This window comes from Callorhinus ursinus, unplaced genomic scaffold (assembly GCF_003265705.2).
Source record: "Callorhinus ursinus isolate GAN/ISIS: 27379988/994484 unplaced genomic scaffold, GSC_fseal_2.0 scaffold8, whole genome shotgun sequence".
In the NCBI taxonomy this organism is placed as follows: Eukaryota; Metazoa; Chordata; class Mammalia; order Carnivora; family Otariidae; genus Callorhinus; species Callorhinus ursinus.
In genome coordinates this window covers 20,154,289-20,226,377 of record NW_027397070.1, presented here as the reverse complement: position 1 = coordinate 20,226,377, position 72,089 = coordinate 20,154,289, and the positions used below count along the sequence as shown (strand labels likewise).

General features: G+C 35.1%; 1 non-coding gene and 1 pseudogene across 1 annotated transcript; one reads left to right on the top strand and one right to left on the bottom strand.

Moving 5' to 3' along the window:
* Positions 1-27,040: 27,040 nt before the first annotated feature.
* Positions 27,041-28,269, bottom strand: LOC112821771 (prohibitin-2 pseudogene; annotated as a pseudogene).
* Positions 28,270-49,311: 21,042 nt separating this feature from the next.
* LOC112822798 (U6 spliceosomal RNA) lies at positions 49,312-49,413 on the top strand. Its single transcript, XR_003207791.1, has one exon. It is a non-coding gene; the product is annotated as a U6 spliceosomal RNA (small nuclear RNA).
* The last annotated feature ends 22,676 nt before the right edge of the window (positions 49,414-72,089 follow it).

Sequence of the window (72,089 nt, the reverse complement as noted above, 5' to 3'; positions counted from 1 at the left end):
TTGGCTTTTGTTATTGATTCAATTAACAGCTTACTCTTAACCATGAGGCAAGTTCTACAGCATACAGCAACAATTGTAATTTACTCTAGCTATTTCTCACATTTTAATATGCATCTATTGATTTTGCTACTTAACTGTTGTAAACACTAACAGTTTTCATCATTTAGAAGTTATAGCACCCTAGTCTGATAGTTAAATCTCAGGGAGGGATGCTTCATTTGGGTGAGAAGCGTTTTATGCCAACATAAAAAGCATCATGACTTACTTTTACTTAAGGCTATTGGAGTTACAATAGATTAGGGAAACAGCATGAGATTATAAATCACGTTGTGTATTCATGTATTCCTCATTTATACTCATTCAGGAGTAGAAAGTATTATCTGTCATTACAAGTTATTTTAAGACTTTGAGTACATTATTAGTTTCAAATTTTCCATGATTACATCTTAGATATACAACAGGGAGAATATAATGATACTATTAAATGCACACTATCTTTTGTAATATCTGTCATTTAATGAAAAGCAAAAGCTTTTACATCATTGCACTTAGCTTGAAGTGTAATGAAATGAAGTGTTCTCACTCCAACAGAAAGAATAATCAAAATCTATTAGGCAATTAATGTCTTTGGTTTTTTGCTCCACTCCATGCTCCATCATTATGACACCTATATAGGTGTCATACTCAGGTATCCCTGAGTGGACTTGTAGCAGAAGCTGGGTCGAGGAGGCTGGTAAACTCTGCTGGATTTTTTCACAGAGCATGAACTGTAGAAGGGTTTGGGTGCAGGTTTATTGTCTGTATAGTATAGTTTTATCATCTTGCCTACTCTTCCTTAGAAGACTAACAATAATACCTTGGAAGGTGCGGTGTTTTGTTCATGTAGACATGCTAGATCTCGTTCTTGAAGACATCTCTCTAGAGTATAGTTTTTGTGTAGCAGGCTCCTTGCACAGGTTTGGAGGAGGAATGATCATTCTGCATTAGAAGGACATATTTTAAAACAGAGTGAAGTAGAGATTTGGTATTCTCTGGTTTGTATGGTAAGAGTAGAAGACCTGCATCAAAGGCACATGAATGTATGCTTTTTTGACTAAATTTGTCTTCATTTATCACATGAATGAAATGATGACATAACTTCTAATTTTTGTATATGGCAAGTTTTTTTATCAAAGAAAAAAACTGAGGGGTAATTAACTGAACCTAAATAAGTGACATAAAATTAATTAAAGCAAAATAGTTTTTTTTAATCTAGATGTCAAGATGTTTGTTTGTTTTGCTTAAATCTTTCATATTGTGTTTTATGTTGTGTTTTGTGTTTTTTTTTGTTACAGTTTCTCTATGTTAATAAATATTCAAAGTGAATGGTTTTATTCATTTGTTAAGAAATACTGAAAATGAATGCATAATTTGAGAAATAAAACTTGATAAGAAACCAATTTTAAAACTGTTTAATAATTATATCTACATGTGACTAATTGCATTATACAGACTGAATAAAGATAAGATGAATGAATAAACATAAATACAAGACTGATTATAAGAATGACTATTAGTCCTCTTATATTTTTTCAATGGTAGATGACATTTGTGTTGATTTACTTTGTGTATAATAAAATACTTCCCACTGTTTTCAATTTTTATCTCTTGGACTACTTTAGAGATTTGTTGTTGGGTAGATCATGTATATATTTACTCTACAAAATAAACATATAGGTTAAATTGTACTATTTAATTGTGAGGTATTTTCTTTTGCAGATGCAGGATGTATTTCTAAGAGACAGAAAGGAGAAATGTTTATCTTTGTTTTGCCTTATTTTTATTTCATGAGAGTTTGTAGAATAAGAGCTCAGTCATATTGATTTCTGATCATCTGTCTCAGGAAAGGAAAGTAATGTCACGTCTCATTTCCTACTCTCTTCCCTTTTGAGTGATTATGGTTGAGAATCAGTTTTGCTAATGGAAGGCTGCTTAATTTAATAGTCGTTGAATATATCTGGGGAGAGCAATTTCACAATTGCGAAAAGTGAAATGGGATCTTTCTTGTCAGATTTGGAATTAAAACAATAAAGATAGCCACCTAATCACACATGTTTTAGGAGACATGCGAATAAGGATGGATTTCCTGAAAATCACTGACTGGTGAAGTATTGTAGGCATAATGCTGTTGAAGCCACAGTGGAGGCATCTTGGTGACTGCTTTATATATTTTTATATCCTTGTGTGTTTGTGTGTGTGTGTGTGTGTGTGTGTATGTATTTTCTGTTTTGCTTTTATTTTAGATATAAACATATCTAAGGAGTTTTCCTGTTGTTGCTATTGAATTCCAGAAATGACATCTGGCACATGTCCTTCCAAATTTATATCTGATTGTATATATTGTATTCTCAATACATAAAAATGGAATTGACTCACTATAGATATTCAATTTGTATTTGAATTCATTTAAAATGAATGAGGATCTAATGAATAAATAAAAGGGATAACAGGTGAAAGTCAATGCTGATTATGAACTACATGTAGGGAAGTCTTCTCGGAAGAGGTAACATGTGAGCAGGGTACAATAAAGTGAGGAAGAGTGTTGTATGGGTATGTTGTAGATAAGTGTCCTTAGGTGGCAGGGACAGCAAAATCCTTTAGTTTCTAAGGCAAAGACTTAATGGTATGCTTGAGAAACAGCAAGGAGACAGAGAGAAAAGACAAAAATGACCAAAGGTGACATGGGAGAAGTTGTCAGCACCCAGGTGTTAGGGGCCCTGGAAGACTTTTAGTAAACATCTTTGGGTCTTACTCTGGGTGAAATGAGAGACCCTTAAAAGGTGTTTGGCAGAGCAGTGGCTTGGTTGAATTTATATTTTAAATGAGCACTCTGGATGATGTATGGATAATCAATGTAGAGGGTGCAAGAGGGAACCTGGGGCTTCCAGTCCAGAAGTGCAGTAGTCACGATCAAAGAGGATGATAGCTTGGGCAGGGGATGAGATGCTAGGAAGTGCTTTTGATGTGAAAAGAATTTGCTGACATGTGTGAAAGAAAGACAGGAATCAAAGAGGGGTAAGTTCTGGGGCCTGAGCAAAGGGAGAATGATAATGTCATTTCCAAAGCTAGGGATCCCTGACGTATGGTCAATAGAGGCTACAGAATCAAGAGTTCTGGTGACATTTTAAGTTGGAATGGATTTATTAAGTTTAAAGAGGTTTCAGGCAGGTAGAGAAGATATGTGGTCTGGTCCGGTGGAAATTGTGATTGCATGAGAGTCATTAGAAGAAATAGATAAGACCAACAGAAGAATTGATGTAGATAGAGATGAGCTCAGAGGACTTGGGTTTGGGGTGTTATAAATCTGTGTGTGTCAGCTATACTCAAATAGAAAAAGCCATATCCCAAATTAGTACTCTCTGTGTTTTTAACAACGAGCAAACTTTATTAATTTTAAATACTTCTTAAATTGTAACTGGCCATATGTAAGTATATATTCAATCTGTCAGTATTTCTAGTTCTTATTTTTTTCCCCAAAGTAGATGCTCTATATGGCTTTTTGAGAAATATAAAGTTGACTGTCTTACTACCAGTGTTTTTGGGGAGGGAGGCTGAAAGGGAAAGGCAGGTAGGAATTTCTTTCTGTATCTTGATTTTAACTCCATGCTTTGAGTTTGGTATCTTTGCCCCACCCTCTTGTTCAGATAGACACACACACACACACGCACACACACACCCTTCTTTTTACTGTCCAAATTCTGGTCTTCTGAGTACATATCTCTATCTCTATCTCACCCTCTGCCTTTATCTCTTTCATATCTCTATCTTTATTTCTTTCTCTGTATATGTATATGTATATGTCCATCCTTCAATGTGCATATGAATACGTATTGCTAGGCCTAGGAGAATTGTTAGATCATAGAAGATTGTCGTATTTAAATTTCAGTAGGTAATCTTGAATTGTTTTCTCAAATAATTGGACGAATGTCCCTATTAATCCACATTTTTACTACTACTTATAAAGAATATATAAGTAATATGAATATAAATAGATTAGACCCTATTAATATAAACATACTGAATGTATTACATATATTTGATTTTGGCCAATTGGAAGGGTGAGATTGAATCTCATTGTAGATTAAGTATACACTTCTCTGAATTGAAATAGGATGTGAATATTTTCATATGTCTACTCACTTTTTTTTTAATTTAAATTTTAGGTAGTTAACAGTGCAATATTGGTTTGTGGAGTAGAATTCAGTGACTGATCACTTACATATGACACCCAGTGCTCATCACAATAAGTGCCCTCCTTAATACCCATCACCCATCTAGCCCATGCCGCACCCACCTCCCTCCATCAACCCTCAGCTTGTTTTCTATCTTTAAGTGTCTCTCTCTCTTTCTCTTTTTTTTAAGATTTTATTTATTTGAGAGAGAGAGAGAGCACGAATGGGGGGGAGAGACAGAGGGACAGGGAGAAGCAGACTCCCCACTGAACAGAGAGCCTGATGCAGGACTCGATCCCAGAACTCCAGGATCATGACCTGAGCGCCAAAGGCAGACACTTAACCAAACTGAGCCACACAAGCACCCTCTTTAAGAGTCTCTTATGGCTTGTTCCCTTCTTTCTTTCTTTTTTTTTTTAGATTTATTTATTTGAGAGAGCGAGAATACATGAGAGGGGAGAGGGTCAGAGGGAGAAGCAGGTTCCTCGCCGAGCAGGGAGCCTGAAGTGGGACTCGATCCCGGGACTCCGGGATCATGACCTGAGCCGAAGGTAGTCGCTTAACCAACTGAGCCACCCAGGCGCCCTCCCTTCTTTTTTTCATTTCCCCTTCCTATATATTCATCTATTTTCTTTCTTAAATTTCACATATGAGTGAGATCATAATGGTATTTGTCTTTCTCTGACTGACTTATTTCACTTAGCATAATATACTCTAGTTCTATCCACGTCATTGCAAATGGCAAGATTTCAATTTTTTGCTGCCTGAGTAATATTCCATTGTGTGTGTGTGTGTGTGTGTGTGTGTGTGTGTGTGGCTGTCTATCCATTTATTGGTCAGTGGAGATTTGGGCTTTCTCCATAGTTTGGCTATTGTTGATAATGCTGCTATAAACATTGGGGTGCATATTCCTTCAAATCTTTATTTTTGTATCCTTCGGATAAATATCTAGTAGTTCCACTGCTGGATTATAAAGTAGTTTTATTTTTAACTTTTTGAGGAACCTCCATACTGTTTTCCAGAGTGGCTCTATTGGTTTGCATTCCCACCAATAGTACAGGAGGGTTTCTGTTTCTCTGCATTCTTGCTAACACCTGTTGTTTCTTGTATTAAGTTTAGCTATCCTGACAAGTGTAAGGTGGTATCTCATCCTGGTTTTGATTTGTATTTAACTGATGATGAGTGATGTTGAGTATCTTTTCATATGTCTGTTAGCCATCTGGGTGTCTTCTTTGGAAAAGTGTCTGTTCATATCGTCTGTCCATTGCTTAACTGGGTTATTTGTTTTTTGGGTGTTGAGTTGGTAAGTTCTTTGTAGATTTTGGGTATTAAACTTTTATCAGATATGTCATTTGCACATATCTTCTCCCATTCCATAGGCTGCCTTTTAGTTTTGTTGATTGTTCCTTTGCTGTGCAGAAGCTTTTTATTTTGATGAAATCCCAATAGTTCATTTTTGTTTTTGTTTCCCTTGCCTTTGGTGACATGTCTAGTAACAAGCTACTACAGCCAAGGTCAAAGAGGTTTCTACCTGTGTCTTCTTCTGGGATTTTGATATTTTTCTGTCTCACATTTAGGTCTTTCATGCATGTTGAATTTATTTTTTGTGTATGGTGTAAGAAAGTGGTCCAGTTTCATTTTTCTGCATGTTGCTGTCCAGTTTTCCCAACACCATTCTCTATTCTGTTCCATTGATCTATGTGTCCGTTTTTGTGCCAGTACCATACTGTCTTGATGATTACAGCTTTGTAATAGAGCTTGAAATCCAGAATTGTGATGCCTCCAGTTTTGTTTTTCTCTTTCAGAATTGCTTTGGCTATTTGGGTTCTTTTGTGGTTCCATACAGATTTTAGGATTGTTTGGTCTAGCTCTGTGAAAAATGCTGGTGGTATTTTGATAGGAATTGAATTGTGTGTAGATTGCTTTGGATAGTATAGACATTTTAGCAATGTTCTTCCAATCCATGAACATGGAATGTTTGTCCATTTCTTTGTGTCCTCTTCAATTTCTTTCATAAGTGTTCTACAGTTTTCAGAGTAGAGATCTTTTATTTCTTTAGTTAGGTTTATTCCTAAGTATTAATGTTTTTGGTACAATTGCAAATGGGATTGACTTCTTGATTTCTTTTTCTGCTGATTCGTTATTGGTGTTTAGAAGTGCAACATATTTCTGTACATTTATTTTATATCCTGCTAATTTATTGAATTCGTATATGAGTTCTAGCAATTTAGGGTGGAGTCTTTCGGGTTTTCTACATAGAGTATCATGTTGTCTGCAAATAGTGAAAGTTTGACTTCTTCCTTGCCAACTGGATGCCTTGTATTTCTTTTTGTTGTCTGATTGCTGAAGCTAAGACTTCCAGTACTATGTTAAATAGTAATGGTGGAGTGTACATCCTTGTCTTTTTCCTGACCATAAGAGAAAGTGTCTGTTTTTCCCCATTGAGGATGATATTAGTTGTGGGTCTTTCGTATATGGCCTTTATGATACTGAAGTATGTTCTATCTATCCCTACTTTGTTGGAGGTTTTTATCATGAAAGCATGCTGTACTTTCTGCAATGCTTTTTCTGTACCTATTGACAGGATCACATGATTCTTATCCTTTCTTTTATGAATATGATGTATCACGTTGATTGATTTGTGGACATTGAACCACCTGTACAGCCCAGGAATAAATCCCACTTGATTGTGGTGAATAATTCTTTTAATGTACTGTTGAATTCAATTTGCTAGTATTTTATTGAGAATTTTGCATCCATCAGGAGTATTGGCCTATAATTCTCCTTTTTAGTGGGGTCTTTGTCTGGTTTTGGAATCAAGGTAATGCTGGCTTTGTAAAATAAGTTTGGAAGTTTTCCTTCCATTTCTATTTTTTGGAGCAGTTTGAGAAGAATAGGTATTAACTATTCTTTAAATGTCTGGTGAATTCCCCAGGGAACCCATACAGCCCAGGACTTTTATTTATTGGGAGATTTTTGATTACTGATTCAATTTCTTTGCTGTTTATGGGTATGTTCAAGTTTTCTATTTCTTCCTGTTTGAGTTTTTGTGGTTTGTAAGTTTCTGGGAATTTGTCCATTTCTTCCAGGTACCCAGTTTATTGGCATATAATTTTTCATAGTATTCTCTTATAATTATTTGTATTTCTGTGGTGTTGATTGTGATCTCTCCTCTTTCATTTGTGATTTTATCTATTTGGGTCCTTTCTCTTTTCTTTTTGATAAGTCTGTCTAGGGGTTTATCAATTTTATTAGTTCTTTTGAAGAACCAGCTCTTAGTCTCATTAATCCATTCTACTGTTTTATTGTTGTTGTTGTTTATTTCTATATCATTTATTTCTGCTCTAATCTTTATTATTTCCCTTATTCTGCTGGCTTTAGGTTTTATTTACTGTTCCTTTTCTTTTTTTTTTTTTTTAAAGATTTTATTTATTTATTTGAGACAGAGAGAGAGAATGAGAGATAGAGAGCACAAGAGGGAAGAGGGTCAGAGGGAGAAGCAGACTCCCTGCCGAGCAGGGAGCCCGATGTGGGACTCGATCCCGGGACTCCAGGATCATGACCTGAGCTGAAGGCAGTCGCTTAACCAACTGAGCCACCCAGGCACCCCTTTACTGTTCCTTTTCTAGCTCCTTTAGGCATAAAAGGCTAGGTTGTATATTTGAGATTTTTTTCTTGCTTCTTGAGGTAGGCCTGTGTTGCAGTATACTTTCCTCTTAGGACAGCCTTTGCTGCATCCCAAAGGTTTTGGGCTGTCATGCTTTCATTTTTATTTGCTTCCAGGAATTTTTTTTAAATTTTTTCTCTAATTTCCTGGTTAACACATTTATTCTTTAGTAAGATTTTCTTTAACCTCCATGTATTCAAGGTCTTTCCAATTTTTCTCTAATGGTTGACTCCCAGTTTCATAGCTTTGTGGCCTGAAAATATGTATGATATGATCTTGATCTTTCTGTACCTCCTGAGGGCTGATTTGTGACCTGGTATGTGATCTATTCTGGAGAATGTTCCGTGTGCATTATTTTCCATAATTTTATCTTCTGTATTGCTGATTCACTCCTCTGCTTCATCCATCCCCTCTTTTATGACTTCCATTTGTGTTTGCATCTCAGTTATAGCATTTTCATTTCACCCTGACTGGATTTTAGTTCTTTTATCTCTGCAGTAAGGGATTCTCTAGTGTCTTCTATGCTTTTTTCCAAGCCCAGCTAAGTATACTTATAAACATTGTTTTAAATTCTAGTTCAGACATCTTACTTACCTCTGTATTGATTAAATCATTGGCCATGAGTTCTACCTCATGTTCTTTCTTTTGGGGCAAATTCCTCCATCTTGTCATTTTTGTCCAGAAAAGAAAAGAAAAAAGAGTAAAAAGAACAACAACAAAAGCCAAAAACAAAAACAAAGCAAAACAACGACAAAGAAAAAAAAATGAGAAAAACAAAAACAAGAAAACCAAAAAAAAGAAAAAAGAAACCCCTGGGTCCTGGGTGTATTTTGGTCTACTTGTTAAGAGAATCTAGGTTCCAAAATTAAAAAAAAATATATAAAAAAATAAAAAATATATATAAAAATTTTAAAAATTAATAATAAAATACTTAAAAAAGGAATTGGAAAATATAAGAAAATAAATGAAAAATAATTATAACAAAAAAAGAATAAAAATAACAAGGACGGTAGGATCCTATTTCCTGCAGAGCTGAAGCTTTGCTGCACTCTATTATCAATAAACTTTGTGTTGGCTAGTTTGTGCTGGTCTTCTGTGGGAGGGGCCTGCTGCAGTGATTCTCAGGCTGAAATGTCCCTCCAAGGAATAGGGTGGGTGGGCATTGGTGTATGTGGCGCTGTCCTCCATTAGGTGGCGCTGTTTTACTCCCTAAAGGCTTTCAGAACTGATGAGCAGGATGAAAATATTTGAGCCCTGCTTTCTAGCCTTGGAGGCAAAAATTCTGGATCCCTCCTCTTCAGTTAGCCCTCACAGAAGAGCAATCAATTTCTCCTCTTGTGTCCCTGGTTTTCTCTGAACCTTGCATTCACTCTGCCCATGTCCAAAACTTTTTATCTTGGGTGTGTGACCAAGTTTCAAAACTCCAAATTTCAGGGATGCCCTTGGCAGGGACCCACGCTCTTCCTCCTGGGGATGGTCTTGCCAAGCTTTCTGGCCTGTCCCAGGAAAGCAGTCACACTACTGCGCTAGGCTTTGCAGTTTATAGCAGAATGCCAGCACCAAGACCCACTGCTCTCTACCTACCCTATCCTTCTTTGCTCCTATGCCTGGTAACAGCATAGCACCTTGGTGCCACCTGTTTTCCCTGTAACCCAGGGGATCCTCAGACCTCCCTCTAACTCCTGGGATTATGTCTCTCTTTGCCACCTGAGTACCTTTAAGCCAGGCACATCCCCCAGGGTAAAAGACTTCCAAAAGTTCAGATTTTACACTTCAAGATTTCTAATACTATATGGTAGCCTCCATAAGTAGGGATCCATCCCTGCTGCTGCATCCACAGCTATATCTCCCCCAAGTGAACCTTCCAAAAGGTGGTCACTTTTCTACTTGTAGACCTCTGATTGATTTCTTGGGTGTTTAGAATGATTTGCTAACTCTTTAGTTGTGTTAAAGGGAGGAGACAAACTCAGGATCCTCCTGCTCCTCCACTGTCTTAACTCATTCTCCCTACTCACCTTTTGTTTTCCCTTGTCTATCAAATTTTTGTTAAGTCCTTTGGATTATTTATTATTTATTGATTCATAGGAGTTCTTTATATGTTCTAGATATTAGTCTTTAAGCAGTTATATGGGTTGCAAAATCTCCTTGCTTCTGGCTTATCTTTTCAATCATGAGATGGTATCTTTTGATAAATAGATATTTCTAAATTTAATGCAATTGATTTTGTTAATTTATTTTCCTTAATGATTTATGACTTTTGAATCCTACTTAAGATTCTCTTCATATCTGAAGATCATTAAAGCTATTTTACATTTTCTTTAAAGTTTTATAGTGCTGGCTTCTATATATAAAGACCTTAATCCATCCAGAATTGACACCTTTGTATAGTGTAAGTCAACTGTATCATATTTCATTTTCTATATGTCTGGAATTAGGTTCCCTATTCTATCCCATCTGTCTATTTGTCTGTGTGCCAATGTGCCAATATTGCAGTTATTATCTGTATATTCATATTGTTTTAATATCTTACAGAACAAATCCTCTGCCTGATTTATCTTTAGGGCTAACTTGGCTGTTGTTTCTTTTTTTTTTTTAAGATTTTATTTATTTATTTGAGAGAGAGAGAGAATGAGAGATAGAGAGCATGAGAGGGAAGAGGGTCAGAGGGAGAAGCAGACTCCCTGCCGAGCAGGGAGTCCGATGTGGGACTTGATCCCGGGACTCCAGGATCATGACCTGAGCCGAAGGCAGTCGCTTAACCAACTGAGCCACCCAGGCGCCCTGGCTGTTGTTTCTTCTTTCATAAGCTTTTTGATTGTTCACCTACAGAAACACGCAGAAATCCTAATGTACAATCGTATGCAAAATAAATATACCATTGTAACCAGTAATAACCAGAACTCAGATAGAGAAATAGAGTACTACTAGCATTTTAGAACTCCCAATTGCAAACCCCAATATGAAACCACTATCCTGGTTTCCATTCCAGTTTAAGTTTGCCTATTTTTGAACTTATATACACTTATTTCTAGACTTCACTTAGCTGTACCTCAGGTTTTATTAGGTAGTATTTTCATTATGTTGTTCCATGGATTTTGTAATTTTCATTACAATTTCTTGTTTAACCCACAGGTTATTTAGAATTGTGAGGTGTTTTATAACATATATATATGTATATATATATATTATAAATGCATTGCATATTTTGTAATATTTTTATTATTAACTAGTAAATTTTTTGGTTTTATGTTTTAAATGTCCTCATTATGGCCAGTTTTCATAAATGTTCAATCAGGACATGAAAAATTTATGTACCATTGTTTTAATTTATGTTTATTTGTCCTCCTTGGTCTATAATTCTTTTTCTTTCCTTTTTAGCACTTCCTTGATTTCTTTTGATTTTAATGCTGTTTTGATTTGAGTGCTTCAATTTATTTTTTACCTTTACTAATTTTGAAGTTATAAACTATATTTATGTGCTGTTTGTGATTGTAGTAGCCCCAAGCTTTATCTTCTAGTTTCAATGCTCTGGAGGTCAATTAAATCCCAGGCTCTAAACCAGATTTAGAAGATCCCTTCAGGGAAAATATCTTCTTGGGTGTTTTCTTGTCATTTTGTAATCTTGCTTCTTTATCTCTTCTGTCCTCTTTCTTATCCATGTTTTGAGAAGATATTTTAAAATTTAACTATTTTTTAGCTGAGAATATTTTCATTACATTTTTACAAGTTGTTGGAAATGGGAAGCTAATTCTTTTTTTTAAAAATAAGTTTTCTAGCAGTTAAGTAACTTGGGGACATATTAGGAAATAGACATATGGACTCAGCTACTCTGAGCCATTCATCTAACTGGCTATTATTTTTTCTGCCCCCTCAGTAGTTCTCAGATAATGCTCAATGATATACCTATATCTATTTAGAGAATTTTATTATATACCTATATATCTATTTAGAGAATTATATGAAGTACTGAGATTCTTGAGTTCAGTATTTCTGAGATCTTATTCATATTTCAAGGTAGGCAGCAGGGCAGAGTGGCAGAAAACAACAACAACAACAAGAACAACAACAAAACCATGGACTTTATTTTCTGATGGCCCTGAATTCATATAATGTTTCCTTACTAGTTATGTGACATTCTGCAGAATACTTTACTTCTTTGGGCTTCAGTTTCTGCTTCAGAAAATGAGGATCCTAGTATTCAAGTAAACTGTTGTAGTAAAGATTAATTAAGATAATATATATCTGGTAATGTGTTTCTTTTGTACCTTAAGATCCACTCCTTACACTTCTCAACTCTCCTGTCTGCTCTAGGAGCCCTACCTTTATGGTCTATAACCAATAGACTACTCCAGAGAAGATACAGTTTTTTATATAACCTCCATACTGACTTAAATATTTGTTGAATAAAGAAAGAATGAGCTTCCTATTACCATTAGCTATTATTACTGAAATTAAATAGCTATATTAAATTAAGATCCAATGATAATAATAGCATCTACTGATATTGTTGTGCTGTGTTCCAAGACCTATGGTAATTATTTATCATGCACGATAATAGCAGTCAGCAAACTATGGTCTATAATCCACATCTTGTCTGTTGCCTGTCTTTGTAAATAAAGTATTACTGAAACAATTACCTCCATTCTTTTGTATATTGTCTGTAGCTGCTTTCATGCTACAAAAGCAGCATTGAGTAGCTGAGGCCAAGACTGTATGGCCCACACAGAAGAAAATATTTACTAACTGGCCCTTTATGGGCAAAGTTATGGGAAAAGTTTGCTGACCTAAGCTTTATAACATTTAATCTTCATAATGATTCCATGAAGTAAATGTAATTTATATGCCCATTCACACATGAGCAAACTGAGATTGGAAATGTTAATTAGCTTATACAAGCTATTGCAGAATAGATACAATTCCTTTTTTTTTTTTTAAGATTTTATTTATTTGTTAGAGAGAGAGAACGTGGGTGAGAGAGAGTGAGCAAGGGTACAAGCAGGGGGAGCTGCAGGCAGAGGGAGAAGCAGGCTCCCTGCTGAGCAAGGAGCCTGACGCAGGACTTGATCCCAGGGCACTGGGATCATGACCTGAGCCGAAGGCAGACGCTTAACCGACTGAGCCACCCAGGCGTCCCTAGATATAATTCCTTTTTAATTGATTTAAAAGAACCAGTTATACATTTGTCCAGTCTCCTCAGATGTTTTCAATAAACTATATACTCTATACACCAGACTCTACATAGGAAAAAAAAAAGGCCTATTAATTTGGGCACTGTGGATAAAAAAAGAAAAAGAGAAAAATGGCACCAATAGCTATTACTCTTTTGCTTTCCTCCTTGGTCCTGAAAACATATTCCTTACAATCTGGGCATCCTCCTCAGAAAGGTACTAGCTAGTAGGATGACTTGGCTACTTAGGGCCTCTATTTTGGACCACCTTACTAGGTCCTATAGGCATTCTTGACAGTCTCATCTGGGTCTCAGAGCATCATCTAAAGGACAGTATGTCCTCCAAGAATCCCAGCCAGGACTGCAGTTCATCCTGTTATACTGGTCTCTCCTGCGGGCAACCCTGAGATGCTGGTTCTTTGCAAGTAGTCCTCCTTGATGAAAGTTCAGGAAGTGGTGGGGGATTGTTTCTTCTTAGTTTTTTCTTTACTCTTGCCTTATTCGAAAGAATGAGACTCTTTTTATTGTCTCATTTATTACTCAAGGGGATGATTTCATAACATTAGAAATCAAAACTCTTCTGTCAGATCATATTTATGAGTGCAATGCTATTGATAATTCTGAGAGCATTTTATGTGAAAATATACTCACTGTTTGAAACCTAGGTATAATTAGCTTAAATTTGATTGATTTTTCTAAAGAGGAAATCATAATAATATTTTACAATTTACAATATAGAAGCTACTTTACCTTTCTTTGTGCTTCTTGTTGGATAATCAGAGACAATTAAGACATTTCCTTTGCACCAAGGTCCCAAATTTGGAGGTTTGGCTCATACCAGAGAAAATTTGAATCTCTGCTATTAACAGCAGATTCATCTTCGTCTCTGATACATATTCATTATACATTTATATATACACCACTACCAAAACCAAGCTTTATTATACACCACTACCACAACTAAACTTTATATATTCATATATACATGTATATATACACCACTACCACAACTAAGCTTTATTATATTTTGTTGACTGGACACTCATTGTAATAACAAGTCTAATGTATTACCTAATTAAAATTCAAGCAATAATGATCTCAAGTGCTCTTTAAATTAGTAGTCAGGCTTATTGTAGAAAAATTTAGAACAAAGGAAATGTACCTTTAATAGCCTGGAAAAATGAATTGATAAAACCATGATAAGTTAAGCTGAAGAATGATTTTTAATTTGAATTAATAACATTTTGACAACTGTCAAAAGACTTTTATAAACTAAATGATGGCCATTAGAGTCTGTTTTCTGGTTTGCCTCTCTCTTTTTATTTTTCCCCTATGTTCATCTGTTTCGTTTCTTCAATTCCACATATGAGTGAAATCATATGGATTTGTCTCTCTCTGACTTATTTCACTTAGCATAATACCCTCTAGCTCTATCTGTGTCATTGCAAATGGCAAGATTTCATTCTTTCTTATGGCTGAATAATATTCCCTTGTGTATGTGCAGATGTATATATGTATATACACATATCACATCTTCTTTATCCATTCATCAATAGATGGACCCTTGGGCTGTTTCCATAATTTAGCTATTATAGGTAATGCTGCTATAAACATTGGGGTGCATGTATCCTTTTGAATTAGTATTTCTGTATTCTTTGGTTAAATACCTAGTAGTGCAATTGCTGGGTTGTAGGGTAGCTCAATTTTTAAATTTTTGAGGACCCTCCATACTGTTTTCCAGAGTGGCTGCAATGGTTTGCCTTCCCACCAACAGTGTAAGAGGGTTCCCCTTTCTTTGATCTTTGACAAGACCTGTTGTTTTTTGTTGTTGTTTTAGCCATTCTGACTGGTGTAAAGTGCTATCTCATTGTAGTTTTGATTAGCATTTTCCTGATGAGGAGTGATGTTGAACATCTTTTCATGTGTCTGTTGGCCATCTGTCTGTCTTCTTTGGAAAAATCTTTGTTCATGTCTTCTGCCCATTTCTTAACTGGATTATTTGTTTCTTGGGTGTTGAGTTTGAAAAGTTCTTTAGATTTTGGATACTAACTAACCTTTTATCAGGTATGTCATTTACGATATCTTTTCCCATTCAGGAGATTGCCCTTTAGTTTGTTGATTGTTTCCTTTGCTGTGCAGAAGTTTTTATTTTGATGAAATCCCAATAGTTTATTTTTGCTTTTATTTCCCTTGTCTCAGGAGACATATCTAGAAAGAAGTTGGTAGGGCTGATGTCAAAGAGGTCACTGCCTGTGTTCTCCTCTAGGATTTTTATGGTTCCAGGTTTCACACTGAGGTCTTTAATCCATTTTGAGCTTATTTCTGTGGATGGTATAAGAAAGTATGTGATCCAGTTTCATTCTTTTGTATGTTGCTGTCTAGTTTTCCTAACATAATTTGTTGAAGAGACAGTAATTTTCCCATTGAATATTCTTTCCTGTTTTGGCAAAATTAATTGACCATATACTTGTGGGTTCATTTCTGGGTTTTCTATTCTGATCTATTGATCTATGTGTCTATTTTTGTGCCAGTACCATACAGTTTTGATTGTACCTTATTTGTTGACACATAAAATAAAATTTTAAATTTGATAATTTTTAGATCAGGTGCTATTTAGCTTAGGGAATAGATTACTCCTATGTGAACACATTAATAAATAATTAATTTAACATACAATTAATTAAAAATACATTAATGTTTCATTGACATTTCCTCTGTGGTTTTTCAGAGATTTTATACATTGAGACATTTTTAATTTTTCTAGTTTTTTTCCACTTTGATTAATCAAATTCATTTTCAAATTATATATATTATATATATGTTCAAAATTATTTTTTTTTAAAGATTTTATTTATTTATTTGAGAGAGAGAGAATGAGAGATAGAGAGCACGAGAGGGGAGAGGGTCAGAGGGAGAAGCAGACTCCCTGATCAGCAGGGAGCCCGATGTGGGACTCGATCCTGGGACTCCAGGATCATGACCTGAGCCGAAGGCAGTCGCTTAGCCAAGTGAGTCACCCAGGCGCCCTATATGTTCAAAATTCTTAATTCACGCACACACATAAGGTTTAGCTGAATAGCTGTATATTTTAATATTTTCACAAATATCCTGTAATCACATGAAAATAAGAGTGATAATAAACAATGATGGTATATTTCTGGAAATTTATTTAACCAAATATTTTAAAACTAACTTGGATTTTGTTACCCTTGAGTATCATTAAAACACGCCACCATTTTTCAATTAAAAAAGATCTTAAGTGAAGATTCTCAAGAATTATATGCAGCTTGAGCACTTACTTATTTTATCAAATAATCTTGTATGTTTGGGGGCACCTGGGTGACTCGGTTAAGAGGCGGCTCTTAATCTCAGCTTAGGTCTTGATCTCAAGGTCATGATTGGGCCCTGTGTTGGGCTCCATGCTGGGTAAGGAGCCTAAATAAATAAAATTAAATAAGCAAATATTGTACATTTTAGATATTCATTTATTGTATCATAATCAAAAATATTTTTTCCACAATAAGATATTTAGTAACACAAGCCTATATATTGTACTTATATTTGGCGGAGCATTAACACAGTTTATCTTCTCTAGCCCCTCATTTTTATATTCTCCTGGGTACATATCTCTCATAATCTGGAAAAAAAGAGTAGTACTCTTTATTACTATGCATTTATATTTCATTTTTCCCCTTTTCAATGGATGCTAGAAAATGAGGAAGCTTCTACTCCTTCTTAAATAATTAAATCAAATATCACTTTCTCTGTGAAAACTTTTTCATCTCCCTTAGGCCTAGCAACTTTGCTTTCTGTGATTATATCAAATTCAAAGAATATCTCTTAGAGCAATTGTTTTTTTTTTTTTATTCATTTGAGACAGAGATACAGAGAGAGAGAGAGACAGAGAGACAGAGAGAGAGAGAGAGAGAGAGCATGAGCAGGGAGAGAGGCAGAGGGAGAAGCAGGCTCCCCGTTGAGCCAGGAGCCCGATGTGGGGCTCGATCCCAGGACCCCGGGATCATGACCCGAGCCGAAGGCAGACGCTTAACCATCTGAGCCACCCAGGTGCCCCTAGAGCAATTGTTATATTGTGTTATAATTATTTGAAAATTACAAGTACTTAATGTAGACACTACTTAATTCTTATATTTTCAGTAATTATCACAATGCCTGATACATATGTAGTGTTCAATAAATATTTATTGAATAAATGAATCAATTATTCAGTGAAAGAAATGGGAATAGAAGTACAATTAAAATTGATCAGTGGATATAAATGGAAGTATTACTAACGGGGGGAATAAACTAGGATATTTCCAGACCTAAATCAAATTGATGAAAGATAGCACATAATTCACACATTTATTTAACATTTTTAGAAACAAATGCAATATATTGTTATAAATAATTGTGCTATTTTATATGTTATATAAAATAGTATATATCATTATATATCAAATATTTAGCCCTAGATTTGTTTCTCAGGACTATCACCTATGTTAAAAGTTAAAAAAAAACAAAAAACCTGGAGCATGCATTATATTGTCTACTGTTTAGACCAAATTCTTTTAATTCAGCTGTTATTCCTAATTTTAAGAATGTAAAGGGATATATTAACACTGAGTATGTAGGATTTTCTGAAGAAAATATTTGGGAAAGCAAGTGCAGTTGTAAAGAAGAAGCAAGAACAAGAGGGAATAGGTAAACACTTTATCTGTCAATTTCATTCAACATGCATTAAAAACACTTCCATCTGCTTATGGTTGTAAAAGTCCCCTGGATGCTAGTAAGCTCAATGTTATTACCTAGTAATCCAGTATCACTTGCTTCAGCTACAGTGTATATACTGAGATTGATTGACATAACAAAGAGGCAGAATTTTAAATATTGGACACTGAAAAGTGGTAAATTAAGTTTAAAAATTCTTAGTTTTTACAATCCTGAAATGTATGCACCATGTACTACACCCCACACCTTAGTTTTTCTTTTGAATGATAAACTGGAAAGTTTGAGTAAAGTTTTGGTATTGACCAAAATGTCCTTAATGTTCTCCTCAGCTTGACTAAACTTTAGAGAGGTTTATTCCTGACTATTGGCCTCTGACCTCCATTTTTTTAGAACATACACTTTAGAAAACTTGAAATTGTGAATTATTTTTCTGCTTCTTTGAGATGTAGATTTTCACCCAGCCTCTTGCAAGTTTTAGACTCCAGGAATGTCTTTCTTAGGAATCTGGAGGCTATCCCTCTGAAATGTAATCACCAAAATGTATAGGGCCCTGTCTCCCAATGTCTATGAGAGGGTAGGAGCCTAATTTTTATAACCAGTTGGCAAACAGAGATGGCCTAATCAGGATGACCAATCTTTCCTCTAATGTCTTCTAGGACTTTTTCACTAGCTCACCTCAGTGCTTAAACACTCTTTGTCTTTCGTTTCAATGGAGTTCAGTCTTTCTCCCCTATTGCAATAACATTGACCAATATTGCAATATTCTTGAATAAATTCTTCCTTACCATTTTTAACAAGTGTCCAGTACAATTTCTTTTTTGACAGTATAGAATTTAAAAATAAGTTATAAACAAGTTTTATTTGTATTAACCACCCTAACAATGAACAACATTAAAAAAAAATTAGTTGATGAAATCATGGTTGCTGTGGTTACCTAGCCCAGATTTTCTTTTCTTCTCTTGTGGTGGGCAGTAGAGCCCTGTAATGGTTAATTTTGTGTGTCTACTTGACCAGGCCATGAAGTGCCCAGACATTGGGTTAAACATTATTCTGGATATGTACATCTGTGAGGATGTTTCTGGATGGGATTAACATTTGAATTTGTACTTAGCACAGCAGATTGCCCTCCCTAATGTGGGTGGGCCTCATCCAGTGAACTGAAGACTTACATAGAACAAAAAGCCTGAGTAAGAGGAAACTCCTCCTGCCTATTGGGTTGGGACCTTGGTCTTTTCCTGCCTTCAGATTCAATAGTTGCTCTTTTTTTGGTTTCAAGCCTGCTGGCTCTCAGGCTGGAAATTCCATCATCAGTTAACCTGGTACGTTCTCAGGTCTTCAGACTCTAACTGGGATCATACCATCAGCCCTCCTGGGTCTTCAGCTTGCTGACTGCAGATGTTGGTGTTTCTTAGCATCTATAATCATGTAAGCAAAAGCCAATTCCTATGAATGAATGAATGAATGTGTATATACATGTATATCTCCTGATGGTTGTTGCTTTAGAGAACCCTAATAACAGCCCCATGGCAAATTTGGCTTTAGGTAGAGCTTCTTGATAGGACAAAGCATCTGGTTATACTACTAGTAACATTTATAAGAGTTTGGATAAATATTAATCTCTTTTTGCAGGTTCCTGTCAGAGAAGAGCTATGAGTGCCATAACTAGAAAAGTATCCATTGTTTCTCCAAACTCTAGAGGAAGATTGAGTGTAATATATCAATGACTTTAGGATAATTTTAAAAGCAGACAGACATAAGTCTATGCTTCCCCTCCCTTCATCCCCTTGTATTGATCAATCTATATCTTCTTTTCCTTTTTCCTTTATGTCATATGTTTCCCCCTCTCTCTTTCTCATTGTACAATGTCTTGAAGGCCTTTCATCAGAATACATGAAAGAGAATGGTCATTAGGTAGGTGCCTTGAAGCTGGAACTACACAGACCATTTTTAAGACTCATCTCTCTAACGTTTATCAAGTGTTTTAGTTCTTGAGCCCCTAAAGTTGCTTTATTTATTCAATGTGAGATTTCCACATTTACCTTATAAAATTTCTGTGTTCCACTAAATAGCACATATGTAAGTGTCTTTCTGTAAAGAATAACAAAGTTACATTATGTTGATTTTCAGGTATAATAAAACTTTAATTAGTTTTAATCTGTATATTAAAATAACAAGCTTGTGATGGTGAGGAATTATGTGACTCCCATTAGCCTGCATGCTAGGAGAACTGCTCAAGAATGGGTCCTATAGGTTATGAAAGGCAAGAGACTGAAGAGCCAACCCTAGGTAGACAATAGGGACTTTGTAGCAAGACTATCTGAATGCTGAGTTTTAATTTGGTTTTCATAGGACGAAGATACATCTATCTGTTACCCAATATCTGTAATGTCAACAATATATAACCAGAGAGTCCATAATATCTTTAAAGCATTATAAGATGGCTATAGTTTTTATAAAATAAGATACTTTGTAGTTCTTATATCCTCTTTGATCTCAAAATGTAATTAAAATGAGAATCAGAATTGTAGAATTTTATTTTCATGAAAATTCTGTCTTCATGTCAGTGTAATTCTACAAACTATGCAGTCTCTAGTGTCTAATAGTTTCAGGAAATTAAAATAATTGAAGACAAAAAATAATTTCTCCATATAATTTTCTCATCCTTTAAAAAATATTCAAACTATATAGCCAGTAGAAGACGCCCTACCTAAATTGTACTTGTGTCTATCAAGTAAATGATCAGCTGATTTAAAATTAACATAATTAGTTGAAAGGATGATGCATAGAATATACTACAATGCTCTGCTATTCTTTGAGAACTGTTTCTCATTATGTCTAAGAAGATATTTCTTTTACTTTTTTTTTTCAATGGAGAACAGAAGATTCAAACACTTTGCACCTATGGAGACTTCATAGGATATGGGTCTACAAGTGTTGCTGTGTCCCTTTTACTCTGGAGACAAAGGTAATTATGGCAGTCTAAATTTTGGTGAGTGAAAAGGAAGGTAACAGTAAATATTTATATTACTTATAAACAGTTATGAGTCACCTGTCAATTTTCCTCATTTCCACAGATAGCCAACTGAAAGCAGGTAGAAAATGGAGCTCAAGAATTCAATTAACTTTCTTGCTGAATTTTGGTAACAGTTCTTTAGTAAATAATGGTGATGATATAAAAAGTTAATGCATGTTGCTGAGAAGGTTGCTTGACTCTGGCCCAAATGGTTGCAAAATTTCCATGACCCACATTTTAGACTGAAAAATAAATGAAAAGGGGAGGTTAAAAAGTTACAATCACTGTGTTGGTCTTCTTCATATTTCCTACACTAACTTCAGCTGTCAGTTACAAAGTTAGATTTGCCTTTTTCTCATTTTGTCTCAGTTGCACATTTTCTCTATTAAAAAATAGAAAAATGGGTGCCTGGGTGGCTCAGTTGGTTAAGCGACTGCCTTTGGCTCAGGTCATGATCCTGGAGTCCCGGGATCCAGTCCCGCATTGGGCTCCCTGCTCAGCGGGGAGTCTGCTTCTCCCTCTGACCCTCTCCTCTCTCATGTGCGCTCTCTCTCTCTCTTATTCTCGCTCTCTCAAATAAATTAATAAATAAAATCTTTAAAAAAAATAAAAATATTTTAAGCTCAAAAGAATTTTGGTATTTCTGTCACCTTTGTTCTGAAGACAAAGTTGAAATATTATGCTATTTTAATTAAGCAATAATGGTTGAGACATAAGACATTACCTGGGAATTAATAGAAGCTAAGAAGTGCTGATGCCTTAGGTTAAGCAAATAGCTACTGAATTCTTAGTAAAACACAGATTTTGAAATCATTATTGCATTTCTGATAAAAGACAAAAACCAAATAATGTGGTCCAAAGATTTTTATTCCTTGTCCTATAAACTTATTTTCCTAAATTATTCTTTTTCATACCTGCTCTATTCTTTCACTATGACTTTCTACTTTATTCTTCAATTTAAATAAGATATTTTTGTGCATCTGCTAAAAGAAAGGTACTGTCCTAAACACCATAGGTTATGTAAATATTGTGAAGGCTGTCTTTGTCCTTCAAAGGTACACAGCTCTGTGTACCTTTATGTTTCATTTACCTGAATAAATTCAGGTAAATGAAACATAAAGCCAACTGATATTGCCATTACTCTATAGAGTTACAAAATACAAAGGAAGAAAGGTAGCCATACTTTAATTACATATAGAAGACTCCATTAAGGCCACTGGAGAAGGGGTTAGAGTAGAAGTAAAATTTTTCCTGGGTCTTATATATCAGTTAGGATAGAATTTTTTTTAATGGGTTACAGAAAGCTCTACTATAGAGGCTTAGGCAAATAAAAGGTTTAATTTTCTTGCATGAGAATAGTCTAGAAGTGGGTAGTCCAGGGACATTATAGCAATCCAAAACTTTCATAAAGGAACCAAAGGCTTTCTTTCTTTTTGTCCATTGTCCCTAGTGACAACTGCTACATTACAAATATAACACATATTCCAGGTGATAAGGATGGAATGAGAAAATACGACACTTGTGTACTTTCATATTTCTGTCGTACTGCCCCACCTAGAAGCACAGGTAAATTTAGTATTTTAGTTTTCCAGCCATGGGAGTAGGTAAGAAAAAGAGAAAAAGAGAAAGGGATTGGAATCTGTGTTGAGTGACCCAATTTATATTAACTGTAACAATTCAAATCTTTGACTTTATACAACCCCTCAGAATTGGAAAGGAAATGGTATTACTTTCTGTCTTTGTCATTTTGGACTGCTATAAAATAATACCATAGACTAGGTGGTTTAAACAACAAACATTTATTTCTCACAGTCCTGGAAGGTGGAAAATCCAGGATCAAAGTGTTGGAAGACCTGGTGTCTGGTGAGGTTGGGCTCCTGGCTTGTAGACAGCTGCCTTCTTGCTGTATCCTCATTGGCAGGGGGTTGGGGGGTTTGGAGAGGAAGGAAGAAAGGGAGGGAGGCAGAAGAGAGAGAGAGAGGAAACACTGATGTCTCTCATATACGAGAACTAATCCCATCAGTTGGGCCCCAACCTCATGACCTAATTACCTCCCAAAGGCCCCATCTCCAAATGCCATCATATTGGGAATTAGGGTTTCAACATATGAATTTGAGGTGGGGTACAAACATGCAGTCCACAACATTCTACCCTTGGACACCCAAAATTCATGTCTTTCCCTCATGACAAATGCATTTATTTCATCCCAATACCCTCAAATGTCTTAACTCCTCTAGCATCAGTTCTAAAAGCTAAAGTCCAAAGTCTCATCTAAATACCATCTAAATCAGATATGGGTGAGACTTGAGGTACTAGTCATCCTGAGGCAAAATTCCTCTCTAGTTGTGTACTGTGAAATGAAACAAGTTATGTACTTCCAAAATACAGTCATGGGATAGGCAAAGAATAGCTTTTCCCATTCCAAAAGGGAGAAATAGGAAAGAAGAAAGTGGTGATGGATCCCAAGTTGGTCCTAAACCTAGCAAAGCAAAGTCCATTAGACTTTAAGATTTGAGAATAATCCTCATTGGCTAGATGCTCTGCCTTGTAAACCCACTGAGGCGGTGGTTACTCCTTCCACAACTATTGGAAAGCATTGCGGCTGCCAGGTCCTGCAAAGTGGCCTCGAAGCTCTGGGTGGCTGTTGCCTGGCCTGTTGAAACTGAGGTGATGCCTTTCACCCTTAAAACCTGGGAAAGAGCCCTTGTGATCTCTAAATCCCTGTTGGGGTCATTCTTCCCTTGTCTTGAAGAATAGAGCATGTTCATGGCCCAATACCTCAATGGACCAATCCTGTAAAATCCAAGAAATCTGACAGCCTTCCTTCATTTCTCCCATCTCCTGCTTCATTTCAAACCAGGGTTTTCTTTTGGGGGTAGTGGATTAAGTTTATGGTTCACAATGTACTAATCTCCTCCTTCAGAACAAACTCCTCATTGTTTCTGTTTTTTGTTTTTGTTTTTGTTTTTTTTGGCAATATGGATAGGCTGAGAATTTTTTGCTTAACAATTTCTTCTTCAGTTCATTTCTCTTTTCTTGTGCATTTTACTATAAGCAGTCAGGAGGAACTAAGCCACTTCTTCCATACTTTGCTTAGAAATCTCCTCAACTAAATATCCAGTTGCATCTTTCATAAGTTTTAACTTCCACAAAATATTAGAACAGGAACACAATTTGGCTAAGTTCTTTGCCACTTTTGTAACAAGGATTGGCTTTTCTTTATTGTCTATTAAACATGTTCCCCATTTCTATCTGAGATCTCATTAGAATTGATCTTAATGTCCATATTTCAGCCAACATTTTGCACAGGAGTATTTATATATTCTTTAGAAAGATGGAAACTTTCCCTGCGGTTCTCTTTTCTTTCTTAGCTCTCACCAGACTCACCTTCAAAATTCCTTTCATAGCAATACTGGCTGCTTCTAGCATGAAATTCAAAACTCTTCCAACCTCTACCCATTACCCAGTTGCAAACCCACTTCCCATTTTCAGGCATTTGTAAAAGCAGCACCCTACTCCTCAGTGCCAGTTTCTGGCATAACCAGTATGGCCTGCTATAACAAAAATTTCATAGACTGAATGGCCTCAACAACAAACATTTATTTCTCACAGTTTTGGAGGCTGGGAGATCCAAGATCAAGGTGTCTGGGAAGAACCTGTTTTCTGGCTTGTAGACCCTCCCTCTGTATCCTCATATGGTGGGGGGAAGAGGGAAGAAAGGAGCGAGACAGAGAGAAGAAAGAGAAGAAAGAGAGACAGAGACAGAGGGTAGGAGGAAGGGAGAGAGAGTGTGCATGAGTCGGGGGAGGGGCAGAGGGAGAGAATCTTCAAGTAGACTCCCTGCTGAGCTTGGACCCCCCCCCCCCCCCCTGCAGGGCTTGACTCCAAGACCCATGAGGTCATGACCTGAGCCAAAACCAAGAGTCAAATACTCAACCAACTGAGTCACCCAGGCACCCCTGTCCTATCTCTTCTTAGAAGGGCACTAATTCCATTGTGAGGGCTCCATTCTCATTACCTAATTACCACCCAAAGGCCCCATCTCCACATGCCATCACATTGAGAATTTGGGTTTCAACATGAGTTTGGGGAAATGCAAATATGTAGTCCATAACATTTTCTCTATATGTAGATTTTATATATATATATATATAAATATATATATGTATACTGAAAACACTATACATAAAAATTGATGTCTTACTTTTGGGAATCAAGTTCTTATAACTGTATAAAATGTCATCTTCTTAGTTTTCCCATACTCTAATCTTAGCAAATATTTATACATATAAATATATAAAGTGATATTCAACATGTTTAATAACCAGACTGACACATGCACTGATCAACCAGAATTGACACTGACTTTTGTGCTGAAGAAGTTCCTAGAAACCTGTTTTGCTAGGAATTATGCCTACTGCTACTGGATCCTAGATTGTGGAAGTTCTTCCAGGGTTCCTGAAAAGGGCTGGGATTGGAATTAGACACTGGGGCACCCTGAGCAGGACGTAAACTGCAATATACCAGTGCATATCAGCTGAAAATTGCATTACTGTTTCTGATTTCTATTTCAGTGATTGAACTGTGTATTAATCCTGTACCAACACCACAATTATTTTTTGGTATAAACACAAATTTTTAGGAGCAGTTTCAGATTTATAGCAAAATTGAGAGAAAGGTAATAGATTTCCCATATACCTCCTGCCCTTATACATGTATAGCTTCCCCCATTTTCAATATCACACATAAGAATTGTACAGTTTTACCAAAAGGATGAACTGACATTGACCCATCATAGTCACCCAAAGTCTATAGTTTATCTTAGAGATCACTCTTGGTGTTTTATATTTTGTGGGTTCGTATAATGTATCATGGTATACATCCATCATTATAATATCATAGAGTATCTTCAGTGCCCTAAAAATCCTCTGTGCTCGCCTATTCATCTCTCCCTGGCTCATGCCTACCAACCACTGATCCTTTTATTGTCTCCATAGTTTTGCCTTCTCCAATATGTCATGTATTTGAAATAATAAGTATGTAGCCTTTTCAGATTGGCTTGTTTCACTTAGTAAAATGCATTTAAGAATCCTCCATATCTTAAAAAAATCTATGTCTTTTTATGGCTTAACACCTCATTCCTTTTTAGTGCTGAATAATATTCTATTGTCTGGATGTACCACAGTTTATTAATCCATTCACCCACAGAAGGACATATTAGTTGCTTCCAAGTTTTGGCATTTATGAATAAGGCTGCTAAACACTCATGTGCAGAATTTTACGTAGACATAATTTTTCAACTCCTTTGTGTAAATACCAGGGAGCATGATTGTTTGGTCATATGGTAACAGTATGTTTAGTTTTGTAAGAAACCACCAAACTGTCTTTAAAAAATGGCTGTATGGCCTGTGTGGCTCAGTTGGTTAAGCATCCAACTCTTGATCTCAGGTCTTGGTCTCAGGGTCATGAGTTCAAGCCCCATATTGGGCTTCACTCTGGGTGTGGACTGTACTTAAAAAAAAATAAAAATGGCTGTATCATTTTGCATTCCCACCAGTAATGAGTGAGAGTTCACGTAGCTTCACATCCTTGTCAGCATTTGGTGTTGTAAGTATTCTGGATTTTGGACATTCTGATAGCAGTGTTTGCTAAACAAAGCCAAAGTGGAACCCCATGCACCACTCAACAAGTGTTAATTTAACAAATTTGTAGCACTTAGCATATCAATTAATCTGTGTTTTCTTTTTTTGAGTGGTTGCTCAAGAGCTTTCAATATTCATTTACATCTAATCCAAGTTCTTTTTCAAATTATATTATATCATTTCCCAAGTAATGTGAATACTTTTTAATAACAATAATTCTAATTCCTTTTTCCATTCCTTGTATGATTGCTGTCATTCATTTCACTTATTGTTATCTTGCTATTATTTTGATCAAACTACTATTAGATTAATTAAGAATAAGGAAAATAAAAATGTTTATTTTACCTTTATTTATTCCATCTTTGCTGTTCTTGCTTTTTCTATGTACATCAGAGTTTCTGACCTGTATTATTTACCTTGCCTCTAAAGAACTTCTTTTATCATTTTTTTTGAGGCAGGTTTATCAACAATAAGTTTCCTCAAGTTTTGTTTATCTGAGAAGGTGTTAATTTCTTCACTTTTGAAGGATAATTGTACAGGGAAAAGAATTCTAGGTTGGTGGATTTTTCTCTCGCAACATTTTTAGTATTTCATTCCACTCTATTCTTTTTTTTTTTTAAGTAATAAAAATTTATTGAGAATTCCTGGGATGGTGGTTATCGCCTCCCGACCTGAAGGGAGGAACCAACACTGTAGGCAATCACTCTGAAATCACACTGTCCCAACACCTCTGGCCGACACAGGGAGGAGCAAAATCATTCCCCAGAAAACTTGTCAGGCTTTGTTCATCCAAGAAGGGTTAGGAGGACAGATACGGGAAGGACCATCACATGATACTGGGGGTGGGATGGGGGTGCGCTGGACCCCAAGCTGGCTCCTCAAAAACCAGGGGAGGAACAGATCCACTTCTTCCCTGGGAGGGGAGTTCCCAGTCACCAGGCTCATTTCTTACCCTTGATGAGGCTGTCACTGCCCCGGGTGAAACTTTCATCCTGTAGGTTCAGGACGAGGTTGTCAGCAGTGAGATAGATACGGTTCTGTGATGTGTCAATCGTCTTGGAGATGTTCTGGGCTGCCCGGATCTTGCGCAGTTTGATATAGCCAGGGTTCTTGCTCAGGGCTTCTCCAAGCATTTTGGCGGCCTCAGCCTCACCCTCGGCCTGCACAGTCTTCTGCCCCTGTTCCTGCTTTGCTTTTTCCACCAAAAACTGGGCTCGCTGGGCCTCCTGCTGAGCCACTAATTTGGCTTCCGCAGCAGCTGTGTATTCTCGGCTAAAGCTGAGCTCTGTGATGGCCACATCATCCAGAATGAGGCTGAAGTCCTTGGTCCTCTCTGTCAGCTCCCGCTGGATCAACAAGGATACCTGGGCCCGCTGGGTGATCAGCTGTGAGGCACTGAACTTGGCCACCACACTCTTCAGCACCTCGTTGACAATGGACGGGAGCACTCGCTCCTCGTAGTATAGCCTTAGGCGCTGATACATGCTGGGAAGCTCCATGGCATTGGGTCGAGACAGCACTCGCAGGGAGATGTTCACCATCTGCAGGTCTTTGGAGCCTGTGGGTGAGGAAATTTTTCGGGGTCTGGCCCGAAGGTCATAGATGATGGGGTACTGGAACCAGGGGATCCTGAAGTGAAGGCCTTCGGCCAGTATGGTGTCCTGCTGCATGCCACCGATCCGATTAAAGAAAACGGCTCTGTGCCCGCCTTCCACGGTGAACATGGATTCGCGGACGCCATATGCCACGGTGCCGGCCCCCAGCAGCAGCTTCAGTGCCGTGCCCATGCCCCGGGGCCTGGAGGGCAGCCGTCCCGCTAAGTCCTTCTAGTTCTGGGCCATGTCCGATCCTGAGGCAGGCGGCACCAGTGGTCAGAAGCGGGTGCCGGCCCACCTTAACCCCACTCCAGTTCAGAGATCGCACCCTTCACACGAGGGTCCGGGGCCACGGTGCTCGCGGGAGAAAGGCTCCACTCTATTCTTGATACCATGACTTCTGAGAGGAAGTCAGATATAATTCTTATCTGTCCTTTTATAAGTAAGGTGTTTTATCTTCTAACTTTTTCCAGTATTTTACCTTTGATTTTCTACAGTTTAAAAATGATATGCCTAGGTGAGTTGTTGTTATTGCTGCTGTTGTGGTTTCATTTATCCTGCTTGGTGTCCTCAGAGCTTCCTGGATCTGTGGTTTAGTATCTGACATTAATTTGAGGAAATTCTCAATCATTATTGTCTCAAATATTTATTTTTTTCTCTTTTTCCTCCTCCTGTTATTCCCATTACACATATGTTCCACCTTTTGTAGTTGTCCCATAGTTTTTAAACATTCTGTTCTTTTTTTTTCAATCTTTGTTCTTTTTGCTTTCCAGTTTTTGAGGATTCTATTGATATATATTCTAGCTCAAAGATTATTTCCTCAGCCTTGTTCATTTACTTAATAAGCCCATCCAAAGTATTCTTTTCTTTTATAGTGTTTTTGTCTAGTATTTATTTTCGTTCTTAGGATTTCCTTCTCTCTGTTTATATTATCTATTTGTTCTTTTGCATTGTCTTCTTTATCCATTAGACCACTAAGCGTATTAATCATAGTTGTTTTAAATTCCCAGTCTGCTGGTTTCAACATTCCTGCCATGTCTGGTTCTGATACTTGCTTTGCCTCCTCCAATTGTGGGTTTTTTTTTTTGTTTGTTTGTTTGTTTTTTGCATTTTGATATGCCTTGTTATTTGTTCCTGAAGGCTGCACATGGTATACCAAGTAAAGGAATTACTGTAACTAGTTCTTAATTTGTAACAGTGAGGTGTGGGAAAGGGGAAGTGTTTTGTATTTGTATAATTAGGACTCAGTCTTTTAGTGAGCCCATGCCTCTGGACTGTGAACTTCAGAAGTATTTCTGAGTTTTTTCTCTCCCCTTAGTTGGGCTGGATTTAAGTATTTTCCCTTTTCCAGGTGGAATACTAGAGCCAGTTGAAGTTGGACACTTCCCTTCAGGAAGCAAGAAGGAATATTTTTTCTCTGATATTTACTATGGGAATCTGATCAAGATCTCTAGGTAAATCCCACAATATTGTGGAGGCCCGTTGGAATTTTTAACTCTCAGAGTTGTCAGCACTCAGCCTCCAGCAATTTGTCAATTATAGTTCAGGTTTTCTTACTCCAGCAGTGGTTCCCCTGGCAATTTCTGCTAATAAGTCTCTGCTCCAGGAAGTCATGACTCATACCTTCAACTCTCTGTCTCTCCAATCTTGGGGGCAGAAGTGTGCTGTGTGTCCTCCCTTCTTCTATGGATCCAAGAAGAGCTGTTTTTTCAGTCTGTTCAGCTTTTTGTTGTGAGGTTAGAGTGGTGATTTTAAAGCTTCTTATATGTGGAAATAAAAACTGGCAGTTTCCACAATATTTTAGTTAATATATTTATAACATTTTATGGATCAAATCTCCTGTTTATATTTTTTAGAAAATAATTTTTTATTTTCAGGCAAATTTTCTTCTAGTTTAACTTGAGAATCAGCTTTTTCAGGTACTTAAAACTTCTTATTGTGATTTTGTTTGGAATTAAATTGAATTTGTGGAACACTAAGATATTGAGCTTCATCCAAGAACATGATATCTACTTTGATGGGAATGGGGTAACTATTGATGTTACAGAATAGGATAACTCATTCAATGGAGATATATTTGGCATTACTATATAAGTTTTCTTGACTTTTGGGAATCAAGTCCTTCTAACTGTATAAAATATCACATTCTTAGCTCATCCATTATGACCACTAGGTCATTGACTCACTTTAAGATCCTGTTGTGCCCTTGCCCTTCAGAATCTTTCATCAGAGTTTTCTTAAAGAATTTCACTAAAAACTCATTATCCAGTTTATACCCTTGATAAAGTCTACAAGTTTATCTTAAATAATTCCCCATTGAGCATCAAGCTCATTCACAGATCAATTTCTAAAAATATGACAGCTCTTGAATCTGTGTAAATTAACCTTGGTTTTATGTGTGTGTGTGTGTGTGTGTGTGTGTATAAAATGAGTGTGTATATACATGCATATACACAAACTCATATATATAGAAATATATTTATATTTTAAAATATCTTACATAATTTCCATAGATCTAATTTTTAGCAGTTGATGTTTTTCTTGATCTGGTAATTTAATTTTCATTCTGTCGGTCAGAAGCTTTTGGATTTGGTCATGCTCAGCAATGAGCTTTTATAGGTTTTCCCTGTGACTTGGCAGCTTCTGCCACTTTGTAGATTAAAATGTGTTAGAGAAGTGTGAAGAAGGCTACTTTACATATGAAAATACCTTAATTAGCTAAACAAATATATTTAACTTATTTCACTATTGGACTATAAACTTCTTAAGACCATAGCATGAGTCTAAATTAAATTTTTATATTCCAGGGTGCTTAGTGTAACTATTTTGTGACTGGGAGGTGGATGTATTGATCTAGGGCATTAAAGATAATTAACTTCTATTGAGTACTTGCTCTGTGTGCGTCAATTTTCTAAGAACTTCACATGAATTTTCTCATTTAACTTTTTCAATAAACCTCTGAGGTAAGTACTACTATACTTATTTTACATATGGTTCAGAGACGTTGAGAAACTTGCTAAAGTTCTCAGAATTAATAATTATGGAACTAGTCAATCTAGGCAGTTTGATGTCAGAATTCATCTTGAAACCAGCAGCTATGCCTTCAGAATATCTATTACTGAATCTAAACCAAGTTTTTGGTCTTGCCTGTATATGCTTCCTGCCAGATCCCTCATGTTGTGGTGTATAACATTCTGGTCAGGTATGTAGGAGACCTGAGGCCAAGGTGAGCTCTGCTTCTGACTAACAATGAGACTCTGACCATTGTTTCCTTAATTCTGCTAACAGAATTTATGTCTATAAAGCGCTTTATGATGTATTGCTTGAGTAGTTGTAATGGTAGGCAAAATAATGCACTCCCCACCCTAAACATCCACATCCAAATCCCTAGAACCTGTGAATATGTTTTTAAAGGGAAAGAGGAATTAAGGCTACTCACAGACTTAAGGTTGTTAATCAGCTGGCCCTGAGGTAGTGAGGGTATCTTGGTTTATCCAAGTGTGCCCAATGTTTTAAATGGGTCTTTATAAGAGAAGGAGAGTGGGAAAGGCAGGAGAGTCGATGTCAGAGTGGGAAGAAGTTCACCAGGAGCCAAGAACTTCAGGCAGCCTCTAAAGCTGGAAAAGGTAAGGTAACATTTACCCTTGGGCCTCCAAAAGGAATTCGGGCCTGCCAATACCTTGATTTTTAGCCCAGTGTGACCTTTTCAGATTTCTGGCCTCCGGAATTGTAAGATAATGAATTCATGTTGTTTTAATTCATCAAGTTTGTGATGATTTTTTTTTTTACAGCAGTATTAGGAGACTAATATAATTACCATTACGAATGTGTAACAGATATCATTATCCTTGTTTTGTGGATGTGGAGAGGAGGCTTAGAGTTTAAATGGCATATTAGGGAAACTCGATCATTAAATACTGACAAGGAAATTAACTCAGGTATTTGGACTCCAAATCCAATGGACATTTTATTATGAATTAAGGGGGTTGGATGACAGGCTCTCGAACATCCTTCTAGTTGTAACATTTCATGACATAATGTGTCAAATGAAATCACAGATTAAATGTGAGGATTTATTTGGCTTTGTATCTCCTCAGTTTTCAGGGGTATTTCTATGGCAGAAAGGCTTTAGTGTCTTTTTGCTGTGCAGCAAAATAGGTGGGTGTTTTGTTTTTCCAAACGTGGGCCTTGTAGCCTTTGCTCCTGGCTCTGATGTTTAGATGCTTAGGCTCTTTCACTTAACTGAAGTAGTTCTCTCCTTCTGTGCCTGTTAAGGATTTACTGACTGTTCACCAAACTTTTTGCTGACAGAAAGTAAATTTTGCTTGACCTGTTTTCTTGAATGAAATTTGTCTTTCCAATAATTCAAAACATTTTGGACAAGCAAGATTAAATTTGCCGTTTGTTTTGAAACCTATTACATTATAGTTTTTTTAAGATTTTATTTATTTATTTTAGAGAGTGAGACAGTGAGAAGGGGAGGGACAAAGGGAGAGAGAGAATCTCCATCAGACTCCCTGGCTGATCATGGAGTCCAAGGTGGGGCTCCATCTCACAACTCTGAGCTAAAATCAAGAGTCTGACCCTTAACTGACTGAGCCATCTGGGCAACCCTATAGTTTCTTATATACGTGTTATATTATATATATAAGTGTGTACATGTATATATAAGTATATGTACTGATATAAGTGTGTGTGTGTGTATAAGTATACATATAAGTATATATATACTGATACAAATACCTTTAAAATGTCTTCTCTCACTTAAAAATGTTTTTAGTTTCAGCATTTTATTTTCCAAAATATTAATAGATTTAGAGACAAGTGTGCAGAAAAATGGTCTGTAATTCCACTAACCAAGTGATTCTCTGTTGACCTTTCACAAAAAAAATAGGAATAATCTATGCACATGACTAGAAAATGTGAACAGAATGAGATGGTGTAGGATGAAAGAAAAAGAGAATGATTTTTATGTGAGTAGTTAGGTTTATGTGCATATTTATTAAATTTGATAAAATTTAATCACTTTCTATAAGCAAGGTCCTATATTTGAATTGTATATTATGCACCCAAACAAGAAAAAGCCCTCCATGGAATGCTGCTTACCTAAACTGGTTGTAACACTTCCAAGTGTTTTTTGTTGTTTTGGCTTTGGTTTTTGTTAGAATTATTTTAAGCTCTTTAGGATTTTTGTTAGAAAGACTGTGGTGCCAGGGTGGACAAGAGCATTAAAGTGTGAAGAATGTCCTTGTCACTGAGGAGCTCTGATATTCACTGGTGCTATAGATTATGTCTGAAAAGTTAAATATTAGAATGAAATATAATTCAATGGAAACCCATAGTATGTATATAAGTAATTCACAAATAAGTCAATATGTTTTAATCTTTCATTGAAATACATAAATATATATTTTATATATTTATATATATAAAGGTGAAAAGAATATAAAGGTGAAATATATAAAGTGTGAATATAAAGGTGAAAAGAAAAACTTGTATATATGGATTATGAATCATTTGAATGCATGTAATATCACTTATTGGGCACTGTTACATCAGGAATTTCATATGCATGAATATAATGATCCCAACAATGTTATGAAGTATCACTATTTTTCCTGTTTTATAAATCAGGAAACTAAGGGAAATGTTAGATAACATGATGAAGATCACAAGCTAGAAAGTCACCTATGATAATATAACCAGCAGCTTTTATTGCCAAAGTACATGTTCGTTCTGTGTTGTATTGCCATTCTCTGGATAAAAATTGTCTAGCTTTCCTATCCTGGTTATAAACTATGTATAAACTTATAAAGATGCTAGCAATATTTTATCAGTTGCAAACACCTCTGAAGCTTATTTGCTACTCAGAGATGAACTATTTTACTTTTAGAAATACCTTCTTCCAGGGAAAGGAGTAGCAAATGATTTTAAGCAAGTACCTATGATGTAAAAGAGGAACAGTGGTAGAAGCAGATCAGTAATTAAACTGTATAAAATCAGAAGTGTGTGCAGAAGCAGAAGACCTCATTTTTGCATTAATTATATAGTTATTAAAATGTTTTCAAATGGTTTTTTCCTAGAATCAGAATTACTGCCAAGTAATTATTTGTTCGTCCAGTAGTCATTTGTTGATAATGGAAAGGAACCATATGTGGCAAGGTTTAATTCTAGTTGAAATTATTGTGTGCTTTTGTATAAGATTATGAATTACCATTTTGAATCATTCTCAGGATTTATTTGTGGAGGAAATATGGCACAAACTTATTAATTAACTTCTCATCCAATGTGAGAACATTATGTACTAAAATCAATGAATTGGACCCCAAAGAAGCCCATGTTGAAAACTTTATAACACATGAATAAAAGTAAAAGTATATGTGTTTGCATTCTAAAACAATTTCATAGAGATATTTATAGTGATTTTCAAGTAGAAATATTTTAAATTAATGGACACAATTAGAATCTAGGTTAAATTGATGTAAAGGCTTAATTTTCTGAGTATCTTTTCTGATGACATCTTCAAATATATTAAAGCTGATGTAACTGTCAGGTCTACCAGTTATACATGTGTATGCACATGCACATGTGTGGGTATGTGCATATATGTAACCTTACCAGAGTGAATTACCAATTCATACAATTCTATTTTAGTCTACCCTGAAATGCATTTCTTTACTTTTTTTTTTTTAATGTTTCAGTTGGGAAAAGGGTTTCTTTGGATGCACATATGCTGGCTAACAGTTTTTTATAGTAATGGTTTTTGTCAGCAGTGGGTAGAGAGGTAAAGGAGTTGCACTGGAAGGTTAATTTAAATGTAAATTAAGATTTTTCAGTCTTTGAGCTGGTATAGGGAATCAAGGTTAAATTTGTGACCCAGCTAGACTTAATTGACTTAATTGACCAATATATCTCAGGCATTTTATATTTACAGTATTTCATTCATTCTAAGTTACACATTTTAGTTATCATTGATGCATCCTGATTTCAGAGGTCAATATACAATTGATGGTGTTTTACAATCATTGACCAGAAAGCAGTTGCAATGTATTTTCTATTATTGTGCGTGCAGGCACTTAGTCATAGAGATTTATTTCCACATCAACTGAATATATGTATTATATTACTGTAAATGTTGAATTTGACATTTAAATGTCAAATAACTTAAAGATCATTTGAAAAAGGAATAGAGTTGCTGCCTGAAACACTTCCACTGATAAATTATGGTAAAATAATCATTAAAACATATAGACCTAAATTGTATTTAGAAACTAAGATTTGGTCCCAGGTATTGCCTATTGCTAATGGTGTCACTGTTTTTATACAACTGGAAGGCACTTGGCTCTCATTATCTATAATCATTTATTTACTTGTTGGTTCAACCCTAGGGTAATATAAAATAGTTTCAGAATTGCTAACCCACACTCCCGTGAGAAACTGTTTTACCAACTAGTCTACAGTGTTGCTTAACAGTACATTTTATTTAGTCTCCTAGTTAAAATCTTATTTTTAAAAGTTAGGTCAGTTCTTCAGTATATCTTCAGACAGACTTGAAAAATCAGAAGGATGTGATCTCCCCTTGCTGGTTTAAAGATGAAGTAGGGCAACAAAGGAATGTAGACACCCTCTAGAAGCTGAAATCAACCCCGGCTGAGAGCCAGCAAAGAAATGGGAACTAAATTCATAAAACAGCCTAAATGAGGATAGAAGTAGACTCTTTGCCAAAACTTCAAGTAAGGAGGCAGCTTTGCCAACATCTTTACATCAGCCTGTGAAATCTGGAGCAGAGAAAACCAGCCAAGCCAACTTGAATTTCTGACCTATAGAACAGTGAGATGATGAATTTTTGTTGTTTTGGGTCATTAGGCTTGTAGTAATGTGACAAAATAGAAAATGAATACAGCGTCCTTCCCAATAATTAATAACTTCTGTCATGGGAAAAGATCAAACAAATACAAAATACTCAACCTGTACTCTTCAAAAGTGTCAAAGTCATGAAACACAAGGAACGGTAACAAATAGAAGGGACTACAGTGACAATGGCAACTCAGTGCAGTATGAGTTCTGGATTTGATCTGAAACAGAAGAGTAACAATCATGGAAGAACCGTTGAGATTCAGTGAAGTCTGCAGTTTAGTTTATAGTATTCTACCAATATTAATTTCTAAGTTTTGAGGATTATACTTCCATGATGTATACTTCCATGGATGTTCCATCCGTGATAACATGGGGAGGGGCTGGGTGAAGTTACATGGAAATGCTCAGTACTACTTTTGTAACTCTTTTCTAAATCTAAATTTGCTTTAAAAAAGATTATGGAAAGGGGGTCACTCGTGGAAAGAAATTTTAAACTGTATAGGAGCAATTTGAAATGTTGCTTTTCCAATGTGCCTTATCACAGAAAATGTGTGTGTATGTGTGGGGGGGAATGCACGTTGACCATGCCAACTAAATTCAATTCAGGAGAGTTGGACATTGAATATGAAAATGACTTTAGAATAACTTAACGAATTTGGATAACATTTTTACATATATAAGTAAATACACTAAATATTTTGGCTAAATAAGAGTTCAAGTATAAAAATTAAGTGATTAGAAAGCATTGTGTCATAGCTTAATTAGCTGCATTTATTGTGGTATAATGAAATGGGGGCATTTACAATAGATAGTATGTTAGATGTGAAAAAGTTTTATATCACTTAATCTTTATAGCATACATGCAATGAAATATTTTTATTTACATAGGCATAAACTAAAGTTCAGTAATATTAAATAATTTGCTGAAACTCATAGTATTTGTAAGGGACATAGCTGAGATTTAAAGCAGCTCATCAGACTACAGAGCCTATATTCTTTACATAAAATATGCTATCTCCTGTAACAAATCAGAGTGTACACCAGGGCACAGACTTCACCCTGAATTCACAAAACTAAAGTCCTAACCTCTTAAACCTGCACATCTAACAGATAGCATATAGAGTAGGAACTAAATGCTACAAATTAAGTAATTAAGCTTGTTTAGAAGGGTGAAATATTGAAAATGAGAAAATAATCACATGACAATTTATTCTTTTAGATGTTAATTATGTTCTGAGACCCAAAGTAGCCATAAATTTGAGGGGTTTCATTCTATTTTTCTTTGGAGCAAAGAAAATGGTGAAACATGCACTATTCTGAATTATTTTTAATTATATTTAAATTATAAAATTTGGCCTATTAGAGATAGCAGAGGTAGGAGTGATGGTGTTGAATAGTCTCATTTAGAAGCTCCAATAGTTTTTGTGTGAAATTGAAACATAACAAATTAACAAATTTTGTAAAGCACAAGCTATCCCATTCTTTTCAAAGGCGCTTGCTAATTTTTGAGAAAGCATAGAAGAGCGAACAGGAGGAGTTTAGTTTCTAGGCCATATTTCATCTTTTATGTCATGCCAGTCAAAACACTTCCTGTTTATTTTGCAACTTTCCCAAATGAAACATTTTAGAAATGATATTTACTTTCAACACTCTGTGCCTTGAAAGTGGTGTTTAAATAACCACAAAGTTGACATAGTAGGAATTTGAAAAAAAATATGGAAATGCTCAATTTAGGGAACTATCTACATATACAAAATTTTTGGTACTGTTGAAATTGGGTTCATCAAATGAGTCAAAAATAGTTTAAAATAAAGTGTTGGTATTATCTCTTCATTACGTATTCAAGCTATTAGCAAAAACTACATAAACTTGAAGAAAACCACTCCAGATTCTAATGCACAGAAATAATTTTCATTACTATTAGATAACCGTTATAGATCAGAGACAATAGAGATCTATCATTCTATCTAAAAATGGATTTTTGTATGTGCTATTTAAATAAAAGGTCGCATGGTATTCTTTAAATAAAAGCAATACAGGAATGAAATTTCAGTAATTTCTCATCTCCTTATACATCGTCACAAAAATTGAGCATTAAAAAGCTCTCTAATATTAAAGTGAGATTATGAAATAAATTAGAGATTATAGCTTAATATAGTTTTCAAACTTTAAAAAAATTCAGGCATCATTGATTAACTCACTGCTTGAAAGTAAGAGTAATTTGCATTCTGACATTCTCTTCCATTGCTACACTTCTTGATTTATTAAGTTTTTATGCAGTCAGGCTTCTAATAGTTATAGTATGTTACATAACCATAACTCACACCATTATTTAATAGAAGTATTATATTTAAATGGATTTGGTGTTCACCACTGTATATTTAAAATGGCTTCTTCATTCTGTATGTTTATTTTGATGTATTTATTAATAAATAGAATTGTTTGGTTAAATGTAGTTTAGTTTTTACCCCAGAAGAATTTACAAGTGCTATAGATGCAGAGATATTATAGGCGATAGGCTTTGTCTGCTTGAATATATGGAATTTTCTCTTTTCTATAATTCTATAATTCTATCAGAAGTCTTGGTTTTGAGCACTTTGTACTGAATTTGCCTGGAACTCTGTGTGGTCTGTCAATTTACAGATTTATTTCTTTCATTTTAAGGATCTTTCTTTATCCACTATCTTTTCTGACCTACATTAATCTCTTTATATTGCTTATATTTGCTATGATCAAATCAAGCCTTACTCATTGTTAATAATTTGCTTTTCAGTTGTCCATGATGTCTATTTCATTCCTTGCTATACCTAGTCTATATTATTTAATACTGTGATTTTGTTCCTTAATGCATTTTGGTTCCCTGTTTCTCTTTAATTCAGTTTATCATCTCCTATTTGAATTCTTATTTATCAAATTTGGAACAAATGTCTTAGAATATAGATGTACAAGTGACATTTATAGTGTCAGGAATACTAAATGATACACTGTGCCAAAAGCCTGTGAAAATGATTTTTAAAAAGGATGTGTGTGTTTTAACTATGTAAAGACTAAGAAGACCGAGGCATAGACCTCTATCACTTGAAGATATAATATTAACAAAATAATAAATGGAATAATACCATTAAACAGGAACTTAATCTCTAATCTGAATGTGTTTAAGAAAAATAGGCTTAAGAAAGAATGACACCCAGGACATAAGAGACTACATAGCTGTTTTAATGAATTCAGTTTTTTTTCCAATTATTGGAAGAAGTTTAAGATATGCTTGCACAATAACTCATTGTTAAGAACTATGGAGGAAAGAATCATACTTTTTTCAGAAAGAAAGGAACATTCTATAAGCTATTAATGGTAAACCTAATCAAACTCTGAGGTTATTCAGCAGATGGTTTATAAGCATTTATAAAAGAAAACGATGCTTACTAAAAGTTGCCACAGACCTACCAACAAATGTCAACAGAAGTTAAATGTATTAAAATTTTCAACATGCTTTAACAAGTTATGGCTGTTTCTTTCTACTACATTTTTTTTCCATTTCTTTTCTTGTAAAAGAACCCTTATTTACTTTGTGGAACCATCCCCACTCTACTCTTGGTCCTTGGTGTTGGTCAGGCATGGCCTAGGTTTTGCCAGTCAAATAATTCCATCTCTCTGGCAAGCCTATTGAATCAGCTAGACAACAAGCAGAGTCCTGGATGTTTCTGCAACCATTTGCAAAAAGGAAAGCTCCTTCTTCTGGCACTAAACTAGAGGAATAGGAGTTTGTGTTCTTCTAGTGGCCATTTTGTATCACGAGGAAAGCTTAACTGAGAATGTCACCAACAAAAGAATGTCTAGGCTGAGAGAGACAGAACTCTAGCAGCAAGGTTTGATTATTTGGAATTTTCAGGTAAATGAAACACTGCTTTTGCTTATGCCCCTTTGAGTTACTTGGAACTTAAAGAGTTTTAATTCTGAAATTGATCCCTGGAAGTAGAGTATTAAAATTGGAACACTTAAACTGTGGGCTAAACTTATTTGTTAATAGAATGAGGATTCTCCCAAACCTTAGTTGAGAAATGAGTGATAACTGTTATAAAGTGGAAAAATTAATTATATTGCCATGCTCATGCAGATTCACTTGGTTCTCAGATTTTTAGTACTCTGAGGCTAGGGCTTTTGGAAATTCTGTAGAGAAATGGCAGTATTTTAGAATGTGTCAGCTGTTTTTTTTTTTTTTTTTTTTTTTTTTTTGTTTTTTCAATAAGTTCCTCCAAGAAAGAGAGTAGCTTCTTCTAAACAGTCTTTCTGAAAACAGAAGAAATAAATGCAACCTAAGGAAGAAAAGCTCCTGGTGCCTGCAGCTAATGACACTGGGTGGCTGAGAATCTGATATTCCTCAGCTTGACAGGACTGTAAATCTTAATACCCTGCCCCAAGCTAGAGTTCATGGTAGAAAACACAACAAAGGAAGTAAGAAACAAAAGAGAGATAGTATTAAAACCGTGGTGAAAAGACTGTTCTCCCCCATGTAGCTAAATTTTTCAATTTCTGTCTGACAAGTGTAAAAATAACTCCCATTGTAGAGTACAATCCACTGGGAAACAACCTTAAAGCAAGAACTGTATTAGTTCCATTGTTGCAGAACAGAGGCCAAGATGGAAACCATCATACCTAGTGCTCAGGAGATGGCAGAGCACCAAAGCCTCTTGTAAAAAGGAAGGAATTTCCAATCAATGGTCTAGATTCTAGAATTGTAACTGGAGTAAATCTCTAATTTTGGTTATTAGTCCACGCTTTACATTTATGGTCTAACTGTAGGTTTCTAAACCATAAAGAACTTTGCCTAGTGAAGACCAAGAAGGATGCTTATTACTCAGAAATCCTGTGCTCTGCAGCAATTTAACTGTGAGTGAATCTTGCCTCTGTGTCTTTAATGACTTAAGAGAAATTTTATTGGATGGATCAAAGGCTCAAGTTCTCTGTCCTGAAGGAAAGTAGTTAAAGAAGTTTCTCTCTGTAACCATTGTCTATCTTCCAGGCCTGCAATGTCTTTTCTCTAAGCACAGGCCTGATCTCTGTTTACTGCCCTAAGTGGCCTGAGAAACAACTGCAATTTAGGAGTTAGAATTATTCATAGAGTTGAAAAAATACCTCCTTAATGTAGAAGACTAAATGCAAGTAAAATATACATGTTCAGCTTATTTTTCTTAGGGAGTAAAGGTACTGTGAAACAGTCTCCTTGGTCCCTGACTCTTTGTCGCAAACATTTTGGTCTTGATACATTTAAATAATCACATTTTAATTTCTTCTGGAGATGAGAGGCCGCACTATTTGGAAATCCCAGATCCTACCACTAAAGATAACCCAAATCTAAGAGAGAGTTGATACTTAGAATCTAAAGTATCTAAGCTAGCAGAACTAGGATTCAAAAAGCATCTATGTATTTTTTATTGTCCATGTATAATTTCCAAACTTTTAAAATATTTTCTTAGAGATATAGAATAAAATGTTGAAATTAGTCAACTCATTATTGAAGGAACCAGGAAAGGGGTAAATCAGGCCCAAATGGGAATTAGTGAAATAAGATTATATAGTCTTCCCAAAAAGGCATTAAAAAACTGTGATTGCTAGGTTAGCTACACAAATGGTTAATATTCTACAAGGCAATAGAACAATAATCTTTGGATATTATCCTTGATGCTGAACAGAAATGTGCAAATTAACATGTAAACTTGCAGAACCTATGCCTCTGCTTTATAGAAAACAACGAAGAGAGCGCCTGGGTGGCTCAGTTGATTAAGCATCTGCCTTCAGCTCAGGTCAGGATGCCAGGGTCCTGGGATGGAGCTGCGTTGAGCTCCCTGCTCCACGGGGAGTCGGCTTCTCCTTTTGCCCCCTCCTCCCACTCATTCTCTCCATCTCTCTCTCTCTCTCTCAAATAATAAATAAATAAAAATTTTAAAACAACAACAAATATAAACACAGGCATATTTCCCTTGATCGAAGGCCAACAAAGTATGTATGCTCTCCATGCTCCTGTTTTCATAAAGTTTCAGTGGAGCACACCCACATCCATTAATTTATGCCCTGTTCGTGGCTGAGTTGAGTAGTTGCGATACAGACTGTATGGTCTGCAAAACCTAAAATACTCTTAAGAAAGGGGAAATCGGAGGGGGAGACGAGCCATGAGAGACTATGGACTCTGAGAAACAAACTGAGGGTTCTAGAGGGGAGGGGGTGGGGGGATGAGTTAGCCTGGTGATGGGTATTAAGGAGGGCATGTACTGCATGGAGCACTGGGTGTTTTATGCAAACAATGAATCATAGAACACTGCATCAAAAACAAATGATGTAATGTATGGTGATTAATATAACATAAAAAAAAAACAAAACAAAACCGCTGGAATCCCACTCAAGCCCAAGGAGAAACATGTGAGAACCAAATAGCCTGAGGGGTCCAGCAGACAAAGGTCTTAGATCTCACATTCCAGCCACTGAACAGAATGACAAGTGGGATTAAATTTGATATTTAAATAAAAAAAAAAGTTTGCCTATCCTTGCCTTAGATATTTAAATATTTAACTTTTACTAACAGTACTCTCCCATGTTGATAAATTTCTAAACAGTCTTGATGACAAAAAGGTTGTTCATTTTATGTGTAGGTCTGCTTATTAACCTAGGTTTAGCAAGAGTTGCTAATTGACTAAGCCTCTTTAAGCATATAGTGTCAAAGTAACTAAGTTTGGTTTGGAGAGACTCGGGTTTGGAGAGACTCGGTACAGATAAAATTCTGTTGTTCCTGTTACCTCCAGGGGCCAAAAAAAAAAAAGCATTTATGAACTTAATTATTCTGTAAAATGCACTTTTCAGGCAACACAGTTTATTGGACCCTACAATCAAATTCTCTTGGACGTTCTGAAGGAAACTCCATAGGTTTCAAAATTATCCAAGTTAATATTTGCCAAAGCTATATTGATTTTATTAATGAGAAAATAGTAAAATGGTAAATCTGGATCAAAGAAGAATGAGAAAGGGTAATTATGGACAGTAAAAGAGTGAGATAAATAGATAAATATAGATCTGGTTAATGTTTTACAAGTCAGTTATACTACGAATTTTGAAGTCGTCATTCTTATATGACAAAAATCTAAATTAACATGTAATTTCACAGTGTCTGGGCTCCAGTTGTACAATAAATAGGTAAGCGAAGCAGGAAGTAAATTGTCTTCAGGACTTGGCTAATTCTAAGGCCAGCTTGTTAAACGTTGTCCTATCATGATGTTGAGAGGTCATATCTTCCTCCTACAGCCTTATTTCCAAATTTTGATTAATTTTCTTAATATCTAATAGATACATGGCACTGTACTGGTGCTAGAATAAAATAGTGGACAAAACAGACATAAGTCTTTATGGAAATTGTTATTATTGAGGAAATCTTACAAGTATTCCTTACAAGTAACAAGATGTTACAAGTAACATCTGTAAGTGCTTGTAAATAGTACAGAGGTTTCTGATGTAGTAAATGATGGTGATGAAATAGAGGTGATGATATAAAGTGATATAAAAGGAAAAACCTTTTTGAAGGAGTAATGGATAAGAAAGACTAAAATGAAGAGGAAAAAGCATTCAAGATAGAGCAACACGTGCAACATATCTGAGAAGGGAAGGCATTTGGCGTAGGCAAGAAACTAACAAAGTGCGATTTTATTTTTTTTTCTTTTTATTAACAAAGTGTAATTTTTAAATGGCAGAAATAAAACTGGATTAAAAAAACTCTCAATATATAGGACATGGAGGGTTCTTTTTTTTTTTTTATCAGAACCCAACACAGAAAAGATAGAACGTTAGTACATCATAAACTCAGTACTATTTATTTGTGTGGCAAAGCTGCCAAGCAAACTAAGGTAACCAGGCTATATGTAAAAATACAAAAAAAAAAAAATACATTTTTTCAATGAAGAAAGGAAATCACCAAAATATGGGAATTGAGCTAATTGACAAACTGCAGAAGAGTGGAAATGTAAAATGGGAAAGACACATTAATAGAAACCCTATGATACTAGAAACACCAAAAGGAATTGTAAATATATAGAAAGAAGACATAGTAGAGATGTAATAGTTATCATGGGAGAAGCTACTGCTGTGTAGGAGTATAATTAGGTTGATTTTTGTTTAGCTTCAAAATCTGGAATTAAGCCTGGTGAATGGAAGTTATAGGGAAGCTAATTGTAAGAATGAGTTCCATTAAAAAATAAAAATTCTGTCTTGTGTTGTAGCAAGTTGCCAATTGCTCATTACCAGAAGTTTTCAAATTGAAGTTGAACAATAGTGTTTCTTTTCTTGGGGAGGAATTTAAGGATAATGCCCATTTCTCAATTGGTCAGGTCATGTATTTAGGTTTATAAGTCTCTCTAACTTAATTTTTTTTCTTTCTATTTTTGAACCTGTTGCCTCCTCCCGCTTCTCTTTGTGTCATCCTCCCTATTACTTGTTAAACTGACTGTGTGTGATGCTGCTAACAAGGCAGCATGATGCATCTATTTTTTCTTTACTTCAATCTAGAAAGTAAAGAACAACTGTATTTTTCCAATGGTTATCTAATATTAGTATAAGAAAGGATCTTAAAGTTCATTTTTAAATAGACTTTAGTTTTTTTAGAGCAGTTTTAGATTCAGAGCAAAACTCAGTAGAAGGTACAGAGATTTTTTTCATAAGCCTCCTGCCTCCCACTTATGCATAGTCTCCCCCATTATCAACATTTCCCATCTAAGTGATACATTTGTTATAACTGATGCATTGACACATCATTATCACATAGTCTAATTTATATTAGTGTTCACTGTGGGTGTTGTACATTCCATGGGTCTAGACAAATGTATTGTCCAGATATTCACATTATAATATCATACAGAGTAGTTTCAATGCCCTAAAAATCCTCTGCTTGACTAATTGATCCCTTCCTCCCTCCTCATCTCTGGAAACTACTGATCTTTTTACTCTTTACATAGTTTTCCCTTTTCCAGAATATCCTACCTTTAGAATCATACAGTATGTAGCCTTTTTTGATTGGCTTCTTTCAATTAATAAAACGTGTTTTAAGCTTTCTCCATGTCTTTCAGTGGATTGATAGCTCATTTTTTAGGGCTGAATAATATTCCATTGTCCAGATTACCAAGTTTATTTATTCATACACCTACTGAAGGGCGTTTTGGTTGCTTCCACACTTTTGCAGTTATGAATAGGCTGCTGTAAACGCCTGTGTGCAGTTTTTTGTGGAGACATAAATTGGCGATTCTTTTGGTAAATACCAAAAACCCCAACTGTTAGATCGTAGGATAAGAGTAAGTTTACAAGAAACAGCCATATTGTCTTCCAAAGTGTCTTTACCATTTTTTCATTCCCACTGGCAATGTAAGAGAATTCCCGCTGCCCCACTTGCTCGCCAGAATTTGATATGGTCAGTGTTCTGAATTTCAGTCATTGTAATAGGTATGTGGTGGTATTTTTGTTTTAATTTGTATTACCCAGGTAACATGACATAGAGCATCTTTTTGTGCATTTATTTGCCATCTATACATCTTTCTTGATGAGGTCTCTGTAAAGGTCTTCGGCTAATTCTTTTAATTGTGTAATTTTCTTTTATAAAAATAAAATTTAAAGCCTATAATACAATGTGTTGATATACATATATGACTGAAATGAGTACTATAGTCAAGCTAATTAATATATTCATTTCCTCACATAGTTACTTTTTTTGTGTGTGGTAAGAACATCTGAAATCTAATTCTAGCAAATTTCCAGTATACCATTCAGTATTACTAACTATAGTTATCCATGCTGTGCCCTAGATCTCTAGAACTTATTTGTCCTACATAATAGCAACTTTGTACCTTTTGACCAACATGTCCCTATTCCCCCACCCCCCATCCCTACTAATCAGTGTTTTGCTTGGTTTCTATGAATATGAGTTTGTTAGATTCTGGATATAGGTGACTTCGTGTGGTATTATTCTTAATGTGTCTGACTTATTTCAGTTAGAAAAATATTCTCCAGGTTCATCCATGTTATTGTCAATGGCAAGATCATTTTCATTTTTAAGGCTGAATAATATCCCAATGCTTGTCTATGTGTGTGCATAACTACAATTTCTTTATCCATTCACACATCATCAGACACTTAAATTATTTATGTCTTGGCTATTGTGAATAATGCTGCAGTGAACATGACTGGGTTGTTTGTTTTCTCATGGATGAGTTTTAAGAGTTCTTTGTATATATTGGATTATAGTGCTTAATCAGATGTTTTTTCAAATATTTTCTTCTGGTCTGTGACTTTTCTTTTAATTCTCTCTTTTACAGAAGAGTTTTTAATTTTAATGATGTCCAGTATATCAATTATTTCTTTTCTGGATCATACCTTTTGTGTTGTATCTAAAAATACCTAGGGGCACCTGGGTGGCTCAGTCAGTTAAGCATCTGATTTCAGCTCAGGTCATGATCCCAGGGTCCTGGGATGGAGCCCCGCATCGGGTTCCCTGCTCAGTGGGAAACCTGCTTCTCCCTCTCTCATCCCGCTGCTTGTGTTCCCTCTCTCGTTGTGTCTCTCTCTGTCAAATAAATTAAAATCTAAAAAAAAAAAAAAAAAGAGTGAGCCTTTAGAAAAAATTAATAAATAAAAATACCTAAAGTCATTTAGGTAGGTTTTCTCCTATGTTATCTTTTAATAGTCATATAGTTTGACTTGTTGTATTTAGGTCTGTGATCCATTCTGAGTTAGTTTTTGTGAAGAATGTAAGATTGTGTCTAGATTCATTTAAATCCCACTTGGCCATGGTATATAATTCTTCATACATTGTTGGATTTGATTTGCTAATATTTTGTTGAGAAATTTGTATATGTGTTCATGAGAGATACTGGTCTGTAGTTTTCTTGTAATATATTTGTCTGGTTTTGGTGTCACAGTAATTCTGGTCTTATAAAATGAGTTAGGAAAGCCCAGTGATGGGTATTAAGGAGGGTACTGCATAGAGCACTGGGTGTTATATGAAAACAATGAATCGTGGATCACTACATCAAAAAACTAATGATGTGATGTATGGTGACTAACATAGTAAAAAAAAATTGGTATAATTTCTTCCTTAAATTTCTGATAAAATTCACCAGTGAACTCATCTGGGCCTCGTGCTTTCTACTTTAGAAGTTTACTTACTGTTTATTCAATTTGTTTAATAGATTAGGAGTGGTGGGGGGTGTAGGGACTGGGTGGCTGGGTGATAGACATTGGGGAGGGTATGTGCTATGGTGAGTGCTGTGAATTGTGTAAGACTGTTGAATCACAGACCTGTACCTCTGAAACAAATAATACATTATATGTTAAAAAAAAAAAAAAAGAAGATAGGAGGAAGGGAGAAATGAGGGGGCCAATCAGAGGGGGAGATGAACCATGAGAGACGATGGACTCTGAAAAACAAACTGAGGGTTCCAGAGGGGAGGAGGGTAGGGGGATGGGTTAGCCTGGTGATGGGTACTAAAGAGGGCACATTCTGCATGGAGCACTAGGTGTTATGAACAAACAATGAATCATGGAACACTACATCAAAAACAAATGATGTAATATATGGTGATTAACATAACAATAAAAAATTTAAAAAAAAGAAAAAAAGGAAGAAAAGGAAAAGCTTGTAAAAGATTTGTTCAGGCCTATTCAGATTGTCTGTTTCTTCTTGGGTGAATTTTGGCTAATTCTGTCTTTCAAGGAATTGTTCCATTTCATCTAAGTTACTAAATTTATAGTCATAGAGTTGTTCATAGTATTTCTTTATTCTTTTAATGTCCATGGGATCTTTAGTGATGTTTTTTCTTTCATTACTGATATTAGTAATTGTGAACTATCTGTTTTTCTAAGTTACCCTGGCTAGAGGCTTACAGATTTTACTGATCTTTTCAAAGAACCAGCTTTTGGTTTTGTCTCTATTGATTTTCTGTGCTCAATTTCGTTGATTTGTGTTCTAAGTTCACCCAATGTTTATTCTTTCAGAAAACATTTCTTGAGTTTTGGCATATGCTTGATAATCTTTCAAGCTCATGGAAATGAGTAATGAAACAGATGAAATCCCACACCAAAATGGCATGTAAAATATTCCTGTGACAAAAATGAGCATGACAGAATGTAGACCTTATAGGTGATATAAAGACTAGTAGTTTTTAGTCTGAGTGTTGATTTTTTTTTATAGATTTTAATTTATCAAGATGAAGAGGAAAAAGTAAATTTGTGGAGGTCCTTTATGAAGTCATTCAGTAGTTCAGATGAAATTTGAATTAGGTCACTTGATTAAGATTTGTGGTGGTAGAATTGGAGAAGTGAATTGACTTAAGAGAGAGATTTATTGGTACAATTAAGAGGTTTTTATGAGAGATTAAGTTACATGTATGTGAACACCAAGTATGTTGTGTCAAGTATAATACAGATGTTATTTTTTAGCTTGTGGAATAGATGTATGGTTTTTAGAAACAGGAATTGTTCACTCATACTAAATAGTATTTAAAATAATACAAGTGCTCCAAGTAAGCTGCCATTTTTGGTATCAGCTTCCCCCCCACCTCCCACACACTTTTTTTTAAATCAAATATTACCTGTTATTTGCCAGCTCAAAAATGAGTTGGGATGTCTTATTTTAGGAATTATTATGAAAGATTGTGCAAAGTAAAGCCTTGGTATCTCTGTATCCATTAGGAAATATTTGTAGAGCAAAGTATATCAAATACATACTTTATTTATGAGGACACTAAAGCATTAATAAATTCTATATCCTTCTAAAAATTTAGCACTATTATCATTTGAATAATAAGTCTTTTACTTTCTTACATTTTGCTATTTTAGAATATTGGGCAACATCTCAATTTTAAGATGCTTGACAGTAATAACATTTAGTAATATAACTTGAATCTTTCTATGTTTGCTCTGCTAAGTAAACATGCTGTTCAATACCTATTGCTCATATTTTTGAAACCCAAGAATATACTTTTTAACCTACTCATAAAGTAGATGGCATTACCTCCTTGTAAACTATCTAATAATTAATATGTATATTAGTGACTCATATTAGTCTCTTTCTGCCAGAATACCTTGGCTTGCTGTATATTAAATGTATGTGTCCTATCCTTTTATATAGCAGTCTTCGGTCTTTAAAATAATATATCAAACTGAAAGTTACCAATAAAGACTTTACTTAGGGAATCAATTTCTAGTATGTATTTAAAGCTCAACTCATTTGGTGGTCAACTTTTTCTATCTGCTAACATGAGTAAAATAAAAATTAAGAACGTTAAATTATACATCAAAAATTTTCTACAAGTTTTTTTTTTTTTTTTTTTTTTTTTTTTTTTTTTTTTTTAGTATTTCCACAACAGTATATAGAAAAAGCAAGATTTCTATTACAAAGAGAATATTATGCTCGGTTTGGCAGTACAAATACTAAAATTGGAATGAAAGAGATTAGCATGGCCCTTGTGCAAGGATCACATGCAAATTTGTGAAGCGTTCATATTTAAAAAAATTTTTTAAAAGAGCAATGTTTTCTGCACCTCTAAATGTTTTGAAACCACTATGCCATGAGAAAATTCAATAGATAAAAATTGATTTTTATGATTAACTCCTAAGGGATATTTTTTATTAGTTCAATGTGTTCATTGAATAGTAATTTTTAAAAAAAACCTCAGTTTTAGAGATCAATGTAACATTTATCTCTGCTTTTTTCTTTCCTTTCTTTCTTTGTTCTCCAATACAATTGATTTTGGAATAGTGAATTTTGTTACACTTGAGGTCTGTTATACTGGGCTGAGCTTTGTCTAAGAACATCATTTGTGGCATGGATTTTGAGTGGTATGTTTTGACTGCTAAGAAGTGCTTGAGCTATTTTTACTCACTTGGCCAGCCCTACTTGTGAGAAGTATAATACATTTTTTTCAGGTGACTGACAAAATTTAAGAGTGCAGTTAGAAACATTTATTGTAGACATTGGCCTAAAGGGTGGCCTCTCAGACATTCTTTGACCTACTTTTAAGCAAGAAGTCACACAAAAATCTGTTGCTCATTGGGATAATGGAACTTAGAGTCTAGGGGTACCTAATTACACTACAATGTTATTTATGAATATTTGTTATCAAATGCATTTTACATAATCATTACTTCTTAGGATCAGAAGCATCAGAGAATACAAAATACTGTGTTTTAAAGTTTTTCTAGTGATCATTGTCTACCCTTTGTCCTAATGGCATAAGGTATCAGGTTTGACTTACTCAATATGTTAATTCAATATAAATTTCCTCTGTGGATTATATTTCTTTCATGGTCAGAACAAAACTGTGCTTCTCAGACAACTGGGTTTCTTTTAATTCTTTCATTTCACCTCATGTGTCAAAATTATAATGAAGATACATGGTATTTTATCTCCTGTGCCATCCCCCTGGGTCATATCACGTTAAGATCGTCTGTGTGATTAGGTTACTGATGTTACCGGGCACATCCTGCTTGTTCTGCTAATTTCTTTAGACACATTCTCTCAAAGAGAAAGAGCAGATCACATCTTCTGCATCTTAACATCTTTAAGGAATTTTTTTTCATATTTTCCCATAAAATTGTTTTAAAAGAGGATTTATCCACTTTTGAACATTTTAAGTATAAATTAACATACAGTTACAAAAACTTATAGGACAGATATATAGTGCTTTTTATCATGCTTATGAAATGATTGAATAACACATATAAGAAATAGTATGTGTTATATTGTCAAACAACAAAATTATTAAATAGGTAAAAACCAAGATTCGTGTTATGAACACTATCATGAGTGCACATAAAAGGAATATATATTGTCTTAATGTTGCTAAGTAATGTATATCTCAATCCAGGTAAATTATAATATAAGATAGGCAATCATTAATTGAATCACAGGGCATAAGTGAATGAATTATTTATAGATTCCAACTTAATAACAAATAGAAATTATTTCCTACGGATTGTTTGGTCTTTGAAAACTTGAAATAAACTGTCTTTAATCCTAGACCCTGAAATGGAGATTTGCTTACAGCACGTTTATTGGGGAGTCCTCTCAGTATCAAAACCTGTACTACAGATTGAATGTTTGTGACCCCTCAAATTCATACACTGAAATCCTAACCCTGAAGGTGATGTTATTATGGAGGTGGTTATTTTATAGGGTGGGGCCCTCATGATTGGGATTAGTACCCTTATAAACGAGATCCGAGAGCGTTTCCTCACCCCTTCTGCCAAGTGAGGTTACAGAAGGAAGAGGGCCTCATCTGATACCACACCTGCTGGTGCCTTGATCTTGGACATCCCAGCCTTCGGAGCCGTGAGAAATAAGCCTTTTGTTCGTAAGCCACTCAGTCTATGGTATTTTGTTATAACAGCTCCAATGGAATAAAACATCCTGGGAGAGAGGGGATGAAGGAAGCAAGATCTGGCACCCATACCACAGGGCCACAAGGAGTGCTGCAACTGGGTGGCCCTGGGAGGTGGGAGTGGAAACAGGAGGGCTGGGGCTTAGTATCCATGTATAGATCAGGAACTGGGGAAGATTTTTTTTTTTTTTAATTATGTGGTATTTGTCTTTTTTTTTTTTTAAGATTTTATTTATTTATTTGACAGAGACACAGCGAGAGAGGGCACACAAGCAGGGGGAGTGGGAGAGGGAGAAGCAGGCTTCCCGCCGAGCAGGGAGCCCGATGTGGGGCTCGATCCCAGGACCCTGGGATCATGACCTGAGCTGAAGGCAGACGCTTAGTGACTGAGCCACCCGGGCGCCCCAGGAACTGGGGAAGATTTTCAAGCCAGGCTGAGGCAGCTCTCTTGGGCTGGTGAGAGTTCTAGGGGAGGGATTCAGTTGTGAACTGGCAGCAGGTGACACTTCTAGCAACTGAGGAAATAAGGGCCCTAATCTGAAGTTAGGGAAAGCATGGGTGGCACACCCTAGCATTTACTACTGACCAGTAACCCAGTATATCCTGGTGATGTTCAGGACTTTAATATAGTTCTCTAATTATCATGAAGAGGTAATGACCATTTATCTAACCAACTAATGTTTAAAGGTGGTGTTTATTTAATAATGGTTTAAGCAATACAGTAATCCAGTGAAATGAAACCATTTAAATTTCCCCAAGAGAGGGCGTCTGGGTGGCTCAGTCAGTTAAGCATCTGTCTTCGGCTCAGGTCATAATCCCAGGGTCTTGGGATCGAGTCCCATTTGGGCTCCCTGCTCGGTGGGGAGTCTGCTTCTCCCTCTGCCCCTTCTCCCTGGCACGTGTGCTCTCTCTCTTTTTCTCTTTCTCTCTCAAAGATAAATCTTTAAAAAAATAAATTTCCCAATAGAGATAAATATAAAGAATTATACGTTGTGAAAATAGAAGACTCAAGTTATAAATGCGGCAGGAACTTCTTTAAAAAAACAGTAAAATTAAAAAGAAAATGTAAAATATGCCAAAATATTAACAGCAATATGTGTTTTAGGTGTTTGTCAAACTTTTTTTTAATACACTTTTTCAATTTTTATCAATGAGCATGTTTTATTTTGATAAATAGGTGATTTTAAAAATTAATAATGACTGGAAGAATAGCTTAGTATGTGTAAGTTCAAAAGGGAGATATAGAAATCATGACATTATTCAATACTAGGCTTCAGTGTACTTAAAGACAGACACACTGCATACTCTGGATGCTTTTGCAAGCTTTGGATTTCTTGGTTTTGGTTTACTTTGTTTCTGGGCATTCCTTTGTTATTTTTAGCTTGGTTATTTGCCCTGTAGTTTGCATATTGTTTATGCTGAATCAAGACCATACTGTCCTGAAAAGCAGTGTACTATTCTCTGTATAATTTTTGATGATAACAGTAATTTTTCAACTTTGTGTTGCATTTTGCTGCATGGTTAAGGAGTTTATCCAGATCTCTTTGAGTGGTTTTGCTCTTTTGCTCTTTCATATCCCCAGTCTTACAGTATTCAGTTATAGTCCACTGGACTCCTACTCTTCAGTTTTTCTTGCCCATGGATGATGATCTCTAATAACTTTTCTAGGAAAAAGTGAAGCATTTAAAACTTTGGGATATGTGAGGCGTTTTTGGAAGAAGGGTGTTGGGAGAGAGAGAGAGAAAGAAAAGTACATAAATTGAAAAGAGATAAAGAGAAGGAAGCAAAATTGTGACGGAAAATAGAAAAACAATTCCAGTTAGTAAGTCTGTCTTCATTCTATTAGCAAGAGAAATAGCATGTAAACCCCTTATTGCCTCTGCTGCAGGACTAACACCACTTCCTAGACGTGTAGGCGAAGGCTGTGCTGCTTTAATTTTAGTGCAAGGGGATCTGTGCTCTAAACCTAGGTCTTGATAAGAGATATCTAAAACAAACCATTTACCTTATCTAAACACAGTACTTTTATATTGGCTGCATTTTCATGTGATAAATTCTCTAGGCTCTCACCCAAATATATGGATGTGTGTATATGAAATAATTGTTCCTGTAATTGTGCTCTGCCTGGCCTCAAAGTAGATATTGAAATGTTTATCATCCCTGGCTTGTTTCTTGTTATTAGAACACAGTAGTTCTGAAAAATCACCAGTGAATTATATATTTTTAAGCTGCTCCTTATTAGCTGCTTATCCACCAAAATCAGACAGTGACGTATTTTATGAAAAAAATTTAGTATTCCTAAATATCTATTATATAGTATTTATCTTTACTATCTTAACTGGATAATATGGGTAACTAGTTCCTCTGTAATAGATAAATGGAATTTATATATTGTATGCTAAAAGAAAAAAATTATAAAATCTAGGAAAAGACAGATTCATAAGGAAAAAGTTAATATAACCTTAAAATGTCAAATCTTTATTACTTTACAGAAGTCAATATATAAAAAATTATCCCTTTGATATAAGTAGTATTGTTAATAGTATATAAATAGCTTACATTTTATTCTGCAGGTGAATATGCCTTGTCACAGAGAGGCAAAGGAAGGATACTGGTAATGCCCTCTGTATATAAAGTTAGATTTTAGTTAAGATTTTAAAAGTGACCTAGTAAACCTCAAAGGCAACAAATCTATGAATCATACCGAGCATAGAACAATAGTTGGTGTCTATAATTATCTTGAGAGAAGTGATATAGCATTAAAACAGGCTGAAGCATGTTTCTTGATTGTGCCTTTTTCCCCCTTTAATTCTAGTATAATTAACTTACAGTGTTATATGAGTTACAGGTGCACAATATAGTGATTCAAGAATTTTATACATCACTCAGTGCCCATCATGATAAGTGTGTTCTTAATTTCCTTCACCTATTTCACCCATTCTCCCATCTACCTCCTGCTTTTATATATACAAGGCATCTAGATATATGGGTATGTGGGGATCATACTATGTAGGAAGAAGCTCTGCATTTGGATGTGGTGGTGGTATCACTAGTCATTATCTAAGAAAGTGGCATAGAAAAATAGATAAAATAATTACATTTAATATTTGTTTTATAGATGGATATAAATAAATAACACCTTGATCATTTTGGTCACTCTTGCCATCCTGGCTTCCCAGAACTGTAAGTGTGTGGACTGGAAGTTTCACTCCACTGTGAATAACTTGAATCCAACCAAAAGATTAGTCTGTGCAATTTCTTGAGTAGTGGAAGTGTCAGTTTGGCAACTTCTCAAATTCAAGTTCAGTTTAGTTGTTTCCATCCCCCCCTTTATTTTTCTCTCTTGTACTTTATTCTTCTAAACTAAGAGCTACTTATCTAAGATACAGAAGAAAAATGGAAATTCAAAGAACAGTGCTGAAGAAAATGCAAATGCATGTTTTGAAGACAAAAATGTGTAGGTTATCCCATAAAATAGTATGGAACAACCAAGGGAAATTATGTAAAGCAGTAAATGGAGGTGGATCATAGTGAATTTGCAAAATGACAAGGGAAAATGTTACTGCCAAAAAGACCAAACAGGAGCATAGGATACATATTTTTTTTAAAGATTTTTATTTATTTATTTGATAGAGAGAGAAACAGCAAGAGAGGGAACACAAGCAGGGGGAGTGGGAGAGGGAGAAGCAGGCTTCCCGCCGAGCAGGGAGCCCGATTCGGGGCTCGATCCCAGGACCCTGGGATCATGACCTGAGCCAAAGGCAGACGCTTAACAACTGAGCCACCCAGGTGCCCCAGGATAAATATTTTAAAATAACAGCATCAAACTATTGTCATATTTTTTAAAGGTGTGAAGGCAGGTGTTTTAAGATCCTTAAGGAACTTAGTAAATGCTCATTAAATACAAGTTGCTAATACTATCTGCCATATAGCTTTCTTTTTTTTAACTTAAAAAAAATTTTATTTAGAGAGCGAGGGAGGGGCAGAGGCAGAGAGAGAATTTTTTTTTTTTAAGATTTTGAGAGAGAGTGAGCGAGAGAGCAGGTGCATGGGAGAGGGAGAGAAATAGACTCCCCACTGAGTAGGGAGCCCAGTGCAGGGCTGTATCCCAGGACCCTGGGATCACGACCTGAGCCAAAGGCAGCTGCTTAACCGACTGAGCCACCCAAGTGCCCTAAGAGAGAATCTTAAACAGACTTCATGCCCCACATGGATCCTTACATGGAGCTTGATCTGATGACCCTGCGACCATGACTTGAGCCAAAAGCAAGAGTCAGATGCTTAACTGAATGCACCACCGAGGTACTCCTATATATGTCTAGTATTATCTTTCCTGTAGGGACTTTATCACAAATAGGTAGGGTTGCTGCCCCTTAATATTCTTAGAAAATAAACATAATCCATGTATTTTAAAAATAAACATTAAATAAAACCTATTCTGATGTGTTTTTTTTTTCCCCCAAGTGAGGAAAAACCCCTTCACTTCTCTGGATTGCCTTAGAAAAATCCAAATAGACTTACATCTGTTAGAGAATTATGCTAGAGAGTTATAGAGAATGTAAATATTGTCAACATTTATATCTACATTTGGGATGTAGGCTACTAAAGAGACAAAGTGAAATTTGAGGGCCACAATAAGTAGCTAGCAGATTTGCGAATATTTTATGGCTTTTAAAATGAAAGATTTAAATACATAATCATAGTAATCTCTTCTTTTTATTTTGGATTAATTAACACGTTTACTGTATAACATGATTGTTAAAATCTAGTTAATAGTGACATACTGCTAAATGTGGATAATGGGGTCTCCCCCCCTCCCCCCAGAATATTGTCTTGCTCTGTCATCTGTGTATGAAGGTGAAGGACAAGGAAACCCAAGCAAATCCTTTCACTTGCTCTGACCAAATAAAATTTCTGATAGGCTTCCTTCTTCCCTACCCCCTGCTTTCCAGTCTCTTTCCTTACCTCCTTTCTTTCTTCCTTCCTAACATCACTGAATACTTATGATGGTACTGTGCTACCCACATAATCATTTCTTCTTGATTTTGATTTTTCTTCCTTTTCCAGTATAAGAAACTATGCTGTATGGTCTTAGAAGAGTGGCCATGAGGGGTGCCTGGGTGTTGGATAAGCGTCTGCCTTTGGCTCAGGTCAGGATATCAAGGTCCTGGGATTGAGCCCCATGTTGGGTCTCTCTGCTCAGTGGGGAGTCTGCTTCTCCCTCTCCCTCTGTCCCTCCCCCACCACTCATCTTCTCTCTCTCTCTCTCAGATAAATAAAAAATCTTAAAAAAAAAAAAAGTGGCCATGACCGATCACAAAATCCTTCATCTCCAATTCCCAAACACATTTGAACAAATTCTTTGTTGAGGTTATCAATTATCTGCAAACATCATTAATGCAACATTTTTATTTAGCTGGGCAATTTAACTTTATTATTTTCTGAATAAGTTATGCTCACTGATCCTTCTTTCAGCAAAACTTCAACAGAATCATCTGAAATTAATGAAAACAAAACATAATTTTCACCTATATTCTTAATTTTATCTTATTTTAAAATATCAGTTGGAAAAATTGTTTCTCTATCTAAAAATTTTAAATAAATGCTTGGAAAATTCCATTATAAAATATAGAGCAAGTATTTGCTGAACATTTATGTCTTCATTAATTATTTGTTGAGTGCTAAATAGCACTTGTGACTCTGTAGGTGTGGTGATTTTCAACTGGATATCCCAATCCTCCAGAAACTCAGTCTATAGGAGGCAGACAGGTACAGAAATAACCTTTATGGGAAAATCTATGAAAACAATTTACCAAGGAAGAGAGGTAGATGATCTGCAGAGACTGACCTCATAATCCTTGAATCTTCTCATTTTTTGATATTTGTGAGATGAAAAAACATAAGAAAGTTAGAAAGCTATACAGGGTCCATCTAATAAGTTCAAGCTTAGTGTCATGCTCAATAAATTCTACAGAAGTTCAGAAGGAGCAGTTCTTTCCATTTATGAGAGTTTATGATAGGCATTACAAGAAGAAAATGGAACTTGATAAGGCAAAGAATGGGGAGGAAATTCAAATGAAGATAGCAGTCTCTGTCTCTAAAGCAAGATGAATTGAACTCCTCACTTTGATCCTCTTGTGCAGATATTGTTTTGCTGCAGTAAATGTTTGTGGTAGGGTTTTCTTTTTTTTAAGTTTTTATTTAAATTTCAGTTAACATACAGTGTAATATTAGTTTCAGGTGTAGGGTTTAGTGATTCATTTACATACAACACCAAGTGCTCATCCCAATAAATGCCCTTTTTAACACCCATCACCCATTTAACCCATCCCTTCACCCACCTCCCCTCCAGTAACTCTGTTTTATCTCTATAGTTGAGAGTCTGTTTTCTGGTCTTTCTCTTTTTATTTTTTATTTTTTTGCCCCTATGTTCATCTGTTTTGTTTCTTAAATTCCACATATGATTAAAATTATACAGTATTTGTCTTTCTCTGAATGACTTATTTTGCTTAGCATAATACTCTCTAGCTCCATCCACATTGTTGCAAATGGTAAGATTTAATTATTTTTATGGCTCTTCTATATTCCGTGTGGTATGTATATACCACATCTTTATCCACTCATCAGTCGATGGACATTTGGGCTCTTTCCATAATTTGGCCATTGTTAATTATGCTGCTATAAACATGGGGGTGCATGTATCCCTTTGAATTAGTATTTTGTATCCTTTGGGTAAATACCTAGTTGTGCAATTGCTGGATCACAGATGTGGAGAAAGGGGAACCCTCTTACACTGTTGGTGGGAATGCAAACTGGTGCAGCCATTCTGGAAAACAGTGTGGAGATTCCTCAAAATTTAAAAATAGAGCTACCCTGTGGCAGGGTTTTCACTGAAGCTGTGTGCTTGTCATTGCTGAGCAGAAAAGTTAGGAATAATCTGAGAATCAGGAAATTTCCATTCTGGTACACTGGTTGACATTGTGTGTGTGACATTTGCACAAGAAATGAAATCTAGTTTCTTGATATAGGAGATGAAGATAATAATGAATATATCTATGTTGCTTACAGGATGTTATAACCATGAAATTAGATAAAAGGCTTGAGAAATTAATGTATAATCTCCCTCCCCCCCTTTTGTAAACTAACTTTGGGCTATATAGGCGTAACAAAAATGCAAATAGTTTATTTCTCCTTTCCTCCACTGATGCTATCTCTATAGTCTCTTCCTCTCTTCTCTGGAATTATTAAGACATATTATTCTAATACTGAAAAATTGTATATGATGAATTTCTAAGATAAACAGTCCTTATATTAATAGGTGTTTGGTACAAAAACTTTACTTCAAAAGTTATCTTTTTGGAAATTCTAAAATACCTTATAAAATTCCTAAGGCAGTTATTATAGTGCATTTAACTAATGTGGAATCTGAGTTAAGTTATATAGCACAAGGCTAACTAATGGCAAAGTTAAAACACAACCTGAATTCTGGAATCCTATTTCATTGTTTCTCCTGAGTGTATAGAGCAGTATGTTTGTTTTAAACTTTTATTATGTTTCAAAAGGGAAAGTGTTGTCAATGAGAACCACTTTTAATTGCATATCACTCACTGTTTACTTTAGCTAATCAGAGCATTAGTTCCCCTGTGGGGAAAATTAACATTTATAAGATATATTAAAGATCTTGTCAGTTTATCATATCTCTGGAAAGTGTAAGCCTGCTTTCTAGCTAAATCTATGCACAAATTAAGTAGTCAGAGTTATAAATGTACTTTCAATTAATTTGCATTATGCTTGTCTATTTTGTGTTATATGATATATTTTTCTAAATACTTCTGTTGCATAATTAAAAATAAACATCTAATTATTTTCCACTATAACCACCCAACTCTTTAGATAGATTTTTGATGATCTACCAAGTGTTTAATGATTTAATTTTTATATAACTAGTAAGAAGCTTTAAAATATTAAACTGTATGGGCTTGAAATTAATTACTTTGGACCTTATTTTCAGTGCTTAGTATAGTACTAAGCATGAACAAGGAGTTATTAAATATTCCTAACATTACTACATACAATACTGATAACTATATCCAGAGTGGAAATTCAATTACAAAACTTGACATCCATGACAAAGTTAGCTGCAAAGAGGCTATCTACCTTGATGATTTCAAATTGTTGCTAGGATTGTTGATTTATTATTCTATAGAAGTCAGCTGATTCCATTTGTTAAACTATATGGAAATTATTAAAGCATTACATATATTTACATACATATTTGTATATTTGACTTTTAGGCTGACTTTTTTTTTTTTAAGATTTTATTTATTTATTTGACAGAGAGAGAGAGAGAGCACAAGTAGGCAGGCAGGCAGGCAGAGGCAGAGGGAGAAGCAGGCTCCCCGCTGAGCAGGGAGCCCGATGTGGGGCTCGATCTCAGGACCCTGGGATCATGACCTGAGCCGAAGGCAGACGCTTAACCGACTGAGCCACCCAGGCGCCCCTAGGCTGACTTTCTAACCATACTCAGCTAGGCTTATTGGAAGAGAAATTTAGTAAAATACATATGATTTGAACTCAAGCAATAGTTTCAAACAGCATTTTTAAAAAGCAGTTTTATTTATCAGCACCATTTAATCTAGAAAGAAAAACAAAAACAAAAACAACACACACACATGAAAAACATTATTTACCTATCCTTTTGAACATGACCTAGAGACCTATTTTAAGACATTTTAGAAAGTGGTTAATAATTAACATGAATGGGGTGTTGGGAGTACATGGCAAGGGAAAGTTGAGAGATAATCTGTTAAAGTTTGAACAAAATCCTTTATGGGGCCCAAAGATTTAAACTGGCTGTAGTGATGTGAGAAGAACATTTTATTCTTTGGTATACATAAAATTTATTGTTCTGGCTTGGTAGATGCAATTTATGTGCAAACTGGCAATTACAGAACTGGGTATAGTTTAATTATAATGGTCTATATCAGTGTGAGATGTAGTGACATTCTTACATGATTGGTTTTATGAAGGAAAAATCAAAGCTTCTTCAAGATTAATAAGTAAAGATGATTGTCCTGAATTCAGTAAAAATCTAAAGTGCCTTATAAATGTATAACATTAATTAATGTTCACGCGTGTTATCTCCTTCAAATTATAGCAATGAATATTTAGAATTAGAACATATAATTTTTTTAGCTTTTTATAAATTTTAGAGATAGACTAAGGGATAGAAGAAAAATTATACTAAATTTATAGTGTTGATTTGCATTGCATAGTTTGCTGAATTTTATGGTGGTTGTAAACTTGTTACTAAGTAAGAGTTACATTGTAGCCTATCAGTAAGAGTAGTGAGATCAAGGATCAAGATATGCTGCAAATGATAAGGCTTGAGAACATATCTTTGTTATTATTAAAAGAATTATTCTTAAAGTTGATGCATAAAAGATTCTGCTGAAACATTTTGATCTATTTTCCTTCAGTTTTTAGAAATATGAATGCCAATGACAATCTGCTTTTAGACATTTTTTTATAAACAAATTTGAGAATTTCTATGTGGATCTAGTGTTTCCAATAGAAATAACATGTATAATTCCATTAATAACCTATTCCATGAAATTATTATAAATATCTTTGTATATGTGTGTGTGTATATATATATGTGTGTGTGTATATGACATAACTTTCTGTAATCTAATCTAATTGTTGTTGTCTAGTTCTAGTGTATTTTCTTTCATGGACTAGAAGAAGAAATACACAACATGAAGCAAAGTCTATCATGCTTCTTTGGTAAAGCAAATACTTGAAATCCCAGGTACTTTTGTAGGAGCTTTTATAGAAGTGTGTGAATAACAGCAAATATAAACAAAAATATTGATCTAAAGGGATACAGCCTTGAGACCTGCTCTCTGTGTGTCATAAGACAAGTCAAGTAGAATTTACTGTGAAAGACAGTCATTCAGTAGCTGTAAGAGAGCATATTTATAAAGCATAGATGTTAACCAAATAAAAGACCACCCAAAAGAGGAGGAGAAGGAAGTAACTTGAGACATATGGGACCAATGTGATCAGTGATTCTCCCATCAAATATTATGGCATTAGGTCTTTCTGTTTGATCTTAGGCATACTGTTGTAATACTACAGTCTCAGAAGTATAAAATTAATATAAATGCTTTTTATCAAAGAGGCAACAATGTTGTTTCTACTACACTAATATGTAGGTAATAACTAGGCATTTATAAAATTCTGAGGAAAATTATCATGTGAGGTATGAGATACCTTGATTTGAAATGATGACTTCTAAGATATAATTGATAAGTACTTAAGTACTTTTCGTATTTCCAGTATATAGTGCATAACTATAGGTTACATTTTGTTTTACATATTGTGTGTACTAATCTGTGATAAGGATGAAGCTCTTAGAAACATCAAGAAGGCAAAGTGCATTTCTACAGAAAATAACCAACTAGAATGCAATAATTTTGTTTAACACTTTAAATTATTCAGATTCCTTGCTAACCTTGTAAAATACGATATTCTAAATAGTTGATTATTAAAGTAAATGTATTGATGTTCTATCATGGAAGAAAACAAATTATTTAAAGGACACATTTCCTTTTCCATTTTCATAGCACATGATTTTAGACTCCTAACTAAGATTATAAGGAATTTAAGATATTATGCAGGTCTGAGTTAAATTTCAGGGAGCAGAGCACACAGATCACCCAAATAAGCTGCCCCAGGAATGGGTATACCAAAGTGGTCAAAATTTAAAATCCTTTTACTGTATTTCAAATTTTTATTTTCCCAAGGACACAATATATTACTAGTAAATGGAGAAACCAGTTAGAATAAGCTTTTTTGTACCAAAATAAAAATACAACAAACCAAAACATATGTTCTCCCAGACTAGTGAATCTTTTTAAAGACAGGAAGCAGTATACAGTCCTGGAGTTTGGTCCCAGGACAGCTGGTAACCAACAGAAGGTAGCAGCCCCACTGGGGCTCACTTGAATTTTATTCCTTTGATTCTGAGCTGCATTTTAAGATTGTACACCAGCTGCTCCTTTAGAAACATACATTCATACAGCATTCTTGCCTTGAGATTAGTAACTTGCACATGTTAAATGCTGTGAGAACAGATTGAAAGTTCCCTTTTGGAGTGTTGCCCTTGTGGCACAGCAATAAATGGTGAACTCCTATTGGTGCTTGGTACATTAAAAATTACTTTGTAGCCAGAATAGATCCTTAATATAAGTTATGGGTTTAAATAAAAATGCCACACACTAAAATTTGGTGGCTTATTTATTTTAGTGGTAAGAATGGCCCCAAATTAATCTTGATAAGCCACTTAACTTTTACTCTTTATTTAAGTGAAGCAAGGTAGGCAAAATGCCTGTCATTATTTGGAGGCTTTCCGTTAAATCACGTCCTGAGACCACATCTAGAAATAAAACTCTTTGGACTTTTCTTAATAAACTAAATGTATCCTGTTAAATGAGAAGAATAAGAACCTTTCCTTTAGAAGTGACTTATCCCGTCCAGTTGATAGTATTCTTTCTACAAAATAATGACAAGTACCTAAATTAGGTTCTTGGACTATAGTTCCTAAATCTGGTTCTTGACTTCAAGGAGGAATAACTTAACAAGCTATGATAGATTTTTTTGAAATGTGTTTATGTAATTATTTATTTTTAAATATGTGCTTTATTTTTCTCAGGTAAACAGAACCAAACCACATTTTTTTCATTCTTTTGGACAAACAGAATGATTGTTCTCAATAATGGTTTTTTTAAGATTATAGATAAAAGCAGCAAGGATAATTTTGGAATATTTTTAAATGACTAAGTTTATTGAACTTACGGTAATGAATGACATAAAAAAGTAAGGATTATGTCTTTTGAGTAAACCAGTATAAACTTAACTATTAAACTAATCTTAATATTATTAAAACAGGTAAGACTAAGACATTAGACTGTTTTAATTGACATAAGAAGACACCGAGTCATTATACTTTGTGTCATAGTCTTATCCTTTTATGAATTAGAACAAAATTTAGGAAATGCTGTTTCCTTTTATCACTTTGTTTCTGGTTGTTCTCTAATATAATTTGAGGCTAATTATACTATTTCAAAGCAACTTTTTATGTGCTCATTAATTAGAGTAAGATTACAAATACTAATCCTCTTTCTCAAAGGTGAGCTGGTATGATGGATTAGACTTAGATAAACAGTAGCATCTCTATTCCTTGCAAGGACAAGTTCAAGGATTTCCTACCTGATAGTAGAAGTAATGTGTAGTTTTTTAGAGTCAAAACTCTAGAAGTTCATATCAATATTAACTTGTGGGCAATAACATAGCTTAGAGGTTAAGTGTACAACCATACAATCCAATGGCTTTGAGTCAAATCCAGTCTTGATTGCTTTTGACTTGGAGACGTTACTTAATGACCTGGGGCCTCAGGTTTCTCATTAGCAGAATGTGGGTAAAGTCCCTATTTCACAGGGTTGTGGTCAAGGTTGAATGATGTGAAACATGTAACATACTCCTCAAAAGTAAATAGGCCTAGAAAGGAAAAAGACCTTGAAAAAAGTAATTTTAGGAGTAACATGTGGTAGGATAGAGGGATTCATAGAAGAATGAAGAGAGAGTTTTTGGAAAACTAAACACTTAGGCTAACAAGGCATTCAAAAGGAAATAATGCCTGAGCCAAAACTTTCTGAAGGATGGATATTGTCTTACCTATTCAAGAAAGGTTAACAAAAGTTAATAGCATGGGAAAGGTACTAAGATATGACAGATTAAAGTATGCAAATTAATTACTGTAATACTGGGTATAAAGTGTAGGACAAGTAAAGAGAGTGCTATGGGTTATAAATTATTTCAGTTTAGAGTGCCCAATCAGAGTCCTTGGAAGCAGTCATGTCTGGGCTGTGTCTTAAAAAGTGGGCAATCTCAATATATTCATTCCTGCTTACTGGTCCCTTTATTCATTTTTTCTTTTTACCACTCATTTTGTCTGTGAATCATCTTGCCTTACCCTTTTATTTCTTGCCACTCTAAGAAAACTTGTATACTTTTGAAAAATCACCTATTTTTGAATAGGTATCAATATTTTTATTGTATTTATTATTTGGTTGCTGGACACTATAGGCTAATATTTGTAGAGTTTTTGAATATTTTTCTGTTTTTCCCCCTGTTATTATTTCTTGGGTAGTATATGTTAGCATTATTAATGAAAGTTTCCTTTTTTCTTCCTCAGTGCTTTGAAGCCATTTATATAGCTTTAAGTGTGTCAGCTTCTTAAAGGAGTTTGTTTGTTTTTGTTTTTGGTTTTGGTTTAAGAATTCCCCTACAGATGCTTTTGTGGAAGAATTTATTTAATTTTGGAAGAATAGGTTGGTTGTCTTTGACAAATTTCTCCTTGGCTTTTTTTTTTTTTTTTAATAAGGTATTTGGCTCACCTATGGTTGGTCACGAGCCAGGACATCCTGTTCACCTCTCTGCATGTATTCTACTTGGACGGTAGCTGCATTCTTTCCAGGCATTGTCTGAGATAGGCCGCTGAAGGTGTCCACTCTTGATGGGATCCCAGTGGTTCACTAATCTTCATCACATTTGGAAGTTCTCCCTTATTTTTCTGTGTAGGAGTTACAGGATTTTCTAGTTTCATTAGAGATAGTTTCTATATTTCTATGTTGGTTTCTGTGCCTTATTTCGGGCATAGTTCTAAGTATAAAGACATTAAGTACCTCTGAAAGAAATAATACAATATATGTTAAAAAAAAAAAAAAGAAGCAGATAGCAGGAGGGGAAAAATGAAGGGGGAGGAATCAGAGGGGGAGACGAACCATGAGAGACGATGGACTCTGAAAAACAAACCGAGGGTTCTAGAGGGGAGGGAGTGGGGGGATGGGTTAGCCCGGTGATGGGTATTAAAGAGGGCACGTACTGCATGGAGCACTGGGTGCTATGCACAAACAATGAATCATGGAACACTACATCAAAAACTGATGATATAATGTATGGTGATTAACATAATACAATGATAAAAAAATAAAGACATTAAGTACTTTCTCTTTGAAATTAGGTATAGATTATAATGGACTGAATTGAGTCCCTAGAATTCATATGTTGAAGCCCTAACTCACAAAGTGACTATATTTAAAGATAGAAGCCTTAGATAATAAGGTTAAATGTGGTCATAAGGGTAAGGCCTTAATCTGTTAGAACTGATGCCCTTATAAGAAGAGAAACAGAAACCAGACCACTTCCAACCCCCTCCTCAAAGGGCTATCTGAAGACACAGTGAGAAGGTGGCTGTCTTCAAGTCAGGGAGAGGGGTCTCCCCAAAAATACCACTTCAAATTTATACTTCCCAATCTCCAGAACTGTGGAAAAACAAATACTCTGTTATTTAAGTTCACCCAATCTGTGGTAATTTTTTAAAAGGTAGCCCTAGCAGATGACTAGATTATATAAAAAAGAGCCATTAACTGAAAAATTAACAAGAAATGTTAAGTTTCCAATACTTGTCTAGATGTTTTAATTCCAGTTAGTTAATATACAGTGCTTTATTACTTCGTTGTGTTTTCAATCTTTTAGAAATGAAAGAATATCAAAAACCTTAGTGTTTGTCCTTAAAGGGAGAATAGGATAGATGTAGTTAAACTGGCTAGGTGATAATTTTAATATCTGATAGGATCTAAATGGCCCCATTTCTCAAGATGCTCTTTTATGTAAGACTTAAGCTTCTAATATACAATTATATTCTTTGTGAACTACTGTTGTCGTATAGCAGCAAATGATGAGGACATTTAAAGTAACCTGTGTAGAAGCAAGAGTTCTACCTTTCTATCATTTTTTTTTAAGATTGTATTTATTTGAGAGTGAGAAAGGATGAGAGCACAAGCAGGGAAGAGGGGCAGAGGAAGGAGGGACAAGCAGACTCCCTGCTGAGCTGGATCCCAGGTACCTGACATTATGACCTGAGTCAAAGGCAGGTGCTTAACCAAGTGAGCCACCCAGGTGCCCCTCTATCATTTTCAGCTACATTTAACAACTACTGAATACTTAACACTGGTATTTAAATCTGTAACTCATCACATTCTTTAGCTAAATACTTTTTGTAGCTGATTTCAATGTGGGATTTAAATATCCTCAAAAGATTATGTAAAACCTAAACTTTTTTTTAATGAATAGTAACACATAATACAGCTTAAGAAAAATAGTGTGTGTGAGAGGAAGAGGGAGAGAGAGAGATTTTGAAATATGCTTTGAATTTTTAGAACTATTTAATATGTGGTCTTGTCTTCTGAGTAAGCAGTATTTTTCTGCTATTATTAATGCTTTACTATAGATATGGCTATTTATCTGAGTCCAGAAAACATGTTTGTTCATTAACTTACATGACCCTTTTTTTGTGATTTTGAATCCTTACTAGTGATGCTTTTTTCTCTTATGTAGATTTTACCCACAAAACAAAATTTAGATACTGCTATGGATGAATGGTGTTCCCTCAAAATTCATATGTTGAAGTTCTAACCCCCCCCCACCCCCGGTCACTGTATTTATAGTTAGGACCTTTAAAAAGGTGATTAAGGTTAAATGAAGTCATAAAGGTAGGGTCCTAATCTTAAAGAAATGGAACAGACACCAGGGAGTGCTCTCTTTCTCCACATTCCCACAAAGAGGCCATATGAACACACAGTACTACCGAACTTCCTACAAGCCAGGAGGAAAGGCCTTAGAATGAAACAGACTTGGTCAGCACCTTGTCTTCTGTTGGGTAAGCCACCCAGTCTTGACATGGGAGCCCAGGCAGACTAAGACCAATTCTAGCCCAACAATGAATGAAACATGACAATTCTGTAGCCATTTAATATCATTTTAAAAACTCAGTTTGGGCTCTTAATTTATATAATCTTTACTATAAATTTTTTATTTTTCTCATTTCTTCAACTAAGTGGTAGACTCAGGGCAGTTTTATTTATCTCATGTTCCTTTTGTACAGCACTATCACCTAGCAGAAAGGTGAATACAAAAACAGAACACTTATGATTTGATTGATTAGGTATCTTGAATTCTCTAAAAAAGGAAAATTTACCTGGAAAATTGTACAATTACTTTTTTACTCTTGAGTGTAAAATTTTAAGGTGGGTGACTTGATAAACGGTTCAAATTTTAAAGATAAGTATTTTTAATTTAGAAAGTTTTTAAAATTTGATTCAATACCAAAAAGAATACTTATATCAAGTTTTTTTATCTTACTGTGATAATCACAAATAATACAGTATTATGGCAATAAAATAAGGTGAAATAAATGTACTTGAACCTTTGAAGATGGAGATCTTGCCAAGGAACATAGCATAAATTTTAATAAATATACATCCTATTATTTTTGAAGGAAATTTTTATGTAGGTATTCAGAACTACACTAGAAAAGTGATTTAGAAAGGATAGTCTTTGTATTTCAAATAATTGTTTCCAAGTAATAATCTTTAGCCTATAAGCATAGGATGAATATTTTTGTCAAAAGTGAATACAAATAAAATTTTGAATGCATAATATCCGATTTAGAAGAAATTAACTTTCCATGGGTAAAATGATGACAGAATTTCCATAAGTTATTACAACGTGTCTTTAAACCTGCTGGGTTTTAATGCACAGGACTTATTTTTTAGCTGCTGAGCTGAAAATTGGTATTGGCAGACAAAAAGAAGCTGGTTTCAAGAATACAACTAAATGCTAATTATAAAAATGGATTTAAAGTTACCAGAGGGAACATTTTTCACAAGCCTTATGAAAAGAACTGCTAGTCAGTGCTCAATTAATTAAGACACCAAGAGCGTTCTTTTATTCCTGCATTCTATTAGCTCAATATTAGTCAGGGAGGAGATAAAAGCAGGAAGTTAACTTTTCATTTGCTGTGTTTTCTTTTTGGCCTTTTTAAAATGGGCCATCCTGCCTTTCCATACTGGTTGTTGGCATTTTGAGTTATGTTTTTACCATTTTTGATTATGAAGCAACATAGGAGAAAGTAGAGAAAGAATGTTTAGATTCATAGGTTAAAGGGGCTATTGATATTCATCAGGGAACATTTAGTTTACTTTCAATGGCATAAACATAGACATAATGAAACAAACTCAAACACAAATAGATATTCATATTTTCTTCTCTGTTTCATTAAACGGTGAATCATATTATAAAAATATTTATGAGGAATATAAAGAATTTATATGAGCTGAAGAGTTTGTAAGGAATATAAGAAATGACTGCCAAGAAGGGTAATAGTCTTAAATTTCTTATTTTCATTCATTCATTCATTATGTATTCCTTTACTTATTGTCATTAATGGCCAGTAGTGTTGGATTTAAATCACTAAATTCTAACTCTCTCAACTCCCCATCCTATCTTTTCCCCAAAATGTTACTAAAGTTGTAGACCTATGGAAAAAATTTTCATTCTTGTTCCAATTTTGCATAGCCATTTATTGATATTTGTTGGAGTTTCTAATATTTCAGTAAATGAAGTAAACCTTGATGAAAACATTTTTTTGAAGATTAATTTTTAATGACTTTTTCCCAAGCAGAAGTATATGGTAAAAAACAAACACAGAAACCTCAAAATAAATTGAACCAATACCTCAACCACTGGAATTTCTTAAAACACATGTATTTTTAATTCAGGCACAGTCTTTGAATTTTAAACATGAATCTTTCTCAGCCTGTTGCAATAAAAATGGAGAATGGAGTCCTGTTCCTTTTCTTTTTCTCAGGAGAAGGTTGGCTGGTAGTAAAAACCCGTGCAGTTTTCAGTGATTTAATTAGGACAAAATCTATTGAAGAAACTTTAAGTTAACATTATAGCCACTTAGAAAAACTTTTAGAGAAAAGAAATTAGATTGAATAGCATAGTGTTACTTTGTCAAAGCACAGTCAAGAACAGAGCCCTAGGGGATTATGAATATGGGAAGAACATCCTACCTTTGGCTTTCAATATGAAATGTTAAAACACAAATGGAAACAAGTCTGAAATAAATGCTCACAGAATATAAATGTGTATTTTAGGTGAAACAGAAGATATAAGAAAGGATAGTGCATATTAACATCTCAAGAATGCCAGAAAAAATTTAGGAACTGAGATTATAGTAATCATTCACTGGGTGATTAAAATGATGGGATTTTATATATTAAAACAGAAAATATTGTGGTTTTTGAAGTCAGGGAAGAGTAGTAGAGTTAGTTTTCATACAATTGATAACGGAAGAGCCTGGCTCAAAAGGGAATGGGCTCTCCATTTGCAAAATTAACCACCCTTTCTCTATCAATGGGAGTGAGCTGGCTAGGTTGAAAAGCAAGATCTGCCTACCTGAGGATTCTCTGCAAGGATAATTGCATGTACTCTCAACTGTGCCCAGAAAAAGCATCTGGGGTTAAAGTGAGAAAAATATGTCTAAATATACTTTCAAAGTAGTAGAGAATGGGGTATCCACTTGTGCATCCAACTTGAGTGAAGCAGGCAACATGACTAGAAATCTATTCATTAATAAATATGCAGTAAAGACCTACAATGTGCCATACACTTTGATAGGCACCAGAATATAATGGTGAACAAGAAAAAACTCTTGCTGGTCTCATGAAAGTTACAGGTATATTCAGAGAAAATATGTGTAGTGTGTGCGAGTTAAATTACATGGGGTCCAAAGTTGCTTTTAAAATTTTGTGCTATGAAAAAAAATAAAAAATAAAACTTTGTGCTATGTTGAGCGCTGTGAATTGTGCAAGACTGTTGAATCACAGATCTGTACCTCCGAAACAAATAATACATTATATGTTAATAAAAAAAAAAAAAAGCAGGAAGGGAAGAATGAAGGGGGGGATATCAGAGGGGGAGACAGACCATGAGAGATGATGGATTCTGAGAAACAAACTGAGGGTTCTAGAGGGGAGGGGTGTGGGGGGATGGGTTAGCCTGGTGATGGGTATTAAAGAGGGCACGTTCTGCATGGAGCACTGGGTGTTATATGCAAACAATGAATCATGGAACACCACATCAAAAACTAATGATGTAATGTATGGTGATTAACATAACATAATAAAAAAATAAAAAATAAAATTTGTTTGTTAAGGGACACCTGAGTGGCTCAGACTAAGTGTCTGCCTTCGGCTCAGGTCATGATCCCAGGGTCCTGCGACCAAGTCCCGCATTGGGCTCCTTGCTCAGCGGGGAGTCTGCTTCTCCCTCCACCTGCCCCTCCTCCTACTTGTGCACCCTCTCTCTCTCTCTGTCTCTGACAAATAAATGAATAAAAATAAATAAAATTTTGTTGAAACATAATAAGGTTAATTGTTGTACAATGACACAACATTATTAGATAGCTGTGTATTTTGTTTGCTTGTTACCGCTGTGGTATTTATAATGAAGAGCATAATCATTTGTTAAAAGGAGCCTTAATGTGACTACTTAAGCCTTCTGCAACCACAATGTAGCGCTATGCAGAAACTTCTCTGGAAATTCTCCATTGGTCATACACAAATAAAAATTGGAGATTTTAATAAAACTAATCCTTTGATTAGTTTTTTTTTACTTTTTGTAAAAGTACCTTTTAAAAAAAGAGTGTACTATTTTTAAAAAAGAATGCAAAAATACCTTCAGGTTCTGCTTGGTTTCTAACCAAACAATGCCTTTTAATTACATTTGTGTCATTACTGTTAATATTTGCCTAGTTCTTCTGTCATTCTTGGGTAAATCAAACCAAAAACAATGTTCAAGCAAACTCTTTTTCCTCTCTATACCTACGTCTAAGCAACTAAACCCTGCAATAGAGAACCACTCAACTGGGCATGATGGTGACACAGTCCATGAAATCTAAACCATTGCATCCTCTGGGCCCTAAGTACAATTCCATATTGAATACATTCCCTTAGTCAACTTGATCTCCTATGGTCTGCGGTACTGGAAGAACTGACCCAGAAAAAATAAAATTGGGAGTTCCAGATGGCAGAAAAATATGCAATAAAGAACATAGAAAATAGATGGGTTAAAGGTTACATGCATTTACAATTTTGCTAGCTTTTCCAGGTTATTTTCCCCAGAGGTAAAGCTATTTATATTCCCATCAGCAACCTATGACAATACTCATTTACTCAATCCTTGCCTCTATTAGATGCTAATAACTCATTTAATATTTGCAATCTGATGGGTACAAATGAATAATACCTCATTCTTACACTTTGTAATGAGATTAATTGCCTATTTGCTTATTTTCATATTAGGTTATTTTTATTCCTTTGCAACTTTTGAATCATTGTATGTTTTATGTTGTAAATTTTTTCTCAGTTCGGCATTTGTCTTTTATGTTTATATTAAGGTTCACTCTTGGTGTTTTACATACTGTAGGTTTTGACAAATGTATAATGATATGTATCCACTCTTACAATATCATAGGGAATAGTTTCACTACTCTAAAAATCCTGTCTTCACCTAATCCCCTAACCCCTGGCAACCACTGATCTATTTAGTCTACATAGTTTTGCCTTTTCCAGAATGTCTTTAGTTGGAATTATATCCTATGTGGCTTTTTAAAAATGACTTTTTTTTTCAGTTAGTAATATGTACTTAAGATTTTTCTATGTTTTTACATGGCTTGATAGTTCATGTCTTTCTAGTGTAGAACAATGTTCCACTGTCTGCATATACCACAGTTTAACCTTTTAACCAAGAACATCTTGTTTGTTTCCAAATGTGCAGGATTTTAGTGCAAATAGTTTTCAAATCATTTGTGTAAATACAAAGGAGTGTGCTTGC